The sequence below is a fragment of the Argentina anserina genome, chromosome 7, assembly GCF_933775445.1.
Source record: "Argentina anserina chromosome 7, drPotAnse1.1, whole genome shotgun sequence".
Taxonomy (NCBI): Eukaryota; Viridiplantae; Streptophyta; class Magnoliopsida; order Rosales; family Rosaceae; genus Argentina; species Argentina anserina.
This window is the reverse complement of record NC_065878.1, coordinates 11,419,331-11,491,419: the sequence shown is the minus strand read 5'-3', so window position 1 is coordinate 11,491,419 and position 72,089 is coordinate 11,419,331. Positions and strand designations below refer to the sequence as shown.

Below are 72,089 nucleotides of genomic sequence, written 5' to 3'. Positions count from 1 at the left end.
CATCTAGAGGAAGTATCTCTTGTAAGAAAAAATCAATTTGCGACCTGTAATTTCATACTATGGGATAATTTTCATTTTCAGGGTAATAAGGTTAACATTGGCCCATGATTATCATGTATTTTGCTATTTTATATTCTAAAAAAATCACAATGGAAAATCTCTTGGACAAACCCGAGTTTACATTATCGAACTCCAAGACACATGAAGTCAAGGTTGAAATTCTGTTAATTAACCAAATTAATTTCACCTTGTCGAAGTATGTCACTTTCATGAGCGGTATTTGTGTCCGCAATGAATTTGCTTCCCCATAACATGTGTGTGAAAAAAATGGAGGAGAAAACATTGGAAGCAAATTTGCCAATTTTCGACTAATTGCTCCATTTTTTGTCATTTTGTCCAAAATGGATATTAATTATCTTCTAACTTCCACAAATACCCTTGTGAAATATATTTCTAATTTTTATTCTTTTTTCCTCCCTTCTTTGATGCCACACATAATATCAAACCAGTATTGTTGATCTTCAATTCAAGAATTTTACAACTGCAAATTAAAAACTTAACCATGATCATTGCACAAGCTCTTTATGGGGGTGATTTTGTTAGTTGGATTTGTTCTTTCTAATTTCAGTTTTTCTTCTGGGTTTTTTTAATCAAATTCTTATGGGTTTCAAACGTTGGGTTCTTCACTTCTTCTCCAATCTTTCTTTATTGATCAATGGACAAGCTTTTCCTTGTTTGATTTTATCTTGGTTTCAATCTCTCTTATTTGCATCATTGCACCCCTCTTTATTTAATTAATTAAATTATTAATATAAAGAAAAGAAAATAGATATCATGGCCATTGGTAAATATAGATGATCGCGAGTTCGTCCGTACCGGACCCAAGTTTTTTGCAAAGACAAAAAGAAAGGATAAGAAATGACACCCAAGGGGCCAAGGGTATTTGAGGAAATTAGAAGATAATTAACATCCATTTTAGATAAAAATGACAAAAAAATGGAGCAATTAGTAAAAAATTGGGAATATATGGAGTGATCAGTTAAAATTGAGAACAAAATGAGTAAACTATTAAGATCCTAAAATTGTAAGGTGTGACCAATATTTTATTCTTTTATTAACCATCACATATTCACAATCATGCATAATCATCAAAGCATAATGGAATTGCATATTCTTCTTCTGCTGCAAATAGAATTGCTTAGAGTTTTGGACACTTAGGTTAATTCATGCTCTCTAGCTGTGTTCGTTTGTCCAGTATTTTCAGTTTTGGATATTGACTTAAACAATGATGAATTGATTTTGGTGAATTAAACAGGCTTCAGAGGAAATAATGCTTCCAAAAGACAAGCAGTGGCCATTTCTTCTCCAAAATACCATTTCTGCATTTAGCATCTGCCGCTTGGTATCAACAACGAAGCCATTTTGTGGAAAACTCTTCCTACCTCGGCCTCCACAAAGTTTCTCCACTCGAGCTAAATACCAAATTTGGTTCTTTGGTGGATTGCTATCTCTACATGAGTTGTTATTGCTTTAATTTACCTTCTCAAAATACATAATTATCAAAGGTACCAATGAATAGGAAATTAATTTATTCCAAATTTTCAATTACCACAAATGAGAAGAACGTACACAATTGAAAAAATGTGAGGAGAAGGAAGAAACCTAAGTGTTATTTAATCTTGATATGATTTAAAAAAGAAAAAAAAGATTTATAATTAAACTCAAAAAGTAATAAATTTATTAGAGTAACCATAATTAGTGAGAAAAGAGCGAATAGACACATGTCATTAATATATGTGAGTAACGATGAAGATTGAGAACTTAAGGTGGTGAGTAAATTTACTTCTATAAAACATTTGCAATTTTCCTGATGATTTTGAGCAAACGTCAACGATATATCTACCTTTCCATTTACAACATCATTTACAAGGAAGCAGAGCTTCTTGATGCTCTGGAAGCAATAATCTCATTCCCGGATTAGGCTGTCTCTTAAAGCAGCGCAACAGCCTCAGCAGTTGGAATGGTAGCCTTTCCAATTCAAACGCTTTGGCACTACAACCCCACCCTGGCCTAGTGGCCCCTTCATGGTTTCTGAAAACGTAATCTCCTAGACAAATTGTTGTGAACAGAGACATGGAAATTGAGTTTGATGCTTTCATATTCATTCATGATTTTGATGCGTGTAAAAACCTTTTTACTCGTACTCATAAGGCTGTTATTTCGATGAAATAAACAAAATTACAAACAAAAACCGTACTCCTAAGTTGACGCATGAATTGATAAAAAAAAAAGTTCACAGATGAATATTATTACTTGTACTCTAAAATCCAATGCGATAGCATAAATTAAAAACATATCGATCTCTATCTTTCCCAAACATCTTATCATAAAATTATCTACAGGAGACTTAAGGTTCTTGGCAAAGAAACTCAGTATCAAATAACAAAGATAAATGTAGCCGAGATTTGAAATTAATTTCGATAAGAATTAAATTCAAATAACAAAGATATTCTCGTATTGCATGGTTGTTGCGTTCATCAACTTTCGGGCACGTACGTATTTCAACTAAAAGAGGAAAATGGTGTTCGACTGTCGTGCGTTGTTACTTAGATAAACTCTTTTCACTCAATTTGGATTGGATCCTAATGAACTGGTTTTGAGAGGACTCACACGCCTATTCAAAACAAGATTAAGATTTCATGGCAATTTACAATCTCATTCTGGAGTCTTCGGTGCACGCAATTGTTCTTCATTATTACTATTGATCGGAAAATATGCATGTCATTTTTGTTTGAGAATATGAATAACCACTCCAATATGTTCAACATCTTGCATGCCACTCTTTTGTAACCGAAAACTTATATGAAAGTGATGTATTTTATTTTCACAAATAGAAAAATTATTATATGTATTCGGTACATAGTCTACGTGGTGTATCTTTTTATTATTATTAATACATTTTTATTATGTTTATTTTTGATTGGTTATTCATATTTAAATAATATTTTTACATTTCACCACATGCATTTTTATTATATCATGGAGTAATATGATTGGCTGTGTAAACCACATAAAAATATCACGTGGTGTTACGTAGTGTTCTGGATACACAGAATAATTACTCAAATAAATAATTATATCTTAGTAATTCATGGCGCATGAAGGAAAAACAGGAACCCATATATGCCATGTAGTAATAGGGTTATTCGACCTCCCAAATTTTGAACTTTTTGTCACAAAGAATTCTTCTCTGTTTAGGATGGATATCGAAAATGTGGATAGGTAAGAATAAAACTACACAAGGTGTTACGTCGGGATTCCTGATGCCTAAGTCAGCTACAAGATAAATATGTTTAAAGTTAGGTAGGAGAAATGTGAGAGTAGAAGTTTATGAGGCTTACTCTGTTATAGATAAGAGATACATATTTATATAGCCAAATAGTGTGTGATTATAGAAAATTGAACTGCCCGTGTGGGGTTAATGATGCATGTTATGGACTTTTGTGCAAATCATATCACAATATTTAGTCATTTAAATGACGTGACGTTAATACAAAAGATAGATAAAACAAAAATCAGAATATGTAGGTGACAATAGAATCTCCTTAAAAAATAAAAACATACAAAAATATAGAAGCAGCCCCCCAGTAATTGGAGGCCAAAACGGGTACCCGAATCCCAGGAAAAATGGGACCCACCCAATACTTATCAGCAACACGAGCTACAATATTTTATGTGCTAAACACACGACTTGTCATTCCGCTCATTCCGGACCGTCCAATTCCAATTACCCGTCACTTGTGGCTTTTAGTCCTCCCTGGACCGTCCCGATCTTCTCCACTGTACCGTTCTAATTACCTGTGAGGCACTGTAGCATTATGGTATTCATCAAATTATCCGGCACTATTAATATAATGACGGATAGATCCCCGGCCCTCTTAAAACGACAGCAGAGGGTTTCTGAGTTGAGCATTATTTCTTTCATGAAGACTCGATTTACCTTTTACCTCTTCTTAGTTTTCAATCCAAAAGCGCGTGACACCACTCCTCATTTCGAGTTTGAGCCACATCAACTAGAATCACTTCAATTTGACATTATAGCTGATACGTATCCTTGTACATACTAATGTAGAACAATTACGATGGCAGTAGAATCATCAGATTGTATCAATTACACTTTACTGAGTTTAATACATGTTTTTTAGTCAAGCTAGTTCGCATCCTCACTCATTGATAATATCTTCATTTTCTTGCATGTAGAGAGTTGAAAGTTGAAACTCGAGAATTCTAACTATGAAACTGTCTGTGGCAGTTTAAAAGTATTACACATTATTATATGCATGTGATCACAAAGTTGTGGAGGCCCGATTCTATTATACGTAAATGCATGCATGCCTTTTTTTTTCTTCCACTACATTGTATTAAATAACTCACACACACGTACTCTTAAGTATATTTTAGTGAGATTTGAATTGATGATTTCTATATTATTAGTTAAATTATTTAACCAACATAACTCACCGATAAATGTATACATGCTTTGAAGATCCTAACAATTAGTTATTATTATTATTATTATTATTTGTGAAAAAGGATGACGGAATTGACGAGACAAATTAATCCTCAAGTCCGTAACTATGTATGCACCATAAGTTGCCTCATGGAATCAAACTACATGCCGGTAATGAAATCCTCTGTTTGATTCATCTTCACATCGACCAAAAAGAATTAAAATATCTAAGATGCATGCCATGCACTACATATATAGAGAAAGTTCTTCCGTGGGGCAACCCCACCACGTGGCGGCGGTGGGGCTGTCCAATAAAGAGCTTAGCAGGGAGTAGTTTGGGTATGATGGTTATTTAAGTGAGGATAATATTGGAATACTGAAATAAATTTCTAATAAGTGATTGGCTTGCCCCATAACCACGTGGTGGGGAGGTCCGCATATAAGAATTTTCCACATATATATTCAATGCATGGAACAAGTTGTGTAGCACGTAATATAAAAAATCGACAGCATGCCAGCAACCACATCAAGATGTACGTAAAGTGCAAGTAATTTATATCATTAGAAATATCAAGATCTTGCCAATCGGCCCAATCGATGGGATATAGTTGTTAGTGTACGTACGATGAAATCTGAAACTATGTTCTGAGTTCCTCAACTTCCTACACATGATAACATGCATCTCAATGATCTCATCCTGGATCGCGTTCATCACACTCAGTGTTGCCGAGCGTAGTCATAGCACTCGTAAGTTGTAACGTACTAATTATATTGGGCATATGTGAACAACTAAATAAAAATAAGAAATGATACGAAGCAAGCTCATGCAGGGGACACAAGTGTCATTTTCTCACCTCTAAGCTATTTTAAGGTTCACATCTTTTCTCCCTCCTGCCCTAACTGAAAACGACTGCAAGCAACCTGTGGTCTACCTGTGTATAAATATATATCCAAATTGTTAATATTCTACTGAAAAAGTAAATTTATTTCATGTATAAATATGGATTTCACAAACCGACTCAGCTCCACCATTACTTTCTCATATATAAGTCTCTCGCTTTCTCTTTCTCTTTCTCTTTCTCTCTCTCTCTCTCTCTCTCTAGACTCTTAAGCTTCCCCCCCCCCTCTCTCTCTCTCTCTCTCTACTTGGATTTGGATTCTGGGTTTCTGTTTCTTCTGCGTTTTAATCGACTGAAGCTTGGGATTGTCCTCGAGCTTGAAGAAGACGAAGAAGATGAGTGTTTGCTGCATGTGCGGTGACGTGGGTTTTCCTGACAAGCTCTTCCGCTGCAACAAATGCCGCAACCGCTTTCAACACTCGTATGGATTCATTTCATTCATCTCTGTCATTTCATAATCATCATCGTCTTAATCAGTAATTACCTATATTCATACATGTCGGTGTGTATGTCTGAGTCTCTATTTATAAGACATCGTATGCATATTTGAATCATATCATCATTATATATATATATATATATCATCGTGTTTGATAGGTACTGGTAATTGAATGGTAGAATACCCATCTCAATAAAACACCCACTCAAGTCTCAACTAACCTATGTTATTATGGTACCATCACCATGCATGATCGATGATGCTCACTATATATGGGGCTAATATACATACATACACCATATATATATATATATATATATATATATATATATATATTGTACCATGCATTCTCATCAACACAGAGATATACATGTTTACAATGCAAGCAATTAGCATGGCGAAGATCTTAATGTTTAATTAATGCTAATAAAGATGAGAATAAAAATATTGACCAATTAAGCAAATGCCATGTGCATCTGATCGCGTTACATTTTGTGCTTGAACTAATTTGTGGTCAATATATTTAGGTATTGCAGCAACTACTATAGTGAATACGCGGAACCGATTGAGCTATGCGATTGGTGCCGAAGTGAAGAGACGAGCACGACTAGGCACGGCGGAGGTAGCTCTTCTAAGAAATCGGCAGCTTCTGCGAGCCGGTCGGAGTATTCTGGGGACAAGATCAAGCAACACGATCATCATACACCCCGTGATCAAGAGATGGGTGGTAGCGGAGAGAAGGCGGCCGCAGGGAAGAACCACAGCAGCCCTGTGCCGTCTCCGAGAACCGCTACACGAAGGTATAAGCTTCTGAAGGATGTAATGTGTTGATTAGAGGGCGGGCTTGTGTTTTACAGAACAAATGTTAGTTGCTATATATATAAGTACGTACGTACGGACTTGCCTGATAGTAGCTAGCTAAGCTTGTTTAGTTTCCATGGAGAGTGGTTTGATCTTTGAGTTCTTCTCTTTCACTGGCTATGTTTTTCTAGTACGCTGTTAATAAAATAAGGTACCTTCTGTTGGGATCAGAATCAGCATTATCATTGATGAACACTTAGCATGCATGAACTTTAATTCATCTATTCATTTTTAATATAATTAAGCACAAATCGAAATCAGATTTCTAGGTTCTGTAAATTTTACCCAGCTGATATGTTCTTGTTTCTTCTGGGAAACTTGGAGGGGATTGGATATAGTCTTTTCTGCGTGGGTACATATAGAAGGAGATGATCATTGATCAGTATTTTGTGTAGGGTTTGTCGCGTCTCTCTGTTACAGCAGAGACTTACACCCTCGTTGCTTTGTTGAGTCTTAAGAAACAAGAATTGAATGCTCTTCTGGGATTCCTTATTGCCTAAGAATTCAGAGTACCTAAAGCCTGCTGCTGGCTATTAACTATTCACAGATTCATTCAAAGCCCCTTTAATAGATTTCTAGCTAGGCCCTCCACCCTCATCTGTATTATTGTTCCAAGCAAAACTAATCCAGACAAACACAAAGGAGAAACTAGAAGCGCTAGCTTGCTAGCTAATATGAAATGTGAATGAAGGTTAAAGTGGTGGGTGTTGTTGGGATCTTTCTTTTTTATTCTTTGACAAGAGATGTTGTTTGGTTCTTGGCCATTCATTCCAAGCGAAGGAATTCTTTGATCTTTTCTTCTTCTTAGACATGCTTTGCTTTGTAGTACTGTGTTGAACCATATATATAGTCTATGAAATATCTGTATCGATCCCAAGTACACAAGTTGATAAGGTCTCTCTTGCTCCCACTGTACGTACCTGTTCTGGCCATTTATGAGAAACAACCAAACCCCTCTCATTGGGGTAGGCTCTTGAATTGACAATGAAGCCATCCTCTTCCTTGCCCTCCAATAAATCTCTTTTTCTTGCTTGCTTGCTTCTTATAATAATTTGTTTCCTAATTTTTCAGTGATGATCAAATAGTTAATAATACAAAGCATGATGACTTACACCCAATAGATGTTCCTTCGTTCCTTAGGTCCACACTACCCTTTCTTTCCAAACAGTCATTAAGATGAGTCACATGGTTGCTTCAGCTTCATACCTTCAACCTCTCCTCTTATCCGACTTGCAAGCAAAAGCGCGCTTGATCACTTTGTGTGCGTGTACGATCGATCTAGCATGAAACACATGCAAATGATACAACAACGCTATATTGCATTGGTATTATATGATCTTAATTAGCTGCTACATGTACATGCATGTTAATTATCCTCTATTCGATCTGAGCTATACTTACTGCTGGCAATTAGCAAATAGTTCATGGCTGATATAACCTAGCTGATTAGTTACAAGTTAAAATGAGATGATCTTTCATAACCATAACGACATGATCGCCAAACATCCTTGACATGTTAATCCTATGATCGGAAATATTCATCTAAGTAGTTGGTTACGTGACTTACATCTAGTACGTACTATGTTAAAAGTTGAAACATTGAATCAAGTTTAATTGATCAATGATACTTTACTAGTCATGTGAATTGATTTTCTCTACCTTGTATATTAAGAACACAATTGTGTGACGAAAGCAAATAAATTGGGTTGATTTCCATTATTTGATTCATTCATCGATTTTTCACATAATTTTGGAACGACGACATAGTAATAATACTCAAGTTAATATGCATATAATTCTAGTCCACTGACATATTATTGGTTAGCAAAGTAGTTTTTGTTGAAAAAATGGTTAATAAACCATTTAAAACCAAATTTTAATTGATTAATTAAAGTAAGTTAAACTTATAATTAATTAAAGATGAACATAGATATGAGTTTTCCATAATGAGGGTTACAAGATCATATGTTTGTTTGTGTAATTTGGTTTGTGGGTGAATAAGAAATTGTCACTCAAAGATGGCTACTTAGAATGAGGGAAATGTGTTTGTCCCACATTGGAAAAAAGAAGTGTTGAAAAGACTTTATATAGAATCCATTATGTATGGATTGTAAAGTGTGTAAGCCCTTTTTATATCCTCTCGCGCACGCACAGGGGGGGGTGCAAATCCCAGGTCACAAGAGAAACTCGTACGACCTGCGGACACGAATGCAACACCGAATTGAGGGTCGGAACGCAGGTTCTTTTTGCATTTCCGAAAATTCGGTTTTGACTTTTCAAATTCTCTTGACTGTTCAAATTCTTCTTTTGTAACAACTGTTGTAACGACCCTAAAATTTCAAGCCTAAAAACTCAAAAATTTCAAAGTCGTTAGAACACTAAAACAATCTCAATTTAAAATCGAAATCATTTAACGTGCACAGCGGATCATCACTGAGTTCTCAATACAACTCAGAAACCAATTATTACAAACCAAACATATAATTCAACATTATATCAATTGGAAATGTATAATCCTCACAAGATAGTCACACCAAATCCTCACGCAAGCTGGAGATAAATAACTTCAAGTCCTCTGAGCGGTCCGTCAATTCCCGCTAATCCACACCTGCGGAGTTATCCACTACACCATCGAATTGGTGCACCGGGATTGTAAACACAAACCCGGTAAGCTTTACAGCTCGTATGAGTAAAATGAAAATATATAACTCGCATATCAATATATACGAAAATCCACAAATCAAACAAATATAAATGCACTCATGAGTCAGTGGACGGCCCATCTGGTTGTCCCAAATAAAAAGAAGCGCTCATGAGAAATTAAGTAACCCTTATGGTTACCCAAATGCATTTATAATACGGGTACCAAGAACGCTGGTACACATCTGTTACCCCTCTCGTAATACACCGCTGATATTGGATAGCCACCCGCTACCCAACATCCAAATAAACTGAGTACCCATGAGCAGATAACCACCCGTTATCTCACATGCAGTACTAAGGCAGACAGACTAGAGCTCTAACTGTATCGTAACTTTCGTCCGGCCAAAGGCTAGGTTCCGACTTGCCAAACACGTACAATAATCTCACATCATATTGTACCAAATCACGTCCGAAGACAAATCAACATTTTAACAATCTCAATGTTAAAATCACGTACAATAATCTCACATCATATTGTACCAAAATCATGTCCGAAGACAAATCAACAATTTAACAATCTCAATGTTAAAATCACGTACAATAATCTCACATCATATTGTACAAATCAAAATCACACGCTCGATATTTAAATCTCGTCATCGAAATGACATAAATCACGATAAAATCATAACAGTATATTATATAGCAAACTATATATATATGTACATATTTACCATTTATACAATATATATATAATCCATTATATCATATACATGTCATATTTCATAAACACGTCCGAAGACAAAAACTCGTCCGAAGACAAAACATTTTAACAAACTCATGTTAAAACCGCGTACAATAATCACACCTCATATTGTACAAAAATCAAATCACATGCTCAATATTTAATTCTCGTCATTCGAAATGACCAATTCCAATGAATTCATAACAGTATATAATATAGCAAACTATATATATATGTACTTATTACCATTTATACGATATATATGTAATCCACTATATTGTATACGTGTCGTAATTCAATCTTAAAAACTCTTGCAAAATCTTGAATCACCGCAAGGGTAGATTCATAAATAAGTGAGATTTTACTCACCTTAATGACTTGAGCGTAATTCCACAATTCCCGAAGATAATTCCTTTCCTCGATTTAACGATCACCTTGAAAAGATAAGAAAAGAATTTAGAATCGTTCGTAAACCTTTAAATGCCGAAACAGTAGTAATCGGTTACTGTTCAGCAATTTTCGGTTTTACGAAGTTACTGTTCAGTAATAATCGGTTACTGTTCACTGTTACTATTCACGTTTACTGTACAAATACTCAATTAATACGTATTTCTGTACGTATAAATACTATATATGTATTTCTGCACGTATAAATACTATATACGTATTTCTGTACGTATAAATATTATATACGTATCTCTGTACGTATAAATATTATATACGTATTTCTGTACGTATAAATATTAATACGTATTTATGTACGAATAAATATTATATACGTATTTCTGTACGAATAAATATTATATACGTATTTCTGTACGAATAAATATTATATACGTATTTCTGTACGTATAAATATTAATACGTACTTTTGTACGTATACGTACTATTTAAATGTAAATACAATCTCAGTAAATAAAATTTACTAATTACCTTTTACAAATTACTATTTTTATATTTACTGAAAGTAATTTATATTTACATTTACCGAAGGTAAAATTTAATTACATTTACCGTAGTAAATAAAATTTACATTTACATTTAAGTAAATTACCAAAATACCCCTATTGGAAAACACTGTCACACCGCCGCACGTGGCGGCGCGTGGGGTACACGCGCCACCTCCGGCCGGCCGGGCGTGGCGCTCACGCGCCGACACCACCAACGGCGCGTGTCACGCCACCGCCGCCCCAAATCTCTCCTTTTCTTCCTCCTCTTCCTCCCCACGGCCTCACGCCGCCCCTAGACCCGCCTACGTCCTCACACGCGCCGCCTAAGGCGGCGGTACCCCTCCATCCTCTCCAACCTCCGATCTCCACCAAAACCTCACAACACCACACGAAATCCAACAACAACATCACAACAACATACCTAGGCTATCCTCACCTCGATTGGAGTTCGAAATCCACCGGAGGCGAGCTTGGAAGCGGCGGTGAGAAAACAGGAACTTGGAGACGTTCCAGCGGCTTGACGACGGCGTGGCACGGGCTGGCGATCTGGAGGGTTGTTGCGGATGTCCTTGCGACGACGCCGAGCCATGCGGTGCATGTCACGGCGGCCCAGAGAGGGCGGAGGTCAGGGGAGAGAAAGAGAATCGCGAGGAGAGAGAGAGAAACCGAGAGAGAGAACCGAGAGAAAAGATGGAGGCGGAAGTGAAGAGAGAGATAGGGTTTTCCAATTATGGAAACCCTAATCTCCAAAATGCCCTTATATACTTGTTTCCAAAATCGGAAACAACTTCTATCATTAATAACTTTTACGTACGTCATCCGATTAGAACGCGTCACATAACCACGAACTCGTATCGACGAGCTCTACAACTTTCGTGAAGGAAGTTTTCGCAACCGAGTGACGGAATAAAAGTTGATATAAACGTTACGGAATTGTAACGTTTTTCAAATTAAACGTTCTGAGAACGTTTCCGTTTCTCGTTTAATAACGTCGCAACCAAACATATTCATTCTAATTAAAATTCGAAATTTTATAGAATTCAAATCAAACTAATATTGTTTGAAATTTAGGGTATGGTTATTACAACTGTGTTATTGTGTGTTATGGAGAATTATAACAAAATTGAAATCAGTGCTTGTAACATATGTAACCCATATATGTTATGATCTTTTGATCTATATAACAGTCATCTTATTAATTGTTGATTGCAAATCCTCACTGTATAAATAGCCACCATCCTTTCATTGTAAAATAATCCATTCGAAACACAATCCTCTCCCACTCTCAAAGTTCTTAGTTTTTCTCTAGTGATAAATAGAGGTACCTTTTGAGTTCATTGAGAGTTCTAGTTAGTAGTGCAACTTTCTAGAACTGTTTAGTCGTTGTATCCTGGGACACAAGCGCCAATCATCCTGGCACCGGTAGAGGAGGCATAAACGTCTTAAGGACAGTGTGGTATCACACACATCTCAACTAGTTCTTCCATCACCAATCATTCGGTATTTTCGTTGATTTTATTTCAGTGTTCTTCATTATTAAAGTTACATGATTTGGTTTCTGCTTTATAATTATATATAATTCAGTTTATTAAATTATATATGCAATATATCACTGCTTTTTCCAACCGTTTTTTCAATTGAATGACAGTCTGCTAGCTCATGAATAACAATTCATAATGAGCTTAAACAATGCTATTTTACATACAAAAGCCAAATATATAAAGCAAGCTATATATACCATATGGATTCGCCCAAAATGTACTTAAGAAGATTAATATACATGCAAATAGGCCGAATTGCTAAGCTACGCTTGTGAACCCCCGCCACCAAGGCCGGTTTGTATATCTTGTGGGGCTTGATCCGTTTGACGACGTCTCAGACGAACTGCCTTCACAGCCAGTAAGGTTTATGAAACAGATAAAGTCCAAGGATAGAGATAAACACTTGTTCTGCAACGTTTAATAGGGTTAATGGAAGGCTTGGATCGATGGAGTAGTCGCAGGTGCCGGAATATTCTACTGATTCTGCCCCTACTATGGAATTCCAAAGAACAAGGCTTTTGGAAGCTGAAGGATTCGTAAGAAGAAAATAGATTATGTTGGCCTGTTTTTCTCACCTATTACATATTGTTGGCTTAAGCTAGAAATTGGATATCAATTGACTCCTTATATTACACAAACAAAGTTAAGTAGAAACCTGAAATTATATATACTGAGATCTTATTTTTGAACAATAATCCTAGGATTCTATAGTTTTGAAGGTATTTGACATTTCTTTATCACACTAGGAAAGAGAGACCAAAAGTCAAAACAACAGTCAAGGGATTTCATTTCAAAAAAGGATTCATACTCGATTTGTTTCTACGCATTTTTAAGTTTTGCGTGTTTTAAAATAGTTTGTGTTGATTTCCACAATTACTAAATTTTATTTTAAACTAAATTCTATTTTCAAATCCTAACCATCGAATTATTTCCCTCTTCTAATCTGGACTGTTGGTCCACTCTATACAAAGAGATAGAGCCTATGTCTTTCAACCCATTTATATATATATATATATATATCTCTCTCTCTCTCTCTCTCTCTCTCTCTCTCTCTCTCTCTCTCTCTCTCTCTCTCTCTCTCTCTCTCTCTCTCTCTCTCTCTCTCTCTCTAAAACCCATAAACTGACACGGCTTTTCTGCCGCCTAACGTCGCCGTCTGGCCAAACTGGGGTGGCGCACAACCATCATTCTCTTCATCTCTCTCTGATTTACAAAACTCATAGTTTGCATGTAAGTTTTGAGCTCGCTTTCCTTAGAATTGATTTTGGAGGAAAGGAGCTCCAATGATGTCGTTGACCTCAGAAGAGTTGCTTGATCCATTTTTGATTACGATGAGGCTCAGAGGAGACCTAGAAGCTCGACAGAAGCTTCACCGGAGTCTCACAGCACAACAACCGTCGTGTGAGGAGCAACAGCTCAAAAACGACGGAGGAAGGTGCTACAACCACCACCCTTGTTTCTATGAATCAACGATGATTACTTCATCATTTGGAGCTCAGGGATCAAGGGGTGGAGCACGTATACTTCGGTTCTGATATATCAGGTAAGGGGTGAACCACCCGCTAGGGTGAGCCATTACCTTTCCGGGTCAGTGAAGATTTTAATTGTGTAATGCACAGCTTTATTTCATTTATTTCCTCGTTATCGTATTTATCGTTATTAGTGTATTTCATTAGTCGTTATCTCATACATGTTATTAGTTGATACATCGAGCACTTCACTTGAGATAGGATACTATATCTACATGTATACTTTACTTGCTTATTAGTGATTTTGTTGTCCTGATATCCGACATCGTGTCTTATTTAGTATTGGTAATCATGTTGTCTTGATGTTTGACGTCATATTGTATTATTGGTGAATATGTTGTCCTAATATCCGGCACCGACTATGTGTATTTACGGTGATTATGTTGTCCTGATATCTGTTACCATATATATTTAATCATGAGTGGTACCGTTGTCCTAATGTCTGGTAATGTGATTCATGATTAGAGATGGCAAATGGGCTAAAAAGCTCGAGCCCGGCTCGTTAAAAAAATTAGCCCAGCACGGCCCGAGCCCATTAGCGGCCCGGCCTGATCTCGTTTTGAGCTCGGTACGGACTGGACACAATAAATTCATTGGTCGGCTTGTTAAACACATAATTATTTATTATTTATATAAATATTTAAATAATTATAATAATGATAATTCAATATTATACCTTTTAAATCAAAACGTCTTGATTATTTCATTATTTTAATTTTTAACTATATTATTTCACAAATATCATCAAAGTAGTGATAAAAAAAGTTATCGTTTTAACATATGTAATGTTTTATAAATAAGATTATCAAACGGTGTTATAATATTTTATTTATTTTACTATTCTAAATAGTTATATAAAATAAATATTCTAATTACACAAATTTTTTTATGTTAATTATATTATATAATACTATTGGGCCGGCTCGCTTTTTTGGCCCGTCATGGGCCTGAGCCCAGCCCGACATGGGTTTGGGTCATAAGCCAGGTCAATCTTAATATTTAAACAAATATACTGGCTCGAGCTCAGCACGAAAATAAATGGGCCGGTCCGAGCACGACACGGGCAAAGTTTTAGTCCGCTTAAAATAGGCTGAGTCGACCCGGTCCAGCTCGTTTGCCACCTTTACTCATGATTAGGTAGTACTTGACACTTGGTTCACCTGAAGGTGAGCCGAGGCACTGCTCCCCAAGGATGTCGATATCCCTGTGGTTTTCTTTATTTTATTCCCATAATGCGGTGTTAGCCCATTTTTGCATATAAATATATTTTATGCCTATCAATAACCAAACGTTATCTCTTTTACTCAATTTTCTCAAAACCCACTCGAGTGCTCATTTACATGTTTTTACATTTCAGCATTGCACCCTTCCCTTATTTTGTTTTGTTTCCAAACCCTACCTCGGTAGGGTATCGGTCCTAAAACGGGTTAGCGAGGATGAGTGCTCACCCCTATTTTGTAGGTATCTAGTCCCGTTAGTTTGAAGGCTAGTAGCTTGATCGTACTTGAGGCTCATTGGTTGCTTTTCATTCCCGATGATCCTACTTCACAGCATCTTCCAATCTCCGAGTTGGATTCAGTTGACGCATTTGGCATACTTTGGTGATTCTCATCTTCCGACCTTGTCGTTTACTTTCTTGTCGGACCGAGTTGGGCCATTGAGACTTAAACATGTGGTTTGTTTGATGTTTGAGTCTTCATTGCTAACTTCTGCATTTGTATTTATTAGTGTCTATATTTCATTTTCTCCCACTTCTTATTGTCTTTTTGTTCAAAATTTATTCATAGGCTTGTTGTTTCGAGTTGATAGATAGTTGACACATTGAGTTCAATATATCGGTTGCTTATTAATTCGGGGCTACGCCGAATATTATTGTATTTCGGTCCCGAAAATGAGCCCTTGCATGTGTTTGTTGATTCCTAGGCAAGGTGATCCAACTGCACTCTATACTGTGTGAAAGTTAGAGAAGAATCTCAAGTTGTGTGAGAGCCCGTCAAGCTGTGTGCAAGCTTGGTAGTATAGGCTGTGTAAGAGCTTATCAATAAAGTTGTGTGAGATCTGAGAATATTTAGGACTGCGTGAGAGTTTTAAGTGATTGTATGTATAACTGTGTAAGAACAGGCCCGATCTTGGTGCTGGGCAACCTTGGCCATGACACATGGCACCACTTATAATTAAGGGGGGCACCAATTTTAAATTAGGTTTAATATATATTAATAAAGATATATCTATACCTTAATAATGCATGTCTATCAATAGTACATTCATTAAAAATTTGCAATTTTTCTAGACATAGTATGCGTGAAATCGTGATGAAGGTTTTTGCCACCATCTGTGCCAAGACGTGATGAAGGTTCTTATATATTCTCCTATAAACATTAGTAGTTTAGCTTGCTTACTTTTTTAAGTGATGTGTCTATAACAACTCAAGTTTCTCAAACAAAGAAATAGTTAAGAAAACTAGAAAAGCGTATAATGGATTTTTTGATAGAAATTTTGTTGAAGAGTTGATGAATAACTACAAATTTTATTCAAATGAGTATTAACATAAATTCTTTTTAGAGTGATTGGGTACCTAATTTTCTTTCGCCCGGGGTATCATAAAATTCAGGATCGGCCCTATGTGAGAGTTATTGATTGTAATCTTGTTTTGTATTGAATTAGTATGAATCAATCACAATGTCTTTTTCTCTCAAATTGAGGTTTTTGCACTGTGATCATATATGTTGAAGTTCTAGAAGCGTACACAGCCTTGTTTCTCACATGCACTTTCGCCCCAAGGGATAGGATCAAGATCTTTTTGAAAACTTTTAAGGTTGACTGATCGTTCTCATGCCTAATCGGAATCATATATAAATTATATAGTACACATGCATTAAGCAAACTGATAGTGATACGTACTGTAATTAAGACTGTAATACTTACAAATTAATCAAAGACAAATTAAGTCGATCGATAGAATAGTATGTAACGTACATCGAAGATGAGAATTGAAATATATGGAGTTTAAAATGACATTCGATCTCCTAAAGAGCTAAGCCGTAACAATAATACATTCTTTTTTCAGACAAGATAAATAAACGCTACTTCAAATTAAGGGCCACCCTTCAATTAGTGTGTATACAACCAACAAGGAAACATAAGTAGAGGCAGTACCAGATAACAAAAACAAAGACGAAATTCCCCATCTTGATGGTCTACTCCTGAAATCAACGCCCAGATTGGTGGAAGTTATTCTGACTCTGGCAAAGCACCGACTGTATAATTGGGGTTCGATCCATACAAAGCTTGCACACCTTCGACATCATCAACCTGTAAATCGACGATCTTTTCCCTAGGCATGAAATTCGGGTACATGACAGCCTCTTTCACCAAACTATGCCCTAACCTTAACAAATGTCCAATCTCATGAGCGGCCACTGTTATGAAATTTTATTTAAAACTCGTAAGCGTACGAATCGTTGTTAGTATAGTGTGTAAGTGCGATGTCGTTCCAACTAGAGATTGAGAATCGATTTAATCTTAACTTAATTGATCTAAACTAAGAACATAGATTTTAGGTTTTCAAATAACAAATTATAAAAGAAAGAAACAAGATAGAACATATGATATCAGAATCAACTACTAACAATCATATTTATGTATCAATGCAACTAATAGATTCTTTTATATCTCTAGATGATAATTCCCGTATCTAAGTCCAGGTACGGCACTTAGACCATAGTTTTCCTTAAGTGTATGATACTCTCCAAGTACGGTAGAAGTCGTATATCCTAGCATGCAGTCTATTCAGGTACAACATAAATTTAACATGAGTGACTCATTACGTTCTAAAAAATAAGAGAATCATGCAAACCATTACTTCAAGTACGACAATAATGTAATTCACAACTCTTAATCATAAGAAGCTAAATTGAAATATATTGCAGTTACGCCTCAAATTTATCTTCTAATTATTAGATGCAAAACCCTAAGGTGATCAATCAAAGAACTTAAACATAAAGCATCAGTTCAAATAGTGACTAAGAATTCATCATAAAGAAACTATAAATCCATCAATAAAACATTAAACTACATAAACAATCTTGAAAACGCATCATCCTAACCCTAGAAAGAGGTTTAACAAACTATAATCAAGGAAAACATAATAAAAAAACATAAAAGAATGGAATTGGGAGGATTGATGGATGATCTTTGCTCATTTGGTGTCTACATTGTGCTCTGGAGACCTCCTCATATGAAATTCGTGCTCCCTTACATAGGGAAGATTATTACTCATCTTTGACTCCAGTTTTCTTGTAAAACTTGGTTTCAGACTCCTATCTTGATATGGAATGAGAAAATCTTGAAATATCTCTTGTAAACATAGGAACCCATGTACTATCTGAATCTTCATCTAAATCACTGACCTTGATATATTGAAATTGAATGAACTTGAAAACACAACTTGAATTCTCCACGAATGCTAAACCCGGGTAAAATTCAGCTCGGACCTCTCGTCACTTAAACGATCATAACTTCCTCTCTGAGTATCGAAATCGAGATCCGTAAAATCCTACAAAAAATAGACATCTGTATATTTCCAATGGTATAAGGCTCATGGTCCGATTCAATCTAGAACTCACACAGTAGCTCGGCAAAGTCGGTCGTTCTGCTCATACAAATTCTGACAATGAAGAATATAATTGCTATTTAATCTTTATTAGTATATTCTAGCATATTTTCTTTTCTTTCTTTGACACAACTCTAGAAACACACTAAAATAATATAAATTAATCATATATTAGATAATTAAATAAATAAAGTAATGATATGATGCATATAAAAATAAGATAATATGAGCACATTTGCCACCAACTCCAAATTGACAGCCACGACGGATTTCTCTGACCTAAAGTCCACCGCCTAAGTCTCTGCCACATCAAGGTGAAGCCTCGCAGTCTCCGGAGAAAATGAGTGGGCTAAAAGTGGTAATACACTGATCTTTCTCTTCAAATTGATGATTTACATATACAGATTCAATGGTATATATAGACTAATTTAGACTATATACTAATCTCTCAACTAATCACTCCACTACCGATTGTTTCCTCCATTATCTCTTCATTCACCTACTACCATCCACTCACACTCCCCCTCAAGTTGGCGCATACATATCAACCATGCCCAACTTGCCAAGTGAGTCATAAAAAGCTTTCTTAGGTACTCCTTTTGTGAGCATATCGGCAAGTTGTTCTTCTGTGTGAACAAAAGGAAAACTGATGATTTTCGCGTCTAGCTTCTCCTTTATAAAGTGACGATCAACCTCCACATGTTTTGTACGATCATGTTGTACAAGATTCTGTGAAATATCAATAGCTGCCTTGTTGTCACAGTACAGATGCATAGCACATTTAGGTTTAATACCCAAATCTTGTAGCAAATTCATAATCCACAATAACTCACACACTCCCTGAGCCATACCTCTGTATTCTGCTTCAGCACTAGATCGAGCTACCACATTTTGTTTCTTACTCCTCCACGTAACAAGGTTACCTCCAACAAAGGTAAAATACCCTGATGTGGACCTCCGATCTGTAATATTTCCAGCCCAGTCTGCATCTGTGAAGCCATAAACATCAAAGATATTGTTGTGATTAGAAAACATTACTCCCCTCCCCGGAGCTGACTTCAAGTACCTCAAGATCCTTACAACAGCATCCATGTGGTCTTCACTGGGGTTATGCATGAACTGACTTACTACACTTACTGCATACGCAACATCTGGTCTGGTATGTGATAGATAAATCAGGCGCTCGACTAGCCTCTGATAACGAGGTTTGTCAATAGGGACTTGATCTGGATACTCTGCTAACCGATGGTTCTGCTTAATAGGAGTATCAATGGGAGTGCAGTCCAACATACATGTCTTTGTTAGTAGATCAAGGATGTACTTCCTTTAACACAGATAGATACCATCACTACCCCGGGCAACTTCAATGCCTAAGAAGTACTTGAGTGTACCTAGGTCCTTCATCTCAAACTCTGTGGCAAGCTGTTACTGTAATCTATCCACCTCAACAGTATCATTCCCAGTAACTACCATATCATCAACATATATAATTAGGGTTGTTACCTTCCTTTGTTGATGTTTGAGAAATAACGTGTGGTCTGAATTACTCTGTTTGTAGCCAAATTCATGAGAAAGATTGGCTACAAACAGAGTAATTCAGACCACACGTTATTTCTCAAACGTCAACAAAGGAAGGTAACAACCCTAATTATATACAAAGATTTTCTCAATCTGCATACGGAGTTACTTGGAGAAGCGGCCACATATCCAGGCGGAAGATCCATGTATACTTCCTCCGTTAGTTCTCCATGAAGGAATGCATTCTTAACATCAAATTGCCTAAGTGGCCAGTTCAAGTTAGAAGCGACAAAAAGCAATACCCGAATAGTGTTTATTTTTGCAACAGGTGAAAATGTCTCATCATAGTCTATGCCATATGTTTGGGTGAACCCCTTCGCTACTAAGCGTGCTTTATACCGGCTTACTGACCAATCTGGATTATGCTTCACTGTAAACACCCAACGACATCCTACTGTCTTTTTGCCATATGGTGGAGGTACAAGCTCCCAAGTATTGTTCTTTTGTAATGCTTCCATCTCTTCCTCCATTGCTTTCCTCCATTTTGGATCTCCCAATGCATCCTGCACTTTGTTAGGTACTGATACAGTAGATATTTGATTCACAAATGACTTATATGACTTAGATAATCTTTTGGTAGATATAAAATTCGCTACCGGATACTTGGTTGTAGTCTGAAGGGTATGTTCATATCTTTTTGTTGGTTGACCCCGAGTAGACCTATTTGGCAAAACATATTGTCTACTATTATCTCTAATAGAATGACTAACCTCAGGTGAGTGATCTTCTATACCAGGAGAACATTGGTCAGGTGTAGAAACAGTAGTATGAGGGGCAGTTGTGTTTTCATCTGCTGGTTCCTGAATCTCTAGAGTGACTACACCGCCGATTACACCGCCGGAATCTTCCGGTGGCGCTTGTATAGCTGTTACATTGATAATCTCAACTGAACCTGTCACCATATCTATTGCCTTACTTGTCTCCCCCTCTCCAGGATACAGCTCTTCAAAATAGGAATTCTCCTCCTGAAGAGCAATATCAGAAGGGGCAAAATAACTCATGTCCTCGAAGAAAGTAACATCCATAGTGACATAATACTGCTTGGTAGGTGGATGATAGCACCGGTACCCTTTTTGATGGCCTCCATACCCAACAAACACACATTTAACTGCCCGGGCATCTAATTTAGACCGCTGATGTGGTGGAAGATGGACAAAAGCAACACAACCGAAAACACGGGCAAGAAGATTATGAAAAGAGGGTAATGAGACATGAGATGCAAGTACCTCATATGGAACTTTGCCATGAAGGACACGAGAAGGAAGACGATTAATGAGGTAGGCAGAAGTGATGACAGCATCACCCCAAAGATACTTAGGCATATGGGCACTAAAAAGAATACACTGAGCCATTTCAAGTAAGTGACGATTTTTCCTTTCAGAAACGCCATTCTGCTCAGGTGTGTAAGGACACGTTGTTTGATGAACAATTCCGTGTGAGTTAAAGAACTCCTGAAAGATATGATTCACATATTCCCCCCCCCCCATTATCAGAACGAAGAACTCTAATTGTGGCATTATATTGTGTTTGCACAGTGGTATAGAAGGCTTGAAAACCGGGAAAACCTCATTTTTAGTTTTAAGAAGAACAATCCACGAAAGACGGGTGCAATCATCAATAAATGACACATAGTACCGCATTCCTGACACAGTAGACTCTTTAGAAGGTCCCCAAACATCATAATGAATTAATTCAAAAGGAACAGTACTTTGATTAGATTTACTAGATTTGATTAGACCGATGACTCTTGCCCAAAACACATGTTTCACAATGTAAAGAAGACTCATCCACACTAAAAAACAAAGTAGGCGTAGATTTCTTCATAATACTAAAAGATGGATGCCCTAAGCGACGGTGCCATAACCAAATTTCACTTAGCTTATCAGAAGTAGAGATTAGAGCGGTCCGAGATTGTGCCCCTGGTTTCTCCCCCGCATATGTCTGATCCAGATGAAACAACCGGTCCCTCAGATACCCCCGACCAATTAACTCTCCGGTGAGAAGATCCTGAAATATCACATACATAGGAAAAAAATGTCACAGAACACTGAGCGTCAGTGTTTAATTGGGGAACAGATATCAAATGATGAGATAAAGCAGGGACATAGAGCACATTGTGAAGCTCTATAGTGGGAGTAATACGAACAGACCCTTTCCCTAAGACGGGGAATGCCTCACCATTAGCATTAGTAACATAGGGTACTGATGCAGGAGACAAAACGATAAAATAAGATTTGTCATAAGTCATATGATCAGACGCACCAGAATCAATAATCCATGTATCAAAACCAACAAAGTGAGAGATATTTAAAGTCATACCAATTTTACCACGACCAGCGATGGATGCGGTAGGGATGAACATTTTTTGACAAATCAGAAGTTATACAGCGAAAGCAATGGAGAAGAATCTGTTGCTGGTGCACTTGCACTGACGGTGCGTATGCACTGACAGTAAGAAAAAGGGCTGCTAATTATTGCTGGGCCGGGTCAGAGCAAGCGGGCCGGGTCGGAGCAAGTGGACCGGGTCGGATCAAGTGGGCCGGGTCGGGCCGTACTTGTTTCTGGGCTGGGCCGGGTCGTGTGTGGGCCGGGCCGGGTGAATGAAAGCGGGTCGGGTTGAGTGGCTGATTTAGGATTTAGATCGGATTTGGGTATGAAGAGCGGAGAGGAGAGGGGCGATTTGGGTATGAGGAGCGGAGAGGAGAGGGGCGATCTTGAGGAGCGGCGAGTGACGTCGGGGTGGGGAGACATCAGCGGCAACTGAGGAGTGGGCGAGCGACGTCGGGGTGGGGAGAGACAACAGGAGCAGCGGCGGAGAGAGCACCGAGGAGAGGCTTGGCTCAGGTGAGCAACGACGGATTGTCGAGAGCACCGAGGAGAGGCAGCTCTTGGAAACTGAGAGAGCACGACCGGAGGAGCAGCGGTGACTGCGGGTTGATGAGGAGCAGCGGCGGAGCGACTTCGGAGCGACAGCGGGCGATTAGCTCCGGGAAAAGTCGACGGCGACGTCGAGCGGCGAGTCCGAGTGCGGAGCGGCCAAGCAGACGCAGCGGAGAGACGCCGGAGGTCGACCTGTCGGAAAAAAGGAAAAGGAAAGAACATAGCAGGAGGCTCTGATACCAAGTGGTAATATACTGATCTTTCTGTTCAAATTGATGATTTACATATACAAATTCAATGGTATATATATACTAATTTAGACTATATACTAATCTCTCAACTAATCACTCCACTACCAATTGTTTCCTCTACTATCTCTTCATTCACCTACTACCATCCACTCAAACTAAATACCAAGCACGCCGTCGAAAGGCTCTCCATCGCCGTGATCCCCGGCGTAAAACCCTATTTTGATATCCGAGAAGTCGTAGTCGATCCTCTGTCTCAGCGAAGCTCACAGGAATAACCGACGCCCAGCGATCAAAAGAGCGTTTAAGGGCGTCTCGGATGTCGGAGGAGCTCAAGTAACTAATCATGTTCTCTGGTGAGAAAGCGTAGGTGAGTCTAATGGGCATCGTGCGTGGCACCCACCGAGGTTTTCCGGGGAAATACACGTAATGTTTCAGGCCATGCAAGGCACTTGAGGTCATGTCTCGCGGTGGTACGCCACATCTCGGTGCTGCAAATATCTCAGAGATTCCAGTGTTTTGGGCTATTCTGGTATGTAAGCATGGGTGGAAGGTGAGACAGAAGATAGAGAAGGAAAGAGAGTAACTGAATAACCGAAACTTGGCAGGTGGAGTAGCTTAACGTGTTTGGAGGATCGCAAGGAACTAGCTTTAATACGAAGGACAAATACAATATGGATGGTTAGGGTAAAACCTAAGATTTGTTAATTCTAGTGAAACACAATGCATTGACACTCTCTGAAGAAATTATCGTGCTCTTTGGTGGCAAGCCCGTTCATTTGTAAATGAAATTAATTATAGGCAAGGTTGGTCATGATTATGATGTGAGAATCATTTTTCCCATGAGTATATATCATTATATCATGATCATAGTGTGTCAATATTTTTGTTTGAGTCGATGACATTGTAATAATATGTTCATGCTATCAATGTAGAATGAAATGTGCTACGACACATCATTAATTCACAAATATAGGTAAGTTTGTTTTTCACTAAATTATGTACACAATATGTCTAATATATGTGAGCTAAATTTTCAACATAATGGGCACGGTTTCAACCTTTCAGGTATGAAGGGTTCTCTACCTAGTTTGGTAATGTGTGGTAGGGTTAAAAGCTAGAGAACGTATGATCACAATTTTTGGCGTGTGGACGAATCATTCGATCAGTGCAACTCTATCTGAGAAACCATTTCTGAAGCTACGTACATTCTAAGATTTGGACTTGAAGCGGACTCAATATTCGGATCTTGGAAAGTCGCAAACAACTACCGTGTTAGGCAACTATACAACACTGTTGCTCGCTGAGTACTTTCTATGTAGATCCAACTATGTGTCTGTTCTGTGGTATGTATATATATATAGGTCATATTACTGATATATATTCGTAATTATCAATAAACTTGGAGCACCAACTTCTGCTGAATTCCAACTGCAGGTAGCTGGTAGTTGGCTTCTGCTCGAGGTTCCTTTCCCCTAAACATCAGAACATGGAACAAATGCAGAAAGCACTGCTTCTTCAAGTGCTCCATATAATTATTCTCCTCTGTAAAATATTATATACAAATCCAAATACACACTAACATGACTTACATGAGTATCATAATAGTAAATGCATAGGTATTAAGTCTGAATTTCGTTTTGGTTAATCCGAATTCATATAGAGGGTGGAATCATTTCGTTCATTTCGGCTATGGAGAGTTTTTTATTTTATTTTATTTTTTCTAAGAATTAAAGACTGGATAGTTGAAAGTTCAAACCAGAATTGAAGGCCCACCTTAATTATAATTGGGATTTATTGGGCTTGTTTATTATTTGAACATTGGACCTGTTTCTTTGATCCTATTTGGACATTCGACCTGCATGTTCTTTAATACAACATCTAAATTCTTTTGCACAAATCATCTTTATTCAACAAAAAAAATTGATATGAAGGACGGAAGAGGGGAACACATGTGAAAAGTGGCTATATATATATATGTATATATATAAAGCTAAATTTACAAGGCCGTTTGATTGGCATGGTTGAAGTTTGAAGTTGCTGGCTCAATTAATTATCGAAAATGGTAAGTTCAATCCTAAATTGTAGAGTGCGTAGGGTATACGTACTATAGAAGAGGATTACGGATTTACATTTCTTCAGTATCTCCCAGCCGAAAGACATTTCACATGCTTCATCAGCCACAATGGCTATATATTAACTGACGTATCTGTCGATCACTCGATCCAGATATCTATATAATTCTTCAGAAGTCGATCTTTCTTGCTCTTCCAGTAAATGCTGTTTTTTTCTTATATACATCTCCCATAGTATGTCGATATCAATGAGTCCATGACTGCCGTCCAATACAGCGGACATGCATGTGATGATCTATGGCCGAAAGCCCCAAGAGAACTGCTGAAATTTGTATACTTACCATGCTTCCAGGTAGATGAATAGCTTGGCATAAATAATGTGACTCCAGAAATGTGAAATAATTGGGGTTGAGGGGGCATTTGAATGTTGCTTCATGCTGACAATGATGGGAGACTAGCCTTTTGCTAGCTAACCGGTAGGGTCTTTATAATGTAAATGCTGTGGACTGTGGTTCACTTTCGGGTTGTCTGCAACTCTGCACCCACTTTCTTTTGTTTGTTGGAGAAAGATGAAAGGTTGTGCACTAATGCATTTAGGGACCCATACTCAGCTGTCTCAGATTGATTGAACAACTACAATGTGTGTCTCCTTTCCTCAACACATGCATATAGTACTGTTCATGGAGCTTCTGCTGTCAATATGCAAATCAATTGAAGTTAATTACTCTAAACTAATGCACCCTGCAGGTGTTGATCTGAAGTAACTTGTGAATATTTGTTAATCAATTGCTAGAATGTAGAGTTGAGTATGACCGAGTTTGACAGGAGGTTAGTTTTTTATAATCAGTTTCGGTTGAATTGATTGAATAATCAGTTATTTTTTTATTATTTTTTATAATCAGCTTCAGTTGAATTAATTGAATAATCAGCTACAGTTGAGTTATAAGAATAATTAATTGTGGGTACTTCAAGTGTTTAGTAAATATTGATATAAAAGTTTGGTGAGTTTAGAAAATTGTGGTAGTAATGTAATAGACAAATTATAATATCTATCCTCAAAATCAGAAGTTTCAATTTGTAGTTTTTAGATATTGACTCGGTGTGTGTGAAATTCTCATATAATTACCTACAATTTATATTTGTCAAACAACTCAGTCAAATTATTTGAGAATTTAATCCTATAATTTGACAAAAATTCGGGCCAAACTCCCCCTTATATAGATTTGCTTCTTCAGCCTCCAAAATTCATGTCGTGGCAAAATGATGGTTAATTACCTAATTAACTAATTCCCAAACGGGAAACTTGTTGCATGCATGCTTTGGTTGAGACTTGCTTTGAATACATGAGTGAGTGTTACATCCATTAATGTAAGAAAGTAGAATACATTACAAGCACGACTCGATGATATATCTTACATACCTGCATCAAAATCAAGTCATAATAAGCAAAGTTATGATGGACCAAGTGACAAACGACACTACCAGACTCTCATGGCCAAACAAATCTTTTGGTTGAGACTTGAGAGTGCGTTGAGACTAAAGAACCGGGTAAAAATCTTTGGACCAAAGATTAAAATTAAACACCGTACAATCTCTTCTTGGATGTTGGATATGGAATCTACTCGTAAGCTTTGTTGAATTTAATTAACATCCTTTACCGCTCGTGAAAGGTCTTAATCATCTTGTCTTTTAACCACAACTCGTTCCCCACCCTTGTTCTATCTTGAAGATCTTCTTCTTTAGGTACTTTCTTTGAGGAAGATTGTTTCGCTCTTGGATATCTTATCGACTTATCCCATGACATCGATCGAATATATACGTCTTTATTGGTGTTGGGTGGGTACCCTGGTTTTGGTGTCCGGTTTTAGTTCCTGCAAATCACAAAAGCCAACTTTCCAACAAGGATTAACATGTCCTATAGCTATTGATATTGAGATGACCACAGAATAAAAGGCCATGAAAATGAAGATCGGAACAAGTTCTTCAGCGACTGGGATACTATTTTTTTCACCAAGCTATCTTCTAGCTGATACATTTTGTTACAACGATCCAATGAATCTGTTTCGTCCTAAGTGATGTGTCTATAACTTGAATATAAATCGAGGAGGGATTAATAAGATTTCTCGTACGTACAAATGATTAAGTTTAACACAATATTCTCATAGTAAAATCAAAAGCATGGTCCCCTGGCATGGTTCTTATAAATATACGACCCTCAAAGATGAACACGAAAATATGGTCCCCCCACCCACCTCTATATTTCTTAAACTTTGCCGGTGTTTCATTAAAAGAAACAATGGAGTCTCTTGCTTCCTATGAGAGAGTCACAGTTTGGATATGTATGTTCAATTTCGAGCAGTTTTTTTTACATGTACGTACTGATCTAGTTTCGTTCTCCTCAATCATGGTTTAAGCTGGGGCAAAGTACGGGAAATTTTTCCTGCTTATCAGATAGCGATCCCAGCTTTTCTGGATCTTGTTTGCTGTGGAAGAATTAAACTGTTCTAGTTTTTTCCAGCTAATGTTAGATTTCTGAGTTCTGAGGATGCACGTTGTGGTCGAACAATCAGGTACATGGAAGATGCTATGCACCGCACACGTGTCGGAATCACTGCGTCAGACTTTTAATCGGCCTGGCGCCTTAGGTCCCACGACCTTGGATGCCTTATTGATACGTCATTTTTTTTTTGGTACAGATTGATACGTCATTTTTTTTCCATTAATGTTTGCTGTCAAAAATGAATACGTTTGTAAAAATGCATTGAAAATATCGCGAGCTTCACCTTGATTAAGGTTTCATATAAAACTCCTATTACGTCGGTAGCCATATAAAAAACAGAAAACTAATTTCAGAGAAAAAGAAATACCCAAATGCTATACTAAAAGAGTTAGTCTGAACTACTGTAATTGTTCAGTGATGCTCACTAAGTTGGATTCTCTACCGATCTAAGTTTGATACCCGGAAGCTGTCAAAAATAGCAAGGCATTTATTACCCCAAAGGTTTGCTGTCTTAACCGTTAATATGTGCAACTAGGGCACGGCATATATCGGTTCGGTTCGGTTTTTAGTCTAAATTAAAATTGAACCACTTTAATCGATTTTTTAGAAATTCAAATTATTTATCGAATTAAATTAATTTAAACCGAAACAATCGGTTTAACCGAAATTCGGTTCGTTTCGGTTTACACCTCATACGTAATTTTTTAAAAAATTTTCAAGAGGTGAGACTCAAATTTCTACCAAAAAATGATGTCACAAATCAGTACATCACACGCACGTCTCATTAATAACTATGTAAATATTATATTTTTCTCATTTTGATAGATTTTCAATAAAACATCAAAATGTCAATGTTGAGATTCAAACTCCTGACCTATAATATAATAACCATGCGCTCTACCAACTGCACTAGACAACTTTCTATATTATGTTTTGTTATTTTTTTGTACTAATAACCATTATTTATTATTTTTTAAATCATTAAATTAAATTCGGTCGGTTCGGTTTTAAATCGGTTAGTTTAATCACGTAAACCATTTTCAAACCGTTTAAACCGGTTTCGGTTCGGTTTTCTTTATTTTTAAACTACATCTCTTCGGTTCGATTATCTGAACCATATTTTCGGTTCAGTTCGGTCGGTTTTACTTGTTTAATTCGGTTTATGCCCACCCCTATGTGCAACCCCAAATGAATACATGCATATGGATAAAGATATGTATTGAATTGACAAAAGCTTTACCTTGATCCTTAATTATGGATCACATCATCAAAAACCATACTAAGAATTAAGTCGGTATCTTACCCAAAACGAAATTAAAACCTAATACTGTACTAAACTAAAAAAATCTATGTATTCCGAACCACTACAAGTGAAGAATCGCTAGGATCTGTACTTTGGTGTGAATTCCATTTCAAATTAGAAGATCTGGAGCTGTGCGATTCTTATCTACTATGAAGCTGTCAAAGCGACAAAGTATTTGTGCTGCAATGCAAAGTAAGAGTATTTCACAGCGCAGTAGAAAACCTTTAGAATACTAGTCTCTGATCTAAAAAAGAGAGAACTAGTCGATCTGATTATTATTGATATACAGTAAAGAAGATAAAGATTTCATCAAAAAAAAAGATAAAGATTATAGCATTGACAAGTACCATCAATGTCAGGGCGGAGGCAGCAGTTATGAACTGAAGTCAGGCTCTATATATATACTGGTGGTTTTTACCCAACTCGTACAGATAGAAACCTCAGGCAGTCAGGCAGGCTAGCTGCTGCATTTAGTAACCAAAAGAGAAAGAAATTCAGCACGCTGGATAAAAGTCCTCCTCTCTCTACCTTCCCCACCTGACTCCGTTAATCATCCTCCTCTTTACTTCTATCTCTAGCTGCAGACTTGCTTTTATTTTTCTGCAGACAGTTAGGTTTTACCACTTTACTCCAAGCAAAATGGAAAGTAATTGACTACTGGTGAACACTCCTACCGTGAAATATGTATCCTTTGGGGAAGCAGTTGATTCTGCATTCTGTCGTTGATTTGTTACATTTGGAAATGCACTGCAGTGCGACAGTAATAGTGCGGGGGAAAGTCTTGTACGTGTTGGTAATTAACCCCATAACAGAAGATTTAGAAAGAATTCGATACACTTTGCGTTAATTTTATGATTTATACTAACTAATTAATTAACTAGTATTTTTTTTGGTCAATAATTAATTAACTAGTATATTAGGATCGATTAGATGCATAAATGTAGAGTTGTTCTCAAAGTTGATTAGACCCACTACTTATAATAACTTTGGGAATATATTGATCATACTTGTTTCTTGATTGACAGATTATTTGTAGAGTTGTTGTAAACTTCTTTAACAATGTACTAGTGGCTAGTTTAGTTTACGGGCGGTGATAACAGGAGAAAACTGGATTACCATTCCTCTTCATTTGATCGAAATGGCTTTAGTTTCTAGCCAGACAAGGCTAGAATAACAAAACGGTCTTCTATGAGTTCTAATATTTCTAACCATTAAAAAAGAATGCCAAGGAGTGGTCACAATCCGTCACAGCTGGAACAATCTTCGTTGTAATTGGAGTGAGATCTTGGGGTACGCTGTTCACCAGCAAATGCCCTAACCTATCACTTTCTCTTTTGCGTTTGAATTGGGAAGCTCAGTTTATTTATGTACTTCTATTTTTAAAGTGAGGTTTCTAGTCTAGGACGTACTCTAAATTCAAAGGCTCATTCGCACTTGAAAGAAAAGAAACGCATCTGCAGTGACGTCTTGGAGTATAGATTGCTTAGGGCTCTTGTACGTCATTCATTTTGTTAGCTTCAAATCCTTCAAGGCTTCAATCGACAAAGTTATTTTTCTCGAGTTAGTTATAACTAACATGTTTAGTTGTCTACCTTATCATAGAAGATATTAATTTTCTCTTATTATCAGTAAAATATCAACAAAAATTTAACCAAGTTGCTACTATATTGATACACTATTTACGTCGAATTAATTACATGCAGATTAGCAATATTCTTCGTACACAACACGAACATGAATTCTGCGTCTTAGTACAGAAATACCTTCATGTGTTTTTCCAGTTGAGAAATACTAACAAAGCCCCCATGTTATCATAATACACCTGCACAACAATAATTCCTTTGCCATAAGAGCTCTCTCTCTCTCGTCTAATCACAGTTCTTACCGCTAGCCCTCTCTCTCTTTTTCTTCTCAGTAACTCAGAGACGAGTCACCCTCTTCCGTCAAATCGTTGCCACAGAGAGACTCAGGCCCCGGTTCCACCACCTGCACTATTCCCACGTGCGATCTCATCTCTCTCTCACGTGTCGTAGCAGTGTTCCTTCCCTTAATAATGTCTGCCTGTTCAAACACTGTACAGCTTTTTCCTTAACCCCATTGGTGTAGAACAAAGGAAAATCGGAGACCCTTCGCTGCTCTGACTCTCTCCCTGTCCCTTATCCCATTTACCTCTTTATATCTATCTATCTCATACATCCCCAACCATTCTCTCCATTTTCTGTGTCATCTTCTCACTCTGGCCCTATTTCGAGCTCATATATATAAACGTACATAAAACTAGCTCACATATAACTATACAACTAGCTGGTACATCTTTATCACGTTCTCCTTCTGTACCACCAAAACCATCTTATATCGACAATATGGAAATGTTTGGGCACAACATTGGCGGAAGATCAGGTCAGAATGGTAACAACGCAAATCTTGCTTGGGATATATGGGAGATGAATAGTGGTAACAATAATGGCAACAGCGATATACTTTACATGACGGCTACAGCGGCGGCCGTCACCATAGCGGAACCACCTTCCGGCTCAAGCGGGAGCTCCGAAGCGAGTTTGGGTCACGCGCTCGTTCACAACAATAACGGCGGCGTTCAAGCAGTGCAGCAGCAATTCCAGAATTTCTACGGTGGTGATCATCATCAGAACAGTCGTCTTCATGGGTCCCAATACCTCCCGGATCCCCACCTTATGTGCTTAAAGCTGGGGAAGAGGAACTACTTTGAGGACGCTCCTCCGCCCCTTCCTGATCACCACCGACACGTGACGGGTTTCCCTTTGGCCGTAGGGGGTATGAAGAGAGGCAAGAACTTATTGTATGGCGATGATAGCAACGGCATCGGCGGGGCTTCTACTTCGTCGTTGAAAGTGCCGCGGTGTCAGGTGGAGGGGTGCCAAGTGGCGCTGGTGAGCGCGAAGGAGTACCACCGGCGGCATAAAGTGTGTGAGATGCACTCCAAGGCCTCCAAGGTGGTAGTCTTAGGGCTGGAACAGCGCTTCTGCCAGCAATGCAGCAGGTCAGTTTATCAGAGCAATTACTATTATACGGTTAGCAGTTTAGCAACTTGATAATTCAGTTTTATAACATTGGGTCATTTGCGAGGACCATTTTGCTAAAAACTTGGATCTGAGTATAACATCTCTATAAATTTTTGTCTAAATTAAAAATCGTTAAGATATTTATAAATATAATTTACGATACAATTTTGATCTGTATATTAGTTGATATAATTTGATATTTTAATAATTATTAAATTGGTTAAAATTTTATAAAAATAATTTACTTATTTATACTTCAAATTTAAAGATACGAAAAAATGTGATAGAAAAATATATTTAATCAGCAATTAATTTAAAAAAATTCAACTATTCCTCAATAAGATGATTTTAAATTTTGAACTCGATGATCCAAAACTGAAACGGAAAGAGTTAGATCCTTATTTCATTTATAAAATTAACCTTTTGGTCATACACACGTTTAGTTGTTTTAGTTTCTGGTTACTTTTTTTTTTGTATTAGTTAAGAGTGATTGTTTTTTTTTCTCCTAAATATATGTTCAAACGTACAAACTTTTGATCTAGATCCAAGACGATGATTTACTCGTTTCTGTGTGCCCCAGAAAATACTTCTGCTATATTTGACAGATTAGAGGCAGTGTTTTACACCTTATATAATGTAACGTGACCCACAGCTTGGTAATGGACACTTTGGCTCTAGGTTATTTCAAAATAGAGCATGGGTCAAAAACTCAAAATACTGAAAATAGGACGCACACATTGTTATTTCACCTCTGTTTTTTTTTTTGGAGAGAGACATTTATCAAATCTATATATTTCCTTCCGAAAATTTTCACATATGATGATCCCCTAATATGTTACTAGTCGGGTAACGTTTAAATTAAAGTGAACTGAACTAGAACAAAAGGGGGATGTATAGTACGTAGTTTACTTTAGTTGATTGATTGAGATGATTATAGATGCTCTGATGACTAGTGGGGAAATGGCTACAGGTTTCACGTAGTGTCGGAGTTTGACGAGTCTAAAAGGAGTTGTAGGAGGAGATTAGCTGGGCATAATGAGCGAAGAAGAAAATGCTCTCATGATTCTTTAGCCAGAGGCTCTTCTCAAGGTGTGTGGATATCTATCTGTTTATATTCTGTCTCCTTATTTTGCCTTTTCCTTGGAGGTTCTTTGACTCCTAATCTTTTCTTGAACACTAATTGCATTTCCTAGTGTAATTAATTAAAAGTCTAATTTCTCACCCACAATTCCCCATAAACAAGGTAAGATTCTAGGAACAAGAAATGTATCATAACATTCATTAGTCATAACTCACTTTTGCTCAAGCTAAAGGAAGAAGATTGTCAAAAGGACTTGCATTTCAATAGCACATCATTAACTTGTTGTAACTAAACCACCTAGCTACTTCCTTGAACTTGAAGCTCCAGTCTTCATTTGAATGATTGAGTCTATGTATCTGCGTATAAACAGTCAAATCCTTCGCGAAAGAAGACCTTCATGATTGATTTCATAGTAAATAGCAAATTTAAGTACCCATTTATATATACTCATTAAAAATTAATTACCAAGTCTCACCCTAAGAGAAATGGCTAACTAGTAAAGGTAGTGTTTCAACCTAGCTATATATATGCATGAAATTCCTGCTCCCAGTCGTTTACCAATCGCGTCTAGGCTCAACCTCAAGTAAATGGGTAGATCAATACAGATCGTATAGGTGAAACCTTCATAGTTCATACATATTAAATCGATCTGAAAAACCGTACCCGTACAGGCATGGGTACATTTCAATATAGAGCGTATAGGTCAAACCTTAATACATATTAAATCTGAAGATCCAAACACCTGGGTAGATCAATGCAGTGTATAAAACTTACTGGTCGAGCATTCACCCAAATCTAAGCTGTCTAAAAGTTGGTCTCAACTATCTATATTAAACTCACATTTATACCACTACATGCAGCCTCATGTATTGATATATAACTCCCTTTTCCTTAAAGCAGTTGAAATATATAGGAACCCTGCAGATACTGTTCTACATAACTCTGATGTCCTAAGTCGTAAGTTTTCTATATAGATAATGAATAAATGAGATAGAAAAGAGGCCTGTGAGATGTATTTCTCGACTTTGTGTGGTAGCATGAGAAATTTCTTGATATGATTTCTAACAAGCACTTAAATACTAATCGAAAAAAAAGGAAGCACTTAAAATATAACCTAAAAATTTGAGATCATTGACATTCTTTTCCTCCAACAACCATCACGTAAGCAATTAGGCAAAATAAATAGGCTTACATTTAATGTTCAATGGCCCCTCTAAATTCTAGAATCATATCTGGTAAGTTGTTTCAATGAAAGATCACTTGAGTGGGTAGTTATATAATTTTATAACATCATTTGCTCTGTTCTCAGAGTTCTGTGGTATTTCTTGAGCCCTTTAGGTAAATCCGTAAAGGGCACATATTTTACCACTCATCGTGGCGTGGTTAATTCATCCAACTTCTTTGTTCATTGTACCTGCAATAATTTTAAGACTTGCATAACATGCAGTCTGTAGTAGCTGACTTATAGTTTTGGGTGGATACTCAAAGTTTACTTGGTTATCGAGTATGAAATCCCAAGTTCGAACCTTGTCGATTATACTTTATCCCCTAATCCAAGTTGGATTTCGCGTATTGGTTAGGTTTGAAGTGAGCTAAGCATTTTATTTTCCTGTCATCAACAGAGAAGAAATTGATGATGGCTGCAGGGGGGTTTCCATACCTATCGTCATCGCCGACAGGACGTAGTGCTCTCTCTCTTCTGTCATCATTCAAGAGTTGTAATGACTCTTGGGTGCTATCTCCATCTGATCTCTCCTCAAGATCCCGCGCTGCACTTCGTGAACTCATTGCAGAAAACCGTGCAGCCATCTTGGCTCGCCAGGTCATATCTTCTTCAAACAGGTCAAACTCAAACTGGGAGGCCTCAGCACATTATAGTAACCATTCGGCGCAAGAATTTGGTGACCATCTAAGCCAATCGTGGCTGTCTAGTTCTGTCCAATCCCATCACCATCAGCAGCAGCAGATGTATTCTGCTAATCAGCATAGTTGGGATAGGTTCCATGAAAGTGGTGCGCATTTGACACTTGATCTAATGCAGCAGCCCCCGAGCCCGGCATATGAGACTCTCTTGCCTGCAAGGGACGCTAGTACTAAGGCTGAAGATGACGAGTGTGACCTGTGGAAATGGAACTCCTTCTAAAGGAGACAGTGTGGTAGTATGAATTTAGTTCTTACATGTCTGTAATAAATATAATTTTCATTCATTTCTCTTGTTAATTTAGTTTTGGACAGGGCTAGTTTATCTTCGCTCCCTTCATCTATCTATATCTTGAGCAAAGGCTCATGCTAGAGTAAAAATTGTCGAACCGTGTATATTCCTTCTCTTTCATTCGTAGACGGACATTAATACATCATACATGGGTCATCGTGATGGGTTTTGGTGTTGAGCCTATGATTGATATGTATCCAGAATATCATTCCGTTTCTTCAGCCAATTAAAGATTGGACAAATACATGGAAGATAGATTGATCATTGATGACTGATCCTTCAAAAAATAGTTCAAATAACTCACATTCTTTGGGAGTACTCAAGGGTCGATCACCCTGTCTAGTTTAGGGTTCAGTCCAACTATTACTTATTTAAAGATACTTAAGGGAAATAAACATATTTTTAGATGATCTCATAATTTGCCAGCAGGTTTTTCAAATCTTATGAGGTACGTTGTGAACAATTAATTAGTTAATTAGCTGTTAATCCCTATCATTAGTGTGCATGAGTACGTCTTAGTTAAACGAGCAACAAATAACTGATACATGTAATGAATCTGTGCACTCTGGCTAGGTACATACTATACAAGAATCTGCACTCGAATACATTTTGCAGATTCATTTTAGATTCTGCCTAGCTTTCATGGTATTAGGGCCAGCTTATAGATCATAATGTCTTCATTTTCCCTTTGTTTCCAACTCATAATGTCTCCTGATACCTTCTCTTCGTCAGCACATAACATCAATTCAACAAATTGTTCTACTAAGAAGGTAAACGAAAAGAGTGCAAAGAAAATTGTGGAAAGCGCGTACGCCCAAATGAAATTTCCTCATCATCTTCAAAATTTACCAATTACCAAACTTTCCCATCTCTGTTTTACCAAATTCAAAGTGTTCATCTTCCAAGTTTTTGTATGAGCAGTTGCTTTCATTTAGGATATTTCTTAGGCCAGAAGGTTCAACAATTTTGTTGATTTTTGCTTGTTGAAATTAAGATCTACCAGACCAATCTGAGTGTTGGTTTTTTTTTTTCGATAACAGAAAGTTTGTGCCCTCCTCACTATTAAAATTGATACTGAATTCTGAAGCCTATTCTTATTCTTAAATTCATATTTTTCCTATTCTTAGTAACTGATAGATAAACAGTTGTTTTCCGTAAACAACCAAAACTCAATACACGAAAGAACAATTTAGGGAGGTCTAAGGATTAAATCTTCACATTGTAGGCTTTCATTATTAATCTTTGTTTTTATTTATCAAAAATAAAGTCGTTATAATATAAGTGCGACATCATGGGTAAAAGTTAGCTAGGAAGAATATCACACTCCACCAAAATGAAGATCAAATAAGATGCCAAAGGAGAAAATTAAAAATTTGGGTTATAGATCGACCACAAGGGTGGGTAGCAGGTAGCCTTAGGCCCTTAACCGATGTGTCAACACCTAAGCCCGAAGGCTGTTCCTGTCAGGGGGGGGGATGCCAACCATTTCTCCTTCCTACGAACACGCGGCCATAGAACAAACAGCCGTATTATGAAGATGTGAACATGATCGAATACAAACGATGTGGGAGATCACTGCAACGTACGACGACCGTAAGTACATATGTTATTGTCTGATTCATCTCATCTCTCGTCACTAAATCAAAGCTCCCTTGAGATGTCAAATGAAGAAACAAGAGAAGGGGAACTTCAGACCAAAAGAAAAAAGAAAAAAAAAAGAGAAAGGGAACTTTACTGGTTCATCTGAATAGACATTCTGGTCTTGAGGTGCTCATAACTTGGGTGGAAAAAGTTCTCACAAATTGGCGTGTATATCGCAAGGAAAGCATATGACTATCAGCTAATCAAAGATTCAATTTAGGCGTGTTTTCTCCCGTTGCATGATGTACACATGCTCATTGGTGCATTAGATTAAAAGTGGAAGAAAACCAAGGTCGGTATACAATTCTAAAAGATACAATTTGTGATTCAATCATTTTCTAAAACTATCGTGTAAGAATGATTGACGAATAATTAAATATTGTAAAGTGTTTGATCGTCATCTCGACCAAGAGGGTAGTATATTTTCTCTATCAACGCAAAATAAGAAGTCTTGTCACTCTACTAGTCATTCTTTGTATTTTGTTTGGAGTTAAGGACGATCCTTTGGCTATATCATTGTTGTCGATCAATACTTTTATTTCAAAGTCTATTAATGTGGACAGCTTGTTTCTCGGAAAGTCGTGGTAGAACCTTTCATTATTACTAATAGAAATTATGTTGTTTCTCAATTTTTTTTCGTCTTGAGCCTCCATACACACATAGCCGGCCCTACAAATATGAGCGCCGGAACATGAGGAGCACAACTGGCACAATTCACGTTGTCGTTGGAGTCGCCGGTTAACGAAATCGCATAATCTACAAATTGCGGACATCCGCACTTGAAAACTTATCCTCAAAATCAAATATTTACCTCCACCACCACAACACACCATCAATCCATGTCATCGCCAATATCTCTTCTAGGATCTTTACCCTCCCCATCATTTTCCTCGGATCACGTGGTACGCACGTGAAGAACCTGCAACACCATACTGCCTGCATGCCCCCACATTCCCACTTAAAACGCAGCCCTAAAACGAGCGCGCCCACGGTTTGAAAAGTATGCCCTTCTCTTTAGCAACTCTAACACACACAGTGACGGTGGCATTAATTCATTCGAAGGTGAAGGAAGGAAGTTGCTGCAGTGGTGAACTCGCCATTAGGGCTCCTCAGGCTACGCTCCGATATATCTACCCCTCTCCGGCCTCCATTTATCGATCCCAGAACTAACTTGCTCTCTCTCTCTCTCTCTCTCAATAATGGTGGCTGGTGAGGATGATGAGCAGAAGGGTTTGGTTAGTTTAGATCAGAGTGGGAAAGAAGGTAGCTAGGTAGCAATAAAGTCTTCACGGAAACATAACTGGACTGGGGGCACTGGAGATTGGGGAGCTGATGGTAATGTTGCACTCAATCGATGAAACAAGATATGCCCCATCAATTATTCCACATATCTTTCTCGCTTACACGTTCCAAATTTTTGATTGATTGCGTGCCACTTTGGACCACTAATATCTAAAGTGACTTCTCCCCTTTGTTCTGAGCATATATCATGAGAACAAATTCATCTAAAAATTCATCCATAGATTGGACCACTAAACATTTACGCAATAGCTAGCACAGATTGAAGAAATTTATGTGAAATATTCCGACATTTACATTTTCTGTTTTAACATGGATGAAAATTATATATGTGAAACTTAGAATGCGTTTGGTACAGTGTAATAGAAATAGAAATATCCCATAGGAGATATGTTTTTATATTTATCTAGTTCATGTTGGCACTTAGCACTACATTCTTTTCTTCTTCTTTTTTGACAAAATGATGTTAATTTATAATTTAGATATAATGATCTTCTCTCTAGGAGATGCAACAATATATATCATATATAAAAGATCACATGACCTAATTTCATGACATTTCAAATTATTGACTAGTTTGATTCCTGTTAAATGTTTTGACTGAAAATGTAACCATTGGGGATATTATTATACGCACCCAGACTATAATCATGTGGTGGTACAAAGCTTCAAATCAATGGTAACATTACTTCCGATCCCTGCAAGTTTGTACAAATCAGATCGATCGAATATAATTAAGCTCATCATGTCTTTTGTTGGATGTACTGAGACGTGAATTACTATAGACAAAATATAGCCGCTATATATGTAGTGGTTTGGAGATTGTACTACCACAAGCCTAGCAAAAGATACTAGTCCACCTTACAAAATGACCACATCCAGTGGAAATTATCTCCAACATACAGTACTATTTGACCCAAGTCCACAAGTCGAAATATGGTTGTTTAAACTCTCAATCATTTAAGAGAAAAACCAGAGATCGATCTGATCCTAGGTGAGCCGAAAGATATCCCAAATCTAAAGCAACGAATGCTGAAATCTGGTCCTATTATTTCGTCTAATGATTCTTATCCTTACCGGCCTGTTTATGAAACCTCAAATCAGATGGTCGAGGAGTTAAACACAAAACGTAGTGCGAAAAGAAACCAATATAATACACAACGCGCAGAGTCCATAGTGCCAATTTCAATTCCAAATTGCATACCATAGTAAAAAACATGCAATGTATACCTCTTGAGTTTAAATTGAAAAGGATGGAGAGTGAACATCATCAGTTTAAGTCACACTTAAAGAAATAACACCACCGCGCAATGAAAGACCGAACGTGCCATGATTGCCTGTACAAGATTCACTTCCCTAGTTTTACATACACTAGCTTGCTCATCGAACTTCAGTTAAATTAGCATACGAGAAATTAAAAAAAAAAACATCTTTGAAACTTCTAAATGATAGTGTTCTTCTTTCATATCATCTACCTTGAGTATCGATTGGTTTTCATGAGTTCAATACTTCAAATGAATTGGAAAATATATTAACGGCTTGGTTTTTTAAGAACCGTTGAAAAAGTGGAAGATATATATAACAGTTTGATTAATTTCATGAAGTACAAGTACTTATGCTTGGTTCATTAGGTGCTTTAATTAATATAAGCATGCTTCCGGTCCCACGAAACTTAATGAACAACCCACTGCAGGGGATGCATGGTTTGCTTTCGTTGACATATGATGAGGGAACATCACAATTAAAGGGAGAGGTCCAAAGAAAATGACCTTTCTCCAAACAATTGGTAATGAGTGATGCGAGATGATGAATTGCGATTCCTTGTTGAGTTCAGCCACAAGTACTGGCCACACACGTTTATTTTAGACATTCATCTGAGAGAACTCTCATGCTGTTTGATGACCTTATTTTCCTGTCTGCAAATAAAAATAATTTACTTCGTCAAATTATGTAAAATTCTATATATTTATTTATTTGACATTGCTTCACGAATTCACACTGATGAACATTATCAGGGGCGGCCCTGGGGCAGGTGGTGCCGCCGCATAAGGTGCTCTTGGGCAGATGGGCCCTTTTTTTTTTGCAATTCTTGTGAAGAAACTGGTAGTGAATAAATTAAAACAACATGATTCATAACATTACTAATGTTCTGGTTCAGATAGTTTGGGTCTCTGAGTCCCTTTCTAAATGTAAGAAAAATAGGTTAGAGGTGATGGGTTCGACTATTCCCTTTGTTGTTTTATTTTTATATTATTATTTGTAATAATTTTCTTCATTTGGGTGTTGTGTCTATTTGTATTTTCTCTTACAGTCTCTTGGGTTGAGTTTAGTGAAACTCATCCCAATCCCACAAAGTAAGGTTTCATAAAAAAAAATCTTATGTAATTTGTATATGTTTGTAAACATAAAAAACTGAAAGGATAGTAGGTTTGATATAAAACTATTTTTTAAAATTTTATTTTGATGAGAATAGAAGCGTAATATTCAATAAATAAACAAGATTTTTGTACTTTTAATAAAATTATTTTCATAAATCAATTTTATTATTTTTAAATTTTTTTTTTCTATGAATACGAAAGGCCAATTTTTCTTTTCATACCGAACCCTCGAAAACTTTGGACCCGCCCTGAACATTATATATGTGGTAACTTTTTTGACAAATGAACTCCATTGGTCTATTACGGCCAACATATCTTGATTTTTTTCATTAACAAAAAAGTTTCTGTTCATACCTTAAAAATCAGAGAGTGAGAGTGAAGATGCATTTTCTGATAAAGCCTCAACATCAGAGAAAGCGAGTCAACAACAAATGCCATAGGGAAACTGCAAGGGAGCTTCCAACTTCCGCACCAGAGAACAAAAAGGAAGCTCATGCAAACCAAACACTCACTAGCGTATATACACGAACATGATAGCGAGATAGCCGTTAATTAGATTTAAGAAAAACAGATACATAAGAAACAAGATTGAAACCCAGAATTATTGAATATCCACATCATGGACCTACGTAATCATCAATTGGGACATAACTTTATCTTAGGGGATATCATGTGACTAATTTGAGTCAATGTCATCCCCCCAACTTACATGTTCGGAGGAAAGAAGACAAGTATCTTTTCACCCTTGAAAGTACTTGCATCTGTGTTAAGTTAACATTATTGTTGCGTAGGTTACAAATATGATGTGATGAAGATTGAACTTTGAGGCACCTTGAAAATTCTACTAATATATATCAGCAATAGGTATGGGAAACCCAGAAAAAAAGATACGTTTTAGCTTGTTTATGGTGAAATGTGGATTGTATAGTAGCAAGTTACAGGGGTTAAAGATATAATCTGGTTATTGGACGTACGTCCTATCCGTGCGATTGTGATCAACTAGGTTCTGATTGTAAAAATAAGATGACTCTGGGGACGAGGATGGGGAGAAAAACCTCATTTTCCATATCCTATATATGTTTTCCGTACCATCAAATCTCCCTTGAACCAGGGAAAGCATGATGCATACCTTGTAAGGCCAAAGCTTGAACGTACACACCTTGTACCAAGACACAAGGGACATGCCCATGTAACGTGTCGTTCTTGTAGTTAACTTGTTAGACTATTAAGCATGCCCGATAAATAAAGTATAGACAATATTTTTGGAAATGTGGTATATACCTTATTTATCGGGCATGCTTAATAGGTATAGACCATATATATATATATAGCTTAATAGCTCAAGTGGTTTCGAATTAGTACTGGTACCACTAGTGCGCGCTTGGCGAATTCTTCTTTGATAATGAGATTTTCTTGCTCAGTTTAAATTGAGAGCTTAAATGTATTCTCATTTTACAATTCATACTTAATGTTTCCTTTTGAAACAATTTGAATTTTTCCTTACCCAAATTTTATCTTTTATAAAAATATTTAACCAAATAAAGAAAGAAATTGTTATTCGACAAAATATACAAGTGTAAATCTCAATTTTTTTTAAATTTTGTTATTCTACAAGTGACTGTTTGATTGCATTTAGATTAGCTAGTTTATTCGTGTCATATATAGTAGCTTATCTGGTTTGTTACAAAAATTTCTCATGTACGTTTTGTCAAACTCCGACATGTCTTATTACGATGATTATTAATAATATCAGATGATATCAATTCTTGATAAAAAGAAAATTGAGCTGAAATTTGCACTCCCAATGTTATAATCCACGGTCATACAAAAATAAGAGTGGATTATTAAAATTTGTAGTATGTACACATTTTGTTAGAATTCTGGTTACTTACTGACGAAGTCCTAGCAGCTCATGGATTAAGTTTGTTGTGTTTCTGTTGAATAACCCTGGTTTGTAGGGAGTATTTGTTTGTTTTGAATTGTTCTTCCTTTATCCTAGCCACGATATAGTCTTGTAAATCGTGGATGCATCTTTGAATCATTCTTGTTTGTAATGGCTATATAAGCCACAGTCTGGTTATTCAATAAACAAGCTTTTACAGCTACAAACTCTTGCATTCTATACTAGAGTCTTTGAGTTACAAACAGTGGTATCAGAGCCCTGAAACGGGCCTGAGTGTGAGTGCAGAACAAAAGAGTGAAACACGAGAGAGAGTCGATGGCTGAGAGTAGTGTTGCGCAATTGAAATTGCTAGCTGAAGGTAGTTCAGCCCTTGTGTCTGTACCTATCTTCGATGGGTACTATGACCATTGGTCTATGTTGATGGAGAACTTCTTGCGTCAAAGGAAGCTATGGAGGCTTGTGGATAAAGGAATCCCTACCACAGCACAGGTGGATCAACAAGTTGCAACCTTCTCTTCAGTCGTAGCTGAGGGAAGACAACAGACTGAGGCACAGAGAAAGAGAGAGGAAGAGGTGCATCAAATAGTGGAGCAGCTGAAGGAGGATGATCTCAAAGTCAAGAACTTCCTCTTCCAAGCCATCCATAGGACTATCATGGAAACCATACTTGATAAGTCGAGTTCCAAAAGCATTTGGGACTCCATGAAGCAGAAATATCAAGGCATAAACCGAGTGAAGCGTGCACACAGACAAGCCTTGAAGAGAGACTTTGAAGTGCTTCAAATGAGAGAAGGAGAAAAGGTGGACGAGTACATTGCTCGTACACTTAGTTGAAGATGAATGGTGGAGAAAACATGTCACAAGTTCACATTGTTGAAAAGATTCTGAGATCATTAACTCCTAGATTCGATTATGTGGCTTGCTCCATAGAAGAATCAAATGATCTAGACTCAATGACTTTGGATGAACTGCAAAGTAGTCTTTTGGTGCATGAACAAAGATTGAATCGAAGCAATGGAGTTTCAAGGGAAGAGCAAGCTTTAAAGATCACCAATGGAGAGGGAAGCAGTAGAGGAAGAGGACGTGGAGCTTTTAGGGGCAGAGGTCGTGGAAGAGGAAGAGGAGGTTTCAACAAGGAGACCGTGGAGTGTTACAGGTGTCACAAGCTAGGACACTTTCAGTATGAGTGTCCTAGCTGGGAGAAGAATGTTAACTATGCTGAACTTGATAAGAGTGAGGAGATGTTGCTAATGGCTTATGTAGAGGTGAACCAGTCAAAGAGAGAAGATGTATGGTTCTTGGATTCCGGATGCAGTAATCACATGAGTGGTGATAAGCAGTGGTTCATTGAGCTTGATGAGACATTCACGCATATGGTGAAGCTTGGCAACAACACAAAGATGAGTGTCATGGGGAAGGGGAGCATCATAATGCAAGTTCAAGAGACAACTCAAGTAATCACTGAGGTATACTATATTCCTGAGCTAAAAAATAATTTGCTTAGCATTGGTCAGCTCCAAGAGAAGAAGTTAGCCATCTTAATTCAACATGGTGCATGTAAGATCTTTCATCCAACAAGAGGTTTGATCATGCAAACAAACATGTCAGCAAATAGAATGTTTGTGTTGCTTGCTTCTATACCTACAGGATCAACGTGTTTTCAGATGACTTCTGAAGATACAAACACAAGTCTATGGCACAGGAGATTTGGGCATTTGCACATGAAAGGGTTGAGAACATTGGCATACAGAAAGCTAGTCAACGGCTTACCAATTCTCAAAGCTTCCTCCAAACTGTGGGCATAGTGTGTGACCGGCAAACAACATCGTGATCCATTTCCAAAGAAGGGCAGGTGGAGAGCTACTCAACCTTTACAACTTGTACACTCTGACATTTTTGGGCCGATCACTCCTGAATCAAACAGCCACAAGAGGTACATAATTACATTCATAGATGATTATAGCCGTAAGATGTGGACATATTTCTTGCATGCTAAGTCAGAAGCGCTTACTATGTTCAAAAGTTTCAGGAGTGTGGTAGAGAAAGAAACAGGGAACTTCATATGCTGTTTACGTACTGATCGAGGAGGGGAATTCACCTCTTTGGAGTTTAACAAGTTTTGTAGTTCAAATGGGATTAGTAGACAACTCACTGCAGCTTATTCTCCACAACAGAATGGAGTTGCAGAGAGAAGAAACCGAACCCTAATGAACATGGTACGTTGTATGCTCACTGATAAAGAAGTTCCAAAAGAGTACTGGCCGAAAGCTGTCAATTGGGCGGTGCATGTCCTCAATCGTTGTCCTACAGTAGCAGTGAAAGATATGACTCCTGAAGAAGCTTGGAGTGAATACAAACCTTCAGTTCATTATTTCAAAGTATTCGGGTGTGTAGGTCATGTTCACATTCCAGATGTCAAAAGAAAGAAACTTGATGACAAGAGCTTCAGGTGTGTGTTTCTGGGTGTCAGTGAAGAATCCAAGGCTTACAGAATGTATGATCCGGTGGAAAAGAAGATTGTCATAAGTCGTGATATTGTGTTTGAAGAGGAAGAAAAATGGAGTTGGAGCAAAACAAAAGAATAAGCTATTAGTGATGTGTTAGAATGGGGTGACACTGAAGATAATGAAGTAACTATAGAAGAAGAAGTAGAAGAAGAAGAGGGTCCAACCGTGGAAGAATGTGATATTGAAGGACAAAATGCACAAGGTGGTAGTGGTGGCTCAAGTTCATCCACATATACTGTAAGTACACCGATCCAGGGGAGGGTTAGAAGAAGACCATATTGGATGGAAGACTATGTGAGTGGTGAAGGCCTGTCCGGGGAGGGTCTGATCCAACAGTTTGTCATGTTCACTTCAGCAAATGATCATGTTACTTTTGAATAAGCCGTCAAGAGGTCAAAATGGAGAGATGCAATGAACTTGGAGATTCAGGCTATTGAGAGGAATGAGACTTGGGAATTAACTGAGTTGCCTAAAGGAGCAAAGAAGGTAGGTGTTAAGTGGCTCTTCAAGACCAAGCTGAATGAGAAAGGTGAGGTAGACAAATGCAAAGCTCGGTTGGTGGCAAAAGGGTACACTCAACAGCATGGGGTTGATTACAATGAGATATTTGCTCTTGTTGCTCGATGGGATACTATTAGAGTGATTTTTGCACTTGCAGCAAGTAGAGATTGGTTGGTGTATCAGCTTGATGTGAAAAGTGCCTTTCTACATGGAGAGATCAATGAAGAGGTGTTCATCGAGCAACCAAGAGGGTATGAGGTAAAGGGTGATGAGAACAAGGTGTATAAGCTCAAGAAAGCATTGTATGGGCTCAAGCAAGCCCCACGTGCTTGGTTCAGCAAAATTGAGTCATATTTTCTCGATGAAGGCTTTGAGAGGTGCTCAAGTGAACATACTCTCTTCGTGAAGTGTGGGGAAGATGGAGCTATACTTATAGTCAGTGTGTATGTAGATGACCTCATCTTTACCGGGAACAATGAGGAGATGTTTGAAGAGTTCAAGAGGTTAATGATGCAGGAGTTTGACATGTCCGATCTTGGAAGAATGAAATACTTTCTTGGAGTAGAAGTTATGCAAAGCTCAGGTGAGATTTTCATTAGTCAGAAAAGATATGCCAATGAGGTGCTTGAAAGGTTTAAAATGGAAGAGTGAAACCCAGTTAAGACTCCCATTGAACCTGGCTGCAAACTCACGAAGGATGAAGGTGGTGTAAAGGTGGATTCTACTACTTTCAAGCAAATGGTGGGTAGTCTTATGTACTTGACTACCACCAGACCTGATCTCATGTATGGAGTGAGTCTTATAAGTCGCTATATGGAAGCTCCTACTGAGTTACATCAAGCAGCAGTGAAAAGAGTCTTCAGGTATCTAAAGGGAACAACTGATTTGGGAGTACTCTACAAGAATAAAGGAGAAGTACAGTTGGTTGCTTTCTCTGATAGTAGACAACTCACTGCAGCTTATTCTCCACAACAGAATGGAGTTGCAGAGAGAAGAAACCGAACCCTAATGAACATGGTACGTTGTATGCTCACTGATAAAGAAGTTCCAAAAGAGTACTGGCCGAAAGCTGTCAATTGGGCGGTGCATGTCCTCAATCGTTGTCCTACAGTAGCAGTGAAAGATATGACTCCTGAAGAAGCTTGGAGTGAATACAAACCTTCAGTTCATTATTTCAAAGTATTCGGGTGTGTAGGTCATGTTCACATTCCAGATGTCAAAAGAAAGAAACTTGATGACAAGAGCTTCAGGTGTGTGTTTCTGGGTGTCAGTGAAGAATCCAAGGCTTACAGAATGTATGATCCGGTGGAAAAGAAGATTGTCATAAGTCGTGATATTGTGTTTGAAGAGGAAGAAAAATGGAGTTGGAGCAAAACAAAAGAATAAGCTATTAGTGATGTGTTAGAATGGGGTGACACTGAAGATAATGAAGTAACTATAGAAGAAGAAGTAGAAGAAGAAGAGGGTCCAACCGTGGAAGAATGTGATATTGAAGGACAAAATGCACAAGGTGGTAGTGGTGGCTCAAGTTCATCCACATATACTGTAAGTACACCGATCCAGGGGAGGGTTAGAAGAAGACCATATTGGATGGAAGACTATGTGAGTGGTGAAGGCCTGTCCGGGGAGGGTCTGATCCAACAGTTTGTCATGTTCACTTCAGCAAATGATCATGTTACTTTTGAATAAGCCGTCAAGAGGTCAAAATGGAGAGATGCAATGAACTTGGAGATTCAGGCTATTGAGAGGAATGAGACTTGGGAATTAACTGAGTTGCCTAAAGGAGCAAAGAAGGTAGGTGTTAAGTGGCTCTTCAAGACCAAGCTGAATGAGAAAGGTGAGGTAGACAAATGCAAAGCTCGGTTGGTGGCAAAAGGGTACACTCAACAGCATGGGGTTGATTACAATGAGATATTTGCTCTTGTTGCTCGATGGGATACTATTAGAGTGATTTTTGCACTTGCAGCAAGTAGAGATTGGTTGGTGTATCAGCTTGATGTGAAAAGTGCCTTTCTACATGGAGAGATCAATGAAGAGGTGTTCATCGAGCAACCAAGAGGGTATGAGGTAAAGGGTGATGAGAACAAGGTGTATAAGCTCAAGAAAGCATTGTATGGGCTCAAGCAAGCCCCACGTGCTTGGTTCAGCAAAATTGAGTCATATTTTCTCGATGAAGGCTTTGAGAGGTGCTCAAGTGAACATACTCTCTTCGTGAAGTGTGGGGAAGATGGAGCTATACTTATAGTCAGTGTGTATGTAGATGACCTCATCTTTACCGGGAACAATGAGGAGATGTTTGAAGAGTTCAAGAGGTTAATGATGCAGGAGTTTGACATGTCCGATCTTGGAAGAATGAAATACTTTCTTGGAGTAGAAGTTATGCAAAGCTCAGGTGAGATTTTCATTAGTCAGAAAAGATATGCCAATGAGGTGCTTGAAAGGTTTAAAATGGAAGAGTGAAACCCAGTTAAGACTCCCATTGAACCTGGCTGCAAACTCACGAAGGATGAAGGTGGTGTAAAGGTGGATTCTACTACTTTCAAGCAAATGGTGGGTAGTCTTATGTACTTGACTACCACCAGACCTGATCTCATGTATGGAGTGAGTCTTATAAGTCGCTATATGGAAGCTCCTACTGAGTTACATCAAGCAGCAGTGAAAAGAGTCTTCAGGTATCTAAAGGGAACAACTGATTTGGGAGTACTCTACAAGAATAAAGGAGAAGTACAGTTGGTTGCTTTCTCTGATAGTGACTATGCAGGAGACAATGAGGACCGCAAGAGCACTTCAGGTTATGTGTTTAAATTAAGTTCTGGAATTGTAGCTTGGAGTTCAAAAAAGCAGCCAGTAGTAACACTTTCAACTATAGAAGCTGAGTTCATATCAGCTGCTTCTTGTGCTTGTCAAAGTGTATGGATGTTGCGAATTCTTGAGAAGCTTGGTCTCAGTCAGAAAAGGTGTGTTATTCACTGTGATAATAGTTCAACTATTACGCTCTCAAAGAACCCTGTCATGCATGGAAGTAAACACATAGATATCAGGTTCCATTTTCTTCGAGACTTGAGCAGAGATGGTGTAGTGGATTTGGTGCTTTGTGGCTCTAAAGATCAGTTGGCTGACATAATGACTAAACCTTTGAAGTTAGATGCATTCTTGAAGATGAGGGAGTTGCTGGGTATGTGCTCTGTTCAGGAGGTAAACTGACTACTTGAATGGCAGTTCAGTTTAAGGGAGGGTTTGTTAGAATTCTGGTTACTTACTGACCAAGTCCTAGTAGCTTATGGATTAAGTTTGTTGTGTTTCTGTTGAATAACCCTGGTTTGTAGGGAGTAGTTGTTTGTTTTGAATTGTTCTTCCTTTATCCTAGCCACGATATAGTCTTGTAAATCGTGGATGCATCTTTGAATCATTCCTGTTTGTAATGACTATATAAGCCACAGTCTGGTTATTCAATAAACAAGCTTTTACAGCTACAAACTCTTGCATTCTATACGAGAGTCTTTGAGTTACAAACACATTTCACTACCTAAAGAAAAGTAGTTAAATTATTGTCTTTGACGAGCTATCATCGTTAGTTCGATGAGTGCTTGATAAAATAATGAGCGTGGGTGCAATATGGAGAATCACCATTAATTAGGTCTTTCACGCAAGGTTATGAGCTAGGTTATTTGAATATAACAGTTAAATGCGTATTGTTTTCCCTCAGAGTTCCATTATGTATACGTACTCAAAACATTTATTTTACGGACGTAAAAAAGGATTTCCTAAACTAATTTCACCCATGCATGTCCTATCAGGTAATAATTTATATCATATAGCGAAATAATTGGATGCCATGATTAAAATTTCACATCCAACCATGTGACACTCCCGTTATGCGTAGGCCCCCGAAACATCTATGAATTGCAGAATAACAACTACATCGACGTGATAAGTCCCAAACCGAAAGCGAATTTTAATTCTTCCATGTGAATATGTGATTGATTGATCATTTGTTCAATAATTAACCAACTTTGGCATATTGATTAGTACAGCCTCCGTTTAGGAGACAACTTGACTCCTTCTTATTCACTCCCACCCTCTTCTCTCTTCCACCTTCTCATTTTTTACCCGGAAAATTCCAGCACCAAGACAAACCCTCAAAAGTTCGATTGCCACAGACTTTCCCAGGAAACAAACAGACTCGACTGGTTTCGGAAAGTTCCAATTTACTTTATCCACCGACCTTCTCTGTTCTTTTCCCTTATCTATGTTTTCATTCAATTCCAGCACGTACTGCTCAAAAATAAAAGAAAACTTAATTCAATGAATAAGAGAGTAGGTAGGCATGCAAATCAATGGTAAGCCTCAAACTGCGCATGTAATGATGTTGATGATAATAATTCATTTTCAGACTAGATAGGACTGAAAGTTTAGGGAAGATTAAAGATAGACGACAACGACATTAATTTAATCAGCTACTTAAGAACTACTCTAATTAGTTCAACTGTTTGTAAATCGCTAATTCTTGCTTCCTTCCTTCCTGCGCCTAGCTCTAGATAGCTAGCTTCCTTGGAACCCTTAAAATGGAAGTGTCGTTTTACCCACTTGAGAAAAAAAGTGAGCTTGATGACCCTGAAGAGGCTGTGGTTTGATACTGCCTTGGCCTGAAACAATCCAACCCAATTCGCGGTGGCGAAACGGCCACAGTCACAGCCGAAGACGAATGACCTGCCGACTCCCCCGGTGACTCTACAAATCGAAATCAGAAGCCCATAATTAAAACTTTTTTTTATATTATCACTGATGATTTTGCATTTGTACTATTGATGAATAAAAAGAAGATGATTACTTGTAGCAATGTCTGAAGATGAATTCGGGGCAGTACTTTCCGACCGTTGTTGAGAGATGCGGTTTTCTTGACTTGGTTGCTGAGTTTTTCGCCGGCGACGGTTGTGATCGGCCAGTCTCTTCCGGCAACTGCGCTTTCCATTGTCAAACTCCGCAAGAAGATGGAATCTGTAAAAAAAATTCCAACCATAATCAGAACACTTCATTTACTCTCTATAGAATAATACGGCCACTAAATTTGATGACTGTGAAGCCTACTGTTTAGAATAACTAATAATTCTTACTATAAATGGTAATGAGAACGGTACGTAAACGGAAACTGTAACAATTGTGATTAATAGTAGTAATAGGGGCTCAAAATTTTATAGACAGAAATGCCCTCGGGATTCACACATGTACGGACGAACCAATCATTGGCATGCATAAACATGGTTTCCCACAGGCATTTTATCGTCAACCCCCGCCGTGGACAGCGACAGTTTGCCCTTCCATTGGCCGCAGTTCCGCTGCTATGTCCTTTCGGACAAAATTATTACACTAACATGGCGGGTGTGTAACGGAAAACGGACACAAACTATTCTTTATAGGGATGCAAAAGCCCTCGCGTTTCGCCTAGTCGGCCGATTGTTGACCGTGGAGGAGCGGAAACGCGGGACATTTGCGTCATTTATGGAGGAGGGTGTGGTGGTAATTTCGAGTATGTTACAACCTGCTGCACTGCTGACAGAATCGCTGAGTCACCCCGTTGGCGATGACGGTGGAGGCTTTGGAGTGGAACTCGCAGACCTTGTGCCGGCGGTGGTAGTGCTTCGCCTGGGAGAGATCGGTGTGGCAGCCCTCGGCCTGGCACCTCGGGGAGTTGAATGGGCCGTGGTCGGCCGGCCTGGACCGGCGGTAGAGGCGGCTCATGAAGTCGTCCTCGGACGAAAAGTAAGTCCGGCCGCCGAGGTTAAGCCCGATCCTGCTGGCAAAGTCAGCGGGCGGGCAGACGACCTCGCTCTTGGGGATTAACATGAGCCCGGGGTGGCCCGGAATGGAGGGATCGAGGGTGAGCATAGAGTGGTGGTGCGTGGTCGGCGCGTAGGGCGACGCGCTGGCGAAGACGCTGGGGTCGAAGAGAGACTGCACCTGGTGCGCCTGCGCCTGAGCCTGGCTGAAATGTTGATTAAAGGCCGAGAGCTGCTGCTGCTGGGGCTGAGGAGGGAGGAGGTTGTTGAAGGCGGCCTGAGTGGTAGCATAGTGGTCGAGAATGCTGTTGTTGTTGTGGTGGAGGTGGAGGTGTCGGTTCGGGTCAGATCCGTTAACGGAGTCGGATCCATCGAGCATGACGGAGGAAGGGTTGGCCCATTCGTAGTCCAGCATTTCGTCTCCGACGTCGTTTTTTCTCTCGAAACCTGCGCCGAGAGAAATTAAACAAGAGTATGTGTCAGATTAAAGACGATGTGTTTTGAAAGCGAGAGAGTCTGAATCGGGAAACAAGAAACCCTAAAGAGCTAATCCCAGTTGCTGCCTCTTCAAAGTGTCATAGAGTTGCACTCACTTTGTTTCGTTGGGTTAAATTTCTCTGCCCCCCAAAACCAAAACCAAAACCTCGCTCCAAGCTTTAATGGGGTTTTGTAGTAAGACTTGAAGTACGTCCGAGACTGAGACACGGAGGAATCGAGAAGTAAATTTCAGACACTAACTAACTCATGGTATGAGGGTTTTTGGGAGAGACTTGGGTGCTTAAGGCTCGAGGCACGAATTGCTTAAAAGGAAATTAAAAGGGTAGAGTCACTAGAGTGGTGTGTTTGTGGAGGAGATAGAAGAAGAGAGTGAGTGAGTGAGTTACGAGGCGGCTTGGTGCAGAAAGAGAGTTTGATTGCATTGGTGGGACAGAGATGAAGAGGAGAGAGAATTACTAGTCTCTACTACAAACCGTAGAAGCCATTGGAGCTGGGTAGTTTAGTACATGTAGCTATAGAGCAAAAAGTCTGATCCATGATCAGGGTGAATTACCGTTTTGTCCCCGAGCTCCGATCACACATTTGGGTAGAGGTGGCAAATTGGCTGAAAAACCCGAGCCCAATACGGGTCTGGTCTGTTAAAAATCGGCTAGACATGGCCCGAGCTCGTTAACAGTCCAGTTTGGTTCGAGCCAATTATTGTAATGGGTCGGGCTGAGTTAGGCCGAGATATATTAGCCTATGAGATGTGTCCGGTCTGATTTCGTTTTGAGCCCGACGCGGTCCAGACACGACAAATTCATGGGTCAGCTCGTTAAACACATAATTTATATTATTTATATAAATATTTAAATAATTATCATTATTAGACTTGAATATTAGACATTTTAAATTAAAATCTCTTGATTATTTTATTATTTTAACTACAATTTTTATAAATATTATCAAAATAGTGAAGAAAATGTCATTGTTTTGACATACATAACGTTTTAGAAATAAGATAATGAAATATGTTGTAGTATTTTATTTATTTTATTATTATAAATAGTTATATAAAATACATATTTTAATTACAAAATATTTTTTATTTTAATCGTGTCTTATAGTGTTAATGAGTCAGGCTGGCCCGCTTATTAACTCGGCTTGAGTCTGAGCCAGGTTAGATATAGGCTTGGACCATGGACCGAGTCAGACTTAATGTTTAAATAAATTGGTCGGTTCGAGTCTTGCACAATAAATAAAATGATCGATTCGAACAGTGTATGAACATAGTTTTAGCTCGCTTACGGGCCAGCCTAATTGCCAACTCTATCCCGGAGAGAAGAACAAACCACCCCAACTGGAATTTTCTGTGTCCAACCAGTTTGGATGTTTGGATGCTAGGGGGTGGTAATTAAGAGATGGGACCCGCCATCTGTGTCGCCCTTGTCCAGTTTCATCAGTTTGGCGCAGAGAGGGATGATCATTATGCCTCCATCGGGATTTTTCTACAACTATTAATTTCAATCTCTCTGTTACATGTTTTATTTTGATTTTATGGTGAAAATCCTCAGTTCTGTGAAAGGGTGTGGATTTGCAGGTTTTGGATTGGATGATTAATCTTTGATAGTAAGTCAGGGTTTGTTGATTCGGGTTTCAAAGTTTTTACAGACAAATAAAAAGACAACATATTTTAAATGTCACTAGTAAAATGACCAGTGACATGAAGCCGAAGGGCTTAAACCCAAATATCTTAAATATACATGTATGTATCTTTCACGTAGTGTTGATCGTAACAATCCTATTCAATAATGTGATAGACTGATAGCCGTAGCTAAACATATTTGCTTAACTAGTTTGACAAGAGTCGGACATTGTCTTAATTAGTTTTATGTGAATTTAAAAAGAGTTCGCTATTTGGCTAACACACTCTTCAGGTCAATCAGAATTCGGCAGTTAAATTATCGAAATGGGGAATTAGTTTAGTTTTGATGTGAATATAAACAGAATTCATTGCACAGCCTGAAAACACGTACAAATCAAGAAAATGATTTGCCCTTTTATAGTGCAGATATTACGTACTATGTGTGACTATCAAAATAGCTGTTGCGATACGCTAACGTTCTTACTGGACTTGTTGGCGGGTAATTGAGCGAAACTAATTGAGAATATATTGGTTCCACAACTAAGTACGCTCAACAACTTAATTATGATTATGTCAGCTCAGAAGCTTTTGCACTGGTCTTTAATGTCGTACGTATTGTAAGTGATTAATATTTCACCTCAATCTTAGTTTGGTTGCCAGTTTAGTCCTCCACCTTTCTTTACTATCCTAGATATAGTTCTTAAAAGTGCTCATTATAAATTGTTGTGTAATTCTAATTCAATGCTAATATCTTATGAACTAATTATTGTAATGAGATTGTGAGATGCCCATGTACAAAGTCATCTTCATAGTTTGTTAAGAACTGCGTAGTCTGCAGTTTTAGTTTTTGCAATCATGTATCTAAATGTTACAATTGTAACCTTTTTATACCCATATATAATAGAGGATGCCATAAGTAAAAGGAGGTAAATAAACTGTAACTATCCATTTCAGATGACTTTATGACTGCTTCAGGCCCGGTGAAGTAAATGAGTTTAGGGTCTAAGAATGAAGGTACAAACTGTGTTGGGGTAAAGATGAAATTCAGTTTGCTGCTTTAGGAAAATAAAAAACAATATTATGCAATAATATCAGAGAGTATCCAATCGCTGACGTCAGAGTAGCGTCGTAAGGGAGAATGATAGGGCCAAGTTTAATGCACCAGCATATACTTCAGAAATTAACATAACTTAATTTGAGTACCTGATCTGGCACTGAATATCTCCATTAAAATTTCATTGAAGGCATGATAAGAATATCCCTTTCTATTAAGAAAAAGTTCACTATATATGAGTATTAATTGGCTAATGCTTGCCAATTGTTCTAAGAAAATGTGGAAACATGACAAGTATAAGCTCTGTATTCATTTTTTAAGAATGATCGAAGCTCGAATGTGTGTAATATAGTATAAACAGTCACATAAAAATTCACTTGAGTCGAATTTAGAAATAAAAAAGCACTAAGTAAGTCCCGTAAAAACTAAAGTTGTCGGTTTGTAATGAACAATGCACGCCTAAATAAATGAAGTATTAAAGTTGTGATCAAATCAACAATTTGATCCTTATTCTCTGTAGCTTACTAGTCGATATGCATGTCAAGAAGTATGGTTGGGTTGTAATTTTTTTTTTTTTGATTGAATGGTTGGGTTGTAATTTGCAAGGGGTGTCGACTCCAAAATAAGTCAAGTCAGATCTGAAATATACCAAAGAAAAATTGAAAGATAATTGAATGAAGGGCTCAACCTAAACTACATGTAGATATCTTTTGGGTTTCACCCCATCCACCTATAAATGTTTCATCACTTGAGGAGGAGAGAAAGCGATGTCTAGGAAAACATGTCTGCATATTTTGTTGCAATAGCAATGTCCGTGATAGATAGACAGTGACAAACGATTAAATGTAAAAGAGAAGGAGAAGATCGATGGGTTAGTTACATTTGTTTTTTTTTATGTTAGCTTTCCTGATACTCAAATAATTATTTTTAAAAGTGAATGCTTCGGATCCATAGATGCTACAAGAATTCAGTTTACACGCATGGATTAATGAAAACATGGTATTTAATCCTAGCTATCATATTTTGAAATCTCTTCTTACAAAAGGAACAGAGATTATGCCATATGTAATAGACTAATAGCACATTTTCTTTGGGTCGCCAAAGAGATTATCAGAAAACCATAAACATAATTGAGACAAAACTTTGAGGATGACGCTGTGGTGCCTAGCAGAGAGAAGTCGGTTACGTACATTCTATCAGGAATTCAGTGGAATACGTACAGCTTATATACGAGACATAGAGAAATTAGATTGGAGTACTCTTTGGAGAAATACCATACATGAGAGAAGGTCTTCAGTGCGTACACATGCAGTCGGACAATCGTATATACACACATATATACACCATATTATAGTGTGTACTTGCGTCGCGTATACACGAATTTTTGCTTTGAGATTAGTTAGAGGTCTAATCGATCAAATTAATTATGTAATTAATTATTAGGTACAAAATTAACCCTTTCTTCACATATTCTTCAATTATTTATTAGAAAATTTAATAAGTACTCTAATTATTATATTTTATAGGCTTAAATCATGATTAAATATATTATTTTTTCTATTTTTATAAATTTAATTTGATATTTGACTCTTGAAATAATAAATTTGGTATGAAAATGATAAATTATACTCTATTATGCACGTGAGGGTCTTGAATTTTATTTAATTAGTAATAAATATTTTTTAATTAATAATTTTTAATTTTTCGTCTGGGCCTCTCTAAGCACAAGGCCGACCCTGAGTAATTGTAGACTATTTGTAGTGATATGTGTTGTGAAATTTTAATTACAACTCAAAAGCACAAGTACGAGATCGTTCCAAGTAGGGATTGATTACCAATTCAATCATAACTTAATTGATTTAAACTAAGAACATAGATTTTAGGTTTTCAAATAACAAATTATAAAAGAAACAAACAAGATAGAACCTAGGACATTAAAATCAACCATTAACAATCCGATTTATGTATCAATGCCACTAATGAATTCTTTTGTCTTTCTAGATGTCAATTCTCGTATCTAAGTCTAGGTACGACAGTTAGACCATATTTTTCCTTAAGTGTATGATACTCTCCAGGTACAACAAATGTAGTATATCCTAGCATGCAGTCTATCCATGTACGACATAAATTTGAAAGACTTATTACGTTCTAAAAAACAAGAGAATTATGCAAACCATTAATTCATGTATGACAATAATGTAATTCACAACTCTTAATCACAAGAAGCTAAATTGAATTATATTGCATGTACGCCTCAAATTCATCTTCTAATTACTAGATGCAAAGCCATAAGGTGATCAATCAAAGAACTTAAACATAAAGCATCAATTCAAATAGTGACTAAGAATTCATCATAAAAAATTATAAATTCATCAATAAAAATATTAAACTACACAAACAATCATGATAGGCATTATCTTAACCCTAGAGAAAGGTTTAACAAACTATAACTAAGAAAAACATAACACAAAACATAAAAAAAATGGAATTGTGAAAATGTACGGATGGTCTATGCTCCTTTGGCTTTTGCATTGTACTCTGGAGACCTCCTCTCATATGAAATTTGTGCTCCCTTATCTAGAGAAGATTATTGCTCATCTTTAACTTCAATTTTCTTGTAAAACTCGGTTTCAGACTCTTAACTTGATATGGAATGGGAAAACCTTGAAATATCTTTTGTAAAAGTAGGAATCCATATAATATTTTTCATATTCATCTAAATCATTGAGCTTGATGTATTTAAATTGAATGAAGTTGGCAACACAACTTGAGTTCTCCATAAATGTTAGCAAACCTAGGCAGGTTTCAGCTCTGACCCCTCGTCACTCAAACGATCATAATTTCCTCTCGGGGTATCAAAATGAAGATCCGTAAAATCTTATAGAAAGTAGACATCCGTACCTTTCCAATGATATATGACTCATGGGTCTGATTCGATATGTAACTCTCTCAGGACATAGGCAAAGTTGGATGTCTTGCACATGCAGATTCTGACAATGAATAATATAATCACCATTTAATTTTTATTAGCTCATTTTAGCCTATTTTCTTCTTTTTTTGACATAAACCTATAAACACACTAAAATAACATAAATCAATCATAAATTATATAACTAAACATATAAACCAAGGATATGATGAATATAAATATAAAATAATATGAGCATATCAATTTGCTATTGAGGTAATCGATACTATTTGCCAATAAGAATTGTACTATGATCGCAATTATTGTGGTAGGAAGGTGGTGGTTAGGGAGCAATTGTTATTTACCTTGGGTAAATTGATATTTTTTTATATTATAAAAATGTTTTGTTGTTGTGTTTTGACATAATAATGTGTAGATAAAAATAGTTTTTATTTGGTAAATATAGATTTGAGAAATAAAAAACTTTGAGGCAATTTTAAAGCGTGGTTAAAGTAATTAACTTGGACCCTCAAAGAGGTGTCAATTGGTGGGGTGGAGGAAGCCAGGAAGGGCTGACAATGAAGTTGACTTAGTGAAAGGAATAAGTCCTTTGGTTCATTTATTATTTTGAAATAATATTATTCTAAATTTTAATATCTTTGTGAATAATTAGTGATATCTGCCTATCAGATTCTGATACTAGGAGCCAGGTAGGGAGGGACAATCTCCCACTATAAGTTAAAATCATTAATATATCTTACAATCATCTCTCACTATAAGGTATCTCCCATTTTTCCAAAAATATTTTTGCCTTATGTGAACAGTGTAATGCTATCAATGACATTCCATTCCGTAAGGTAAATGAGTTATATATTTTATTATTTTATTATTTTCTTCCCAATCTAACCTCATACTTTTTCTAATATTCCAATTATATCCATTTTAATTTTAGTTACATATTAATTTTCTCCATAAATATCATGTTTATTTTTATTTTTTATAAATAACTATTGTACCATCACGAACCTCGCAATGAGCTCTTTCATATGAGCCCAATATTTGAATATGATCGAGTTAAATTATTTATGTATAATAATTACTTATGATTTATAAACGATAATTAACGGCTTCTTCAAAACCTTCTCGGGGATGACCTCCGAGCTCGAAAAAAGTACCATACACACTGATGCATAAAACTAAAATAACTAAATAATACATAAATGTTAAAATAAGTCACTAATCACCGAATTTAGTACTCCTGAAGATCATCATCACCTCTTGATGTGATGAATATGTGTTTATATAGAATTTTCAAAAATGTACATTAACTAGCCGTTATAGATGTTGACAAAAAAAATAGTAGCCGTTTTTTCAATCAGGATTCAAATAATAGCCGTTGTCATCTAAAAACCCTATGTATACCTTACTATTTATACCTTATGGTGGGAGCTTAAAAACAAAAGGCAAAAAAGATGCTAATGAATATGCTAAAGTGGTAAGCCATATATCACTTATGCCTTAACAATTTTATCTTATGGTGGGAGATACTCTGAGAGATAGTAGCCATATTAAATACTAATCGCAAATATGAATTTTGAATGTTCACGATAATTTTCAAAGCTATCGCACTTGCACACTAGTATTAACATTCGGTCTATCGCGTTGGTGTATGTTTTGTCGTGTGTCATTCTCTGACACACCATAGTGTAGAACCATTCAGAGTTCATATAATTGTTTTTTGAATTTTTCATGACATGTCAACAGTATTGATAAGATCAGGGACGAGTGTAGTTCTTGCAAAGTGAGACACAAAATAGCCCCTTCAAGAGTGTTCTAGGTTCAGAAGTGATAAGCTCTCCGGTAGTGGAAGTCGAACGAGTTTCTGCTTCTGTGGTAATCCCCTTCATGGCTTCATCGTTTTCTCATTGTCGAGACTCTCTGTTTTCTTATAAGAAAATTGTAGTACAAAGTAATGAAGGAGAAAAAAAGGTCCTCATACGAGTATAAGCCATTATAATGTGGCTGAAAGTACTGTCAATTGATGGTTGTGAAATCTCTAATGCTTATAGTTTTTTTTTTTTTGAAAAGGTCTTAAATCCTTAGTTACAGACTTAAAGATGCCCTTAAACCTTCCCTGTAAAGTTTAGCACTGTTCTGATCATAACACCCAAGATATAAATTCCACTACAATTTCCTTGCAGAGCTCGATCTTCAACATCAGCGATACAAGCCAATAGACACTCATCATTTTGAGAAATCTTCACAAAATCCGAATGGGGCGAAACCAGAGTATGTCATGTTTGATAAAAGTCCCATCAGTGTAATTTACGATCATATTCAATACTAAGAGTCTATGACCCTGCACACGAAACTTCCACAAAGGCAGTGAACATATGAAGCAAAATGGTCCTGGAAAACCAAGAATAATAATGGTCCCTTAACCTGACACCAATCTTTCTTGGTGAGGATAGTGAACTTAGCACTCAGAGGACAAACAACCCAAAAGATAACAGGGTGCACTACTGTGCAGAAAACATGAAATATATGCACATGAACTTCAGTGCAAAATGGGAACGATGGAGATGCAAATGTTATCCAAGTGGCAAACCGAACGTAATCACATACATAGCAACTTGAACTCAAGGACTTGGCGGATAAAGTAATAAAAAAGTTTCAACACTGGAAAAGAGGTATGCGAAGTTTTCAAACCGCCACACATTTGAAGTGTGTGACAATATCCAGCATTTCCATTAGGTGAATGCTGACAATAGGTGCAGTAGGAGTAGCTAAGACTTCAAAATTTTCAACACTAGTTTACAGAATTGTTGCTACTGACACTGTTGGGGAAAATTTCCTTTTTGTTCCTTTCTCCGTAGGGTGCAACCGAAAGTGATTATATTGCATCAAGCTGAGGGAACTCACTTAGGTTTGTCTGTCAGGGTTACCAAGGATTTCAGCACACCAGGACAGATCTTGTCAGCAAGGGCACCTGTTTCTGAAAGCACAAGAGATTTCTCCTTCATAGTGCTTTGTAGCCGTCTGGAATCAAAGTCGAGTTGTTCTTGATCTGCATTGACAGACAATTGTAGAAGTTCAGTATGGAAATAAGATGAAGAGTAATTATACTAATTATTACTAAATACACAAGCCCGATAAAACACACAACAACAATTGACAACTGCTGAATATTTTACTATAATGAGACAGATTGGTGACAGCAGTAATTTTTGCCTACTAATTGAGTGGATTACTCCACCAAGTCTCAAGGGTAAAGTCACAGAAATTATAAAGACAAATAGTAGGAACGTAGTCACAGATTCTGAAAATTTTAAGGCAGGAACTAAGTACTGAGAAGTGAGAACAGATCTGTCAGTGTTAATGTTTATCTGACAACTAACTGAATTACTTTTAACACTTGGAGAAAAGCTACTGATATTATACATAAGAAACCTAATTTCTAATGAAAGTTTGCAGACCAATAGATCCGCCTGCAGCTACTATTTCAATTATTCAATATTAATCTAAAGCATATTTCCCTTCAAAATCTAAAGCATATCTTCCTTTTGGGAAACTAATGGATACCGATAAATGACAACTTCATAATCACCTGTAGGCGATTTAGATGGAAGATAAGAGAATTCTAGAGCTTCACGAGTTGAATCAGTCCATTAACTATTAATTTCTTCACACCATGCTGCTTGTTTTAATTCTAACCTTACAATGAATCATGTCTAAGGTGCCCATCAACACTCCCATTTTCCATCTACTGTTTCCTTCACTTATATCCTAAACAGCAATCACAACAGAACTATTGTCTGACACAATACTTGAGTGTTGATATTGGAGAACAAGGACTAAAATATCCATAATTTCCTCGATATTTCCGCGAAAATTTCCATTTTTCAACATGGATATATCCGTTACATACCAATCATTTTTCGATAAAATTTTTCGAAATTTTTCGATATTTCCCGATATATCCGGAAACTTTTGAAACTTCCCGATATTTTCATAATATCGCCACGTGTCAAGCTAATTTAAAAAAAAATAAAAAAATCATTTGTTAGGAGAATCAAACCTCTGATTCATCATTTTGCAAACACAAAGTTATAGTCAACTCTACTACACCAACTTATTGTTATATATGACTTTTTTATTATATATTGCATTACATGTCTCAACATTCATCTAAAATTGAAATAAAACCGAACTAGTTGTAAAAAGGAATCGAACTAGTGGTTGAAGGGAATCGAACCCCTTTGGTCTAGGAAGAAGCAATGATGGACTTTATCCTTATAGGGAAAATTCAACATGCCTTATTCACCATATTTATTTTCTAATGAGATGCAATCAAGTGAAAACATATGCACACAATCTGATGCACAATCTTCACAAATCTATGGTTATAGTCAAAGTCGAGAAATGCTTGATCCAAACGGGAACTACCAGTAGCACAACCCACAGTTAATCACTCATGACTCATATGGTTGGCATATAAGTCAATATATGCAAAATTAGAAAGGGGAGGTATCATTTAATGACCTTTCTTCACAATATACTCAGGATTGTACTAAAACATGATGAAAATAGTGAAAATTTTGTACATTATAGATCATTTATGTGATTCTAAATCACTCATGTAATTTCATGTTTAATGTATCATATGTAAATAAGGCGTGATGAGCTAGTCTCCTTTTAGGTAAATATATATAGAATTTGTACCACATGAGTGATTTTTAATATATATTAAGTAGATTTTTAATAATGTTCGACGATTATTTCACCCCAAATTACTATAACTCACTATACATTAATAGTTATATAATAATTGTTTATAACATATAGTAGATAATTGATCATTAAACATTTCTCAACGTTTCATTCAAAATTTCCAAGTTTTTATATAAATTTCCATCAATTTACTTAATTATTTTTTAAAAACGAAATTTTCCCGAAATTTTAATCGAAATTTCCAATTTTCGGATCATCATTATTTCCGTTCTCGCCGATATTTCATTCCTTGTTGGAGAATGAATGGATGAGAACGAGAATTCTTTCACGTTCAGGATTCTTGGCCCTGTGCTTAAAATTTTAGGCTTCTCCACCAATTCTCAACCTAGTCTTTATACTATCACTTACTAGAACACTGAACACCAGATAGAACTGAAACTAACACCCTAAATTTCCAAATAAAAAAATATAATTAAAATCTAAGACCTATTCCACCTATAACCACTGAGGTAAAAGAGCATGATATCGTAATGAAAGGTTTTTGATCTGATCCTAGATTAGTTGGAATGAGGTATTGTTGGCCTGAGTAGCAAGCAGCCTTCACAAAAAAAGTATGTATGCGACCAAACAAGAAAAATTAATGTTCTAACTCTGATGAGGTATCTTTCCATATGATTGTATGAAGAAAGAGGCCTGAGGGAAAAAAAACCTTTCTCCAAGATGGTATGCGCAGCATGAAATGGAATACTAGCAAAGACATCAGTTCCCAGAAACATCATCCATGTGCGCTCATTTGAGTCATGCTTGCCACAAGTGGGGCATACCTCCTTTACCAGGGATCTTGATTGAGCTCCTCCAATCTCCTTCATCATTGACTCAAAAGGAGATGGAACACTAGTTTTTGTTGTTCGAGCTATCTTCCTCAAAGATGTAAGTGCTTCTCTGTTCCCATTTCTCATCCTATCATTTTCAACCAGCTGAAATTTCAAAAGAATCATCATAATCCATCCATGTTCTTAATAACAAGAACTGCTAAATGGAGCACTCTTTTTAATTGAAACTGATTTATTTTTTATTTTTATAACACAAACTTAATTAACTCTCTGGGTTTTTAATACTCAGTTTCCAACTTTTCAGCTACTTCACAAAGACCGTGATTGAAAAGCAGTGCAGATACCTGAAAGTCTAAAGCTAAAACTTATCCAATAGTCCCCCCATCCTGTATTGAGCAAGTTGCAGAAGACACAAGAAGACGAAAAAGAAAACAATGCATCCCTCCACTTAGAGGCAACACAAAACAACTACACTGACAGATTGACACAGTATCAAAGAAACGATGATCCAATTTGCAGGGCAATCAATGTACCTATAAACACAATTCAGTCTCTTTGTAATTCCAAGTAAGCTAAATAACTCCATCATTAAACATGAGGACCTAAAGATATAACTAAGAGGATCATAAGAATGTAAACACATAGTTAGGTACAATCAACTCCATAAAACCAAAAGCAGCCACAAAGCAAACCTAGAAACCAGTACACAACTAGGATGACCATAGCTAAAACCTCAATGCCATATTAACTCTCCAATGTAAACATCATTACAGAAAACAAGTCTTACTTGGTGTTTGGCTAGAAAGAGTTGCTCAGCCTGGGTCTCATGCTCAATTAAGATATTCTGGAATTGCTTCATGCTATCGTCCATTTTTTAATTCTGAGTTCTACCAGCTTGTGTCACCGGAAACGCTGCTCCTCCCTGCAAACTCCGTTTCCGATCGAGCGCACCCAATTGCGGTACCCGGGTCGCTATCTTCAGCGTATCAAGCTAAATACAGGGGGAATTGCAGATGGACCAAATCAGAGGCAGATCTTGGATTCTGAGGTTCGATCTTCAAATTTGGAATAAAAGTTGAACTGGATTTTCAAGGAATGAGTCGTGTGGGACTTTAGGTGATCAGGTATAGTGTAATCTGTGAATCTATCTATATAAACAAACTGAGTTTGTCAGCCCAAAAGGGCTATGAAAGTACGTTAGTAGCCCTGAATTATAAAGTTAATTCAAAATTAATTTTAATATTTGAAAGACATAATTGTAAATAACTAAATATTAAATAGAAATAAAAATGAGAAAAATTAGAAAGACTGAGAAGTTATTGTGCAGATAAATTCCTATAACTTCTCTATCCCATATTCCCACTAACAAATATATCTCACTACAGTAAAATCTCGTTAAATTAATACCCGATTAATTAATAATCTCACTAAAATAATAATTTTTACCGGTTCTGATTCGGGACCAAATTGATAAATTAATAATTCGCTAAATTTGTAAGATAATAAAAATTTAAGAATTCATATACCCTATTAAATATATAAATTAATAGTGACATAATTTATATAATAACTTTTAAATTTATAAGAATTTCATTAATTTTTTTATTAATAAAATCATCATCAAACAATATAATTGACACGATCCGCTCCAAATATTACCGCTAGTCATGTAAAATCAATGGGAATATTTATAGAAAATGATCCCGTTAGCCAAAGAAAATAATAAAGAATAGTTAAAATAAATCGACTAGCCCCGCCAGCCAAAATAAATGTCAAAGAATAATTATAATAAATAGACTAGTCCCGCTAGCCAAAATAAATCTCAAGTCATACAGTGTGCCCCAGGGCAAAATAACTGTTCTCCAAACTCCCAATACCGTCACGTCATGTTAACGGAGAGAGTATTGGGTTGTCATTGTATTTCCGGTTATACCACATCGCCTCCTAGGTGGAAAATGATACATCCTACTAGTATAATCAATAATCCCAAAGTGTATGGCATAAAAAATAATCGAGGCATGTCCCACATGCCTAAGAAAAACGACTCAAGATAATATTAAATGAAATAATAAGATAAAACTAAACCCCATACCTAGTTGATTCCTATGGAATGGCCGAGTTGATAGAGATTTGTTGAGAAAAAAAATCAAAAAAATCAAAAATGGTTCCTAATTGTATAAAATAAATAAAAAGAAATATATCTCAAATTAAGCAAATAAAATAATTAGAATCATAAACTTTCCCAAAACTCCCATTTTCGGAAATTTCTCAATAAATTATAGTTTTCCGGAAATGAGATTTCCGAAATTACTAAAGTAAAATCACAATTTCTTGGAAATCTCATTTTCAAATAAATATTCACAAATCAAATTATAATTTCCAAGAGAAAAAATAATTCAATAATCATGCATGCATTTATTTAAAAATAAAAGTTCACTCACAGTTTAAAGTGACGATGCTTAAAATATTCCTCGGGTATCTCAATAGTGACGAATCTTCCGTTTCTCGATAACTAGTCCATACTCTGACAAAATAGTCATTAATGACTAGACCATAGTCATGTAATCATAACAACTAATAAATCATCTAATAGATGCGAAGGTCCTTGACCAGATCCATGGGTGCCCTATACGGTCGGCACCCAACCAGGTAGTCAATACCTGACCTGGTGGTCAGAACCTGACCCAGGTATACTTAGTTCACGCTAGATCCATGGACGCCTTGAGCGCGTTAGTTAACCCATGTGCCTAGTTCTGGGGTCGTAGATCACTCTCCATGGCCACATATAGGCCGGTATGGGTCCCGATCAATTTAAACTTGGATAATTGCGCTGGAGATGAAGATATGAAACTCCCCACCCAAGGAATCTCCTCGATTGGGGACTTGTTAACACCACCCCTTGAATGGGGTGATCTCCGGCTTAATCTCCTCCTGCTCTGGTCACCGGACCGGTGGCCGGAGACCTGGAAGACCCAACAGGCGGACATGCCAGTCCGGCAACCCCTTTGCTTGCTTGGGTATTTCCATTAATGCCACCCACGGTGGCTCGTCTTCACAGATAAATATACTATACTGGCACACATTCCCACATCGAGGGAAGGGCTAGACATTTTCCCCCAGTGCACCTATAAATAGGCTGCCTAAATCACCTAAAAGAGGTAATATATTCCTAAGTCCTTAAATCTCGAACTTATTCCCTACCGGATATTAACTTAAGCTTCAGAGGGTCGAAGACCGGCGTACCGTTGGCTCTTTGACTATGACTTGTTGTATGCATGTCCCACTAAGCTGACACACAGGAATACAAGGCCTACGAGAAGGTCGATCTCCCGGATTTAGCTCCCATAACATCATGATTCAGTTTAAGGCTAAAATATCTTATGGTGATACATATATCACGGTTAAACTCAAACCATAACACTTAGATGTTATAGAGCACCCAAAACAATGATAAAAAGTTGAAAAAACTTAAAATTTCAGGATTTACATATTGCAGACTTGTCATTGTGAGGACTGGTTCACCTACGTTTTCGATGGGCTATGAGGTACTTCTTGCGGTCACTGATTCCTAACATCCAAGCCTACATACTCATAACATTTGAGAGCATTTGGAGACCTGGAACATGGTGAACCGCTCGACACAAGTAATTAGTGACCTCTGGTGAGTATTCCGGCTAGTTCGGTGCTTTTCCGACTGGTACCGGTAGTGAGGCTGGTGATATTGGATTCCTAACACCTATGTTTATGTGCTCCTAAAAGTTCGTAGCATTTGAGGTTGGAAAAGTCAATGAACCATTCAAGGAAGTGTAAAATAAAGGTTCGATATTGGTTGTTAATGTGCCTATGCTTCGAACAAACCAACAATTCGAACCATAAGCTACGGGTTGTAGCCTGTCTTGTTTTACGGTATCCATCTATACCACCATCATTCACATTACGGTTGTAACGATTCGCATGTTAGTGTTTCAAGTCTAACAATATGCATGTTTGTTAACTGTTTATCGTCCACATATTTAATGTGCCAAATTGCGCCTCCACAAACGCATAATGATGAGTTATTTGATTTTGAATTTTTTCTTTAAATAAGACATAAACTTTCACCTATGTCCGCTTATATAAAGACCTTAATAGGCGATCTCATTAAGTTACTTTTGATGAGTCAATTTCCCTGTCATTATGGGGAGAGAAGAACAAGTTTGTTCAAGTTTAATGACTTGGTTTTGTCGTGGTTTGTTTCATTGTGCCTCATCATATTCCTAATAGTCTTACAAATAGAAGTGAAGAGATGAGAGATACATGCTGCAACTATGCATGTAAGGATTGATGTCCGACAGATAGACATGTAGTCACTCTTTGTTGGTGACGTGGTGACTCCACAAATGTGGTAGGTGGTGTCACTAGGCCGTAGCTCTCACGAAAGTGTAGAGAGACCACTTGATTCGATAATACTTGCTGAATGCGAGTTATGGCACAACTTTATCTATGATCAATGATATTCACTCACCTATTTTCTTGAATGATGGTTATCATTGGGGGATGCCTCAATGTCAATACTAATCTAAATGAGAGATCTCGAAGAATGACAATGTTGAATGAGTTTGATGTCAAACCATACAAACTCTGTTGAAACAAAATTCCAACATTGTAAATTGACCTACATGGAAAGTGTTATCCAGCAGGAATTGATGGTGATGATCAACCTACGTCGCCACCACAGCTTCCTGGAAAGCCGTAAGATCTAGTTTTAACAAAGAGATAGGTCATTGGACAGGTAATGTCAACATTGCACATGTAAATCATATCAAGTATACCTTTGTTAGGCGTAGTTAGAAAGAGAAGAGAAGAGAAGAATTTAGACTCACCTTATGGTGCAAACTCTCTGACAAATCGCCCTAGAATCAAATATGAGACGGTTTGTTCTCATAATAGCTTGTCAGTTAGGTGGTTTCCAAAACAACTGAATTTGCAGCTTATGGTCACATATCGTCTCTGTTGAGACTAAGTTAAGAGATATAGATAAATATCCTGAATTTATTGGTTTTAACCTAATTCAAGTGCCTCCAAACCATGAAACACGTTAACTTGTTAAGGATATGGATATTAAAATAAAGTGTGATGGACTTTTGATGACCTAAGAGCCAAATGTTGCAATTCTAAAACTCCTTGCTTAAAACTCAGGCTTCACCACCTTGACCATCCAATCAAGTCTATTAGACTGGATAATGCAGGAGAATTCACTTCAAAGACTTTTTATTGCATAGCCGGGATAGATGTTGAACATCCCGTAACCCCATGATCATTCTGCAAAATGGATGAGCTTGAGCGATAATTAAGCGGTTATAGCTTATAGATATGGCCCTCGTTACGCATAAGTAATTTACCCATAACTGTTTGGGAATATGCAATATTGCATGTAACTGTACTTAGAATGAAAAAATATTGAGAATACTAGGTCTCGAAAGCGATGACCGTTATTGATAATGGTATTCATCAGTTGGCTAGAGGCAGTAAGGATATTAAACTGATGCCTACAAGTATTTCATGAATCAGTCGAAGTCATGAGAGTACATGTTTCCGCTGTATGAGCGATGATAAGTCTTAAGAGATGAAACTTCTAAAATGTAAGTATGATATGTGTATGCATGTACTTGTTGTCATATACTTAACTCGAAATCTCATCCAGTTTGAACTCATAAGGCCAAGATGATGGCTGAGTGCGCCCACACATATGTCAATGCTTGATCACAGCACGTTATGACATTAAATCCTATATCCTAACACAAAAGACACTTTAATGAAGGAATGTCAGAATCTGCCCAGATTCGTAGGTCAACTTCCAAGGGACCTATATGACAGTTCACTTGTTGGAAAATGGTGAAGTTGTACCATTTGAAATCTTTATGTGTATACTTTCAAGGGACACCAACCATTTGACCATATATATTATATTGAGTGAGTTATAGCTGTTTTAGTAAAATATGACGGATTTGTACGGAACCTGCAACTGAGTCAACTTCGATAGAACTTTGTGATCAGCTCAGAATGAATTAGGTTGTGAACCATATATCATTGGGAAGCTACGGGTGTCTACTTTCCATAATTTTAAGGTTCATCCATAGATATTGTATCGAATAAGTTATGACTGATTAAGTGCATGAAGGTCATACCATACGTGAATCGGATTTTCATTGCAAACTCTTATTTTGAGTTGTTATGCAATTCTCTCTCTTATGATCCATTTACGGATAAGTGTACATGCTTGATTTAAGAATGTTTGGCGAGATTTGATATTCAAATCATTGACCCATTGCTACTTTTGAAAAATGTGAAGAGCGTTCGTATGGGTTATCTATCTAAACTCCGAGATTGAGTTACCGATCATGAGAAGTTGTTTTGCAAACTTCAGAGGGAGTCTATTCCACATGTTATCTTAAACTGTAGTTGGTGCGTTGTGTTTTTTTTCCTTCGACCAAGTTTTTTATTTTACCAAAGAGGTGTTTGTTTTGCTTGATAATGTTTTTACCGAGGCAACGGTTATACACCATGACACATTAGGATCGTGATACAAGGGGGAGTGTTGTATGAAAATTACTCTCCGTAATTTTCTGGTGTATCTTGTCATAATTAGTATAGGTTAGTCTAGATAAATAAAGATATATAATCTCTTATTCTACGGGATACTCAATGTAATGTCTATATATAAGACATCCTTATCAATGAATAAATATGATGTTTCTCCTTATTTTGATAGGGATTATATTCTTATGTAACATATATTAATATCTTGCTAAATTAATAGATTTCGTCGGTCATGAGGCTATTAATTTATATAAATTTTAGTATATTATGATTGTCTTCTTTCAATCTGTCAAAAAAATGAAAAAAAAACAATTCCTACACACATTTGTGTGTGGGTGCTTGCTAGTTTCTAGAAAGGAAATCAATTAGACCCTTTGAGATAATATTTAGTTTTGAGTTTTTTTTGTTAATTTACCCACGTATCCTCCATAACTATTTATTTGTCTCTTAGCGTATAATAAGGGATAGTTTTGTAAAATTAACTTATTCAGTATTCCTTATTACCAATGAATTTTGGGCATATTTACTTACTTGGAATGAAATTTACCCAATACCCGGAATAGAAGACGGAATGCAATTGTGTGTGGAGATTTCAATTCTATTGAGACATTTTTAATTACGATGGATTTTGTTTACTTATCATAATGAATTAGAATAAAATTACTTCAATTACTAGAAAACCCTTGATCATTTTAAGCCTGGGTATAACGATTTATATTTACTTTCAAGTAAATTATTGAATTATGTCTTTGAATTTAGAATATGTTTATTTTCGTATGATATACTATTTTCATAGAGGAAAATATAACTAAAAATATACATTGTGATGTATACCATTTAAATTAAATTATCTAATATTTTAGGTATAAAAAGTTAATATATAGTTGGGTAATTTTGGGTTATTGAAATTATATGAGGATATTTTAAGCATAAAAAGTTGATTACGATGTTTCAATCCCAAACACACGTCCCATTGAATTTTTAAATCCGGATTATTAAGGACTCAATTCCTAATGAGGAGGTGAGACCCACAAATTTTACAATTCCATCATGTGTAAGTGGAATCATTTCCTCAATTTTTTCATTCAATTCCTCTTAAGTAAACGTGCCCTTGTTGTTTGATAAGGAATATAAGTCGGTAAGATGTATTTAAGAGCTCAACTTGATATAATTAGGTTGCATGCTTCATCCTAGACGTACCAAGCCTATATCATAACTCTATTTTCCTTATCTCAGCAACAATGTTATTTGGAAAGAGAAACACTTCACGTCAAGAACCAGTTATTGAAGAAAATTATGAAGATGATGTCAGTGAGCATGAAGACAATACTCATGTTGAAGAAACTCAAACGAGTAACACCAGCCAATCATCGAGTAGAAGCTGTCATGAACAAGCTCAAGGAAGTCAAGGATCTCAACATGTTCCAATGAATTCCAAATCAAAATCATTACTTAACAAAGTTGAATTTGAAGTAGAAGATGGAGAGCAAGGAAATAAATTATGGTGGAACAATGTAATGGACTTGCAAACATTGTCGGTTTCTATTTAAGAGTGCCTATACTCAAATTCACCACCATTTTTTTGATAATGCCCCAGGAAAAAAATCAGAGATTCGCTAATGTCAAGCATTGTTGAATAATTGAGACGAATATGAAAGGTCCGTATAATGGTTTTGGAAGCATAAAAAGAGTATCTTTAACTTTAAAAAGCTTAAAAATCCTAGAGCGACAACCACAAAAATCCACTGTGGGCACTATTGATGATATGTTCAAGATCCAAGATAAAAAAATTGTTAATATGAAGGTGATGAGAGAATTGTGTGCCAATGGAATTTCTTTTAATGTGTTCAAAAATCCTCAATTTTATAAGATGATTGCAGCTATAAATAACGGACCAAAGGGTTATAGGGCTTCATCTTATGAAAAAGCAAGAACTACATTGCTTCATGAGTGTTATTGAAGTTTGAGTCATGAATTAGCTCATGTTAAAAAGAGACATGGTATAGTCACGGTGTTTTCAATTGACTCATATGAATGGTCTAACGTGAAGCAGAAACCGCTTATCAACGTTATTGTTGCAAACAGTAGATGAGCTATGTTTATTTATAACAAAGAGTCTTCAGAGATACCAAAAACAGCGAATGTATTGGTGACTTTTTGCTTGCTGCAATTGTGGAGGTTAGATGGTCTAATGTTCTACAAATTGTCA

General features: G+C 37.1%; 5 protein-coding genes and 1 non-coding gene across 6 annotated transcripts; 2 read left to right on the top strand and 4 right to left on the bottom strand.

Moving 5' to 3' along the window:
• Nucleotides 1-5,640: 5,640 nt before the first annotated feature.
• Nucleotides 5,641-6,876, top strand: LOC126803109 (uncharacterized). The gene is made up of 2 exons (XM_050530863.1): nt 5,641-5,830; nt 6,376-6,876. The coding sequence occupies exons 1-2, from the start codon at nt 5,745-5,747 to the stop codon at nt 6,677-6,679; spliced, it is 390 nt and encodes a 129-aa protein (XP_050386820.1). The 5' UTR covers nt 5,641-5,744; the 3' UTR covers nt 6,680-6,876.
• Nucleotides 6,877-17,224: 10,348 nt separating this feature from the next.
• Nucleotides 17,225-24,966, bottom strand: LOC126803580 (metalloendoproteinase 4-MMP-like). The gene is given in 7 exon segments (XM_050531365.1): nt 17,225-17,301; nt 17,304-17,351; nt 17,354-17,539; nt 18,974-19,095; nt 23,595-23,683; nt 23,685-24,035; nt 24,838-24,966. Coding segments are annotated over 7 exon segments (1,002 nt in total).
• Nucleotides 24,967-31,460: 6,494 nt separating this feature from the next.
• Nucleotides 31,461-35,745, top strand: LOC126802729 (squamosa promoter-binding-like protein 7). The gene is made up of 3 exons (XM_050530411.1): nt 31,461-32,332; nt 33,325-33,443; nt 35,058-35,745. The coding sequence occupies exons 1-3, from the start codon at nt 31,677-31,679 to the stop codon at nt 35,576-35,578; spliced, it is 1,296 nt and encodes a 431-aa protein (XP_050386368.1). The 5' UTR covers nt 31,461-31,676; the 3' UTR covers nt 35,579-35,745.
• A 1,269-nt stretch (nt 35,746-37,014) lies between these two features.
• Nucleotides 37,015-37,152, bottom strand: LOC126804188 (U6atac minor spliceosomal RNA). Its single transcript, XR_007673148.1, has one exon. It is a non-coding gene; the product is annotated as a U6atac minor spliceosomal RNA (small nuclear RNA).
• Nucleotides 37,153-50,373: 13,221 nt separating this feature from the next.
• On the bottom strand, nt 50,374-52,377 carry LOC126802919 (squamosa promoter-binding-like protein 8). Its single transcript, XM_050530633.1, has 4 exons — nt 52,247-52,377; nt 51,416-52,100; nt 50,708-50,874; nt 50,374-50,607 (listed from the first exon to the last, which is right to left on the bottom strand). Exons 2-4 carry the CDS (start codon nt 52,066-52,068, stop codon nt 50,456-50,458), a joined length of 972 nt encoding a protein of 323 aa, XP_050386590.1. The 5' UTR covers nt 52,069-52,100; nt 52,247-52,377; the 3' UTR covers nt 50,374-50,455.
• Nucleotides 52,378-60,335: 7,958 nt separating this feature from the next.
• LOC126802642 (uncharacterized) lies at nt 60,336-64,410 on the bottom strand. Its single transcript, XM_050530294.1, has 3 exons — nt 64,089-64,410; nt 63,178-63,445; nt 60,336-60,804 (listed from the first exon to the last, which is right to left on the bottom strand). Exons 1-3 carry the CDS (start codon nt 64,170-64,172, stop codon nt 60,656-60,658), a joined length of 501 nt encoding a protein of 166 aa, XP_050386251.1. The 5' UTR covers nt 64,173-64,410; the 3' UTR covers nt 60,336-60,655.
• Nucleotides 64,411-72,089: the final 7,679 nt, after the last annotated feature.

Bases quoted from the DNA above. Each gene is read 5' to 3' on its own strand.
- LOC126803109 (XM_050530863.1), top strand. From the start codon at position 5,745: ATGAGTGTTTGCTGCATGTGCGGTGACGTGGGTTTTCCTGACAAGCTC. The intron at 5,831-6,375 runs GTATGGATTCAT...CAATATATTTAG, and splicing joins CGCAACCGCTTTCAACACTC to GTATTGCAGCAACTACTATA.
- LOC126802729 (XM_050530411.1), top strand. From the start codon at position 31,677: ATGGAAATGTTTGGGCACAACATTGGCGGAAGATCAGGTCAGAATGGT. The intron at 32,333-33,324 runs GTCAGTTTATCA...AAATGGCTACAG, and splicing joins TTCTGCCAGCAATGCAGCAG to GTTTCACGTAGTGTCGGAGT. The intron at 33,444-35,057 runs GTGTGTGGATAT...TGTCATCAACAG, and splicing joins AGCCAGAGGCTCTTCTCAAG to AGAAGAAATTGATGATGGCT.
- LOC126802919 (XM_050530633.1), bottom strand. From the start codon at position 52,068: ATGCTGGACTACGAATGGGCCAACCCTTCCTCCGTCATGCTCGATGGA. The intron at 50,875-51,415 runs GTTGTAACATAC...TTTTTTTTACAG, and splicing joins TTCTGTCAGCAGTGCAGCAG to ATTCCATCTTCTTGCGGAGT. The intron at 50,608-50,707 runs GTAATCATCTTC...TTCGATTTGTAG, and splicing joins ATCTTCAGACATTGCTACAA to AGTCACCGGGGGAGTCGGCA.
- LOC126802642 (XM_050530294.1), bottom strand. From the start codon at position 64,172: ATGGACGATAGCATGAAGCAATTCCAGAATATCTTAATTGAGCATGAG. The intron at 63,446-64,088 runs GTAAGACTTGTT...TTGAAATTTCAG, and splicing joins TCTTTCTAGCCAAACACCAA to CTGGTTGAAAATGATAGGAT. The intron at 60,805-63,177 runs GTTTTTTTTCCC...CTGTCAATGCAG, and splicing joins GCATACCATCTTGGAGAAAG to ATCAAGAACAACTCGACTTT.